Here is a 59156-nt window from a genome sequence, read left to right on the forward strand (position 1 = left end):
CATAAATAGGAAGCATCAGAGTTGGGATTTGAACCCAGATAGTCTTAATCCAGAGCCTGCACACTTAACCTCAGCAGATTAATGTGTACAGTATGAGTTATTTCAAGTAAATTTTTAAAAATACCATAAGGAATTTATAACTGTACATACTTGAAGGAAACCACTGGAATTCATGATAGCAGTTCCTGCAGAGTTCAGAAATGGGATGGGGACCAAAGGAATTCTAACTTGAGCTGGGAAGTTTAATTAATTTTTTTAAAAGACTGAAAGCAAATGGTACACAATGTTAACTTTTAATTATGGCAAATAACACCTTGGTATTATGATGAAATAATTTTGACCTCATGTTTCTCTTGACAGGGTCTTTGCCCCAACCCTATAAGTCTGTCGACCACACTTTGAAAACCACTGCCCTAGTATATTCAGTTGTGACCATATGAAATTGTTAATATTTGACTATCATTGACCTACAAAATGGCAATTTCATATGGTTCAACCCAATCCAGGTCATTTGGAAGGATTTTCGTTTTGGTTCACACCCTGGGTTTTCCCAGCCAGTTTCTGGTGTTGAATACTATTGGGATGTGTGTTCTCTAGGACCGTATTGCTGTGGGAAGCTTTGTACAGATGACATGTATTTCTTTGAGTCATGATGTCCAGTGTGGGAGGAGCTGACATTGGGGGTGTGTAGGTTCCTGGTTGATGTTGGGCTAACCAATTTTAAGATACGTATTATAAGCAATTGTGAACAAAGAGAGTTGTGTTCTCTCAGAGTTGGCTTGAGTTCGTGAAAATTGAACTTGCTTCTTTCCCCTTTTTGATTGGAGCTCTGGTCTTAAGAATATCAGAGAACGCCCACGTGGGCTTTTGCCAGGTGTTTAGAACTATGGATTATTTGGCCAAATTAAAACACACACAGACACACAGACACACACACACACACACACACACACACACACATGACTTTTTTCTAGTTGAAGACCTGTGGGCTGAATTATGGCACAGTTAGATGAATTCATGTCTGGATGGATTCATGACTGGTTTGGGAGGTCTCTAAGTACCAACACCCACTCCCAATTATATTGAATATTTATGTACTATTGTGGAAGAACAGTCTTTCTGCTTTCTTTAATCAGGTTAATGCACTTCTAGGAGATGATAGGCTAAGAAAGGGGATCTAAGATCAGCCAAGCCAGCCCTGGTGATCAATGGGGTGTTAGATGCTACACTTTATAACCACTGTTTAAACAATACTTTCCATTAAAAAATAAGGTAATTTTTTTTCTTTTCTTTTCAGGAGTGAGGCACTGATCATCCATTCATTCTATTTCAGGCAACTGCACCTGATTTAGCTCTAGGGTCATCACCCCTTCCTCATCCCTAGTCCATATTTTGAGATATTTTGAGATGTTCATTTCATTCATCACCGCCCCATTCGGGATTGATATAGCCCCAGCCCAGTGATCAGCACATTATATTCCTCTTGGGATGTTGATTGGTTCAAGAGAGGGAACATGACCCAAGTCAGATTAACCATAGCCAATGAAAGTCTATACAGGGACTTTTCCTTTGGAGTACCACTGGATTCTGAGTGGTTCAGATGTGGAGCTGCAGCTGTGAAGAGGCTGAATAAGAATGAATCCCAGCTGGAAGGATGACAGGTCATCTAGGTCCTAGTTTCATCATGTGACCCACATCAAGCATAACCTGAAGCTAGCCCTACCCTTGGACATTGCAGGTGCCTGGAGCTATAAATTTCCTTTTTTTCCTCAAGCCTTCTTGGGTTGGAATTTCTGTTGCTTGCCACCAAAAGACTCCTGATTCTGGTGAAAATGTTATCCAAACTACAAAAGGATACAGGGGGGACAGTTAATACTTTTTTCCTTTTTTTTTTTTTTTTTTACAGAATCTTGACAGCCTGGAATGTCCAGCCCCAAACTAAGAAGATAAGCTAAGACAAGCACAGATGTAAAGTCCTACAGTTAGTCTCAAACAGACAAGTGCGGTGTTTCAATACAGAATGGGAAGTGGCGGCTTGAGAACTTATCACCCTCTGAGACAGACAGCTTTTTAGAGATGCAGCGCCACCTTCAGGTCTGGAGGCCCTGAGCGCTGGACCTCTGGCTTGGTTGCCCTAATCTTGATCCGAGTCCATTGATCAAAGGTGGGTCTCTGGATCTCCACTCTCATTCCCACAGGCCATAGCATGCTTCGGTGCTCCCCTGCCTCTGACCACAACACACAGCTAACACCATCCTGTCCTTTTTGTTATTCCTCTTTCTCTCCCCAGTATTCCCCGAGGCCCTCCCTTCCCCTCACCCCGCCAATTACTGCAACTAACATTATTGAACTGTGGTACTACTTGCCAGGCCTATGTATGCTGAATCTCCTTCATCCTCCCAAACGATCTTATGAGATAGGTTCTATTTTCGTTCTCATCTTACAGATAAAGAAACAGATTTGCAGATGTTGAGGAATTTGTCCAAACTGTGAAGAAACCAGGGCTCTCTGCAACCAAAGTCCGTGTTCTCATACTTTTGCTAAAACGCGGAGATGTAAACTGGTAGTCCTAGACTGGGGTGTGTGGGGAATGGGGAAGATTCAGTTTTCAAAGATGTTTTGTTAGACCACATGGCATTAAAACCATTTTTGAGCCAATGTTTAAAAGTCAGGAAATAGCACATAAAAATTAACTTCCTGATTCTCGGGAAAATAAGCAGTCAGAGGACTGGTGACACAGGGCTTCCATTGCAGCTTGGCCTGGGCCTCCTGGAGCCGCATGGCCGCTGAATGGGCCCTGGTTCCCCGTGACCCCCACTCCCATGGTGCCCAGTGTTGGCTGTGCCTGCCCACTTGTCTCTGCCCTGTGGGCATATGAGTGCAGCTGTCCCTGCTTGACCTGACCCTCCAACCAGCCTCAAAAGCTTCTGGCCACTGCCAAGCCTGGCAGTTTTCATTTTGTTCCCAGAAATCTAACCACAGAGCCCAGATCCCATGGGGCACAGCCACGCTGGCGCTCAGGGCTCACCTGGTCACTCGGAGCACATACCTTTCCATTTTTCTCTCTGTACTGGCCCAGAGAAAAAAATTGAATCAGCTCCCAAGAGGCCTTGACCTAGGGAAGAAGATCTGGGAACAAACTTCACAACTTCGCCATTGAGGTTTTCAGTTGCACCCGGGAATCCTGAGAAAGGTCAGGTTGTGGCTTGGAGACTTGAAAACACTCTAACACTCTTACATGCTAGTGAGGGAAGACAGACAATAAATAAGATAAAGTTTTTTTCTACATGGTAATAACTGCTCTGGAGAAAAAAAAATGCAGGCCAAAGGAGAGTGGATGGAGGTAGAATTTTAAATAGGATGGTCAGCCTACAGGAGGTGAGGAAGCTAACCCTGCAGATATCTGGGAAAATGTACCAGCCAGAAGGAACAGCAAGTGCAAAGGCCCTGAGGCAGAGAGCAAGCCTGGTGTGTTTGAGGAGCAATAAGGAGGCCAGTGTGTCTGGAGTGGAAGTGAACAAGAAGAGGGGGCTTCAGGAAGTTGGGAGGGGGGACAAAAGATGGAGGAGGGCCAGTGTAGGGACTTCAGTGTTGAGTCATTGAGGTGGAGAGTCTTTGGAGGGCTAGGGGTGATGTAACTTAACTGAAAAATTTTTAATGTATTTTTTTTTCATTATGACAAAATATATATAACATAAAATTTGCCACTTTAAGCATTTTTAAGTGTACAGTTCAGCACTAAATACGTTTATGTTGTTGTTTGACCATTATCGCTACCCACCTCCAGAACTTTTTCATCTTCCAAAACTGAAACTCATTAAACAATAATGTACCCATTAAACAATACCCATTAAACAATAGTGAGCCAGGCCCCTCTCCCTCCAGCCCTGGTAACCAATATTCTGTCTCTATGAATTTGACCACTCAAAGTGCCTCATGTAAGTGGGATCATACACTATTTGTGCTTTTATGTCTGGCTTATTTCACATAGCATAATGTCTTCAAGGTTCATCCATGCTGTAGCACATGACAGAACTTTCTTCCTTTTTTAAAAAAATATTTTATTTATTTATTTATCCTAAGAGAGAGAGAGTGAGAGCACGGGGGAGAAGCAGAGGGAGAGAGAGAAGCAAACTGCCCCTGAGCACAGAACTTGATGTGGGGCTCGATCCCATGACCCTGAGATCATGACCTGAGCCAAAATCAAGAGTCAGCCATTTAGCCGACTGAGCCACCCAGGTGCTCCAGAACTTTCTTCCTTTTTAAGACTGAGTAAGATTCCATTGTATATATGACATATTTTGCTTATCCATTCATTTGCCGATGGACATTTGGTTGTTTCTACCTTTTAGCTATTGTGAATAATGCTCCCATGAATGTGGGTGTACAAATATCTGCTCAAGTCCCTGCTTTCAGTAATTTTGGGTGTATCAGACCGGAAGTTGAAAAGCCTCACTCTATAAGAATTGTTGAGAATGGATCATAGGAAGGCAAGAGCTAAAGCAAGGACCAGGTGAGTGACATGGAGGTAGTGAGCAGTAGTTAGATTCTGGGTGTATTTTTCAGGGGTAGCTGACATAATGTGCTGGGTGTGAGAGAATTTAGGACCAAGTCCTCCCAAACAATTGGGTGTTTATGAGTCAGAGTCACTTTTTTTTTGTTATATGCCCTTTTATTTTTTTTAATGATTATTATTATTTTTATTGAAGTGTAATTGATACACTGTTACATTAGTTTCAGGTATACAATATAGCAATTCAAAAACTGTATACATTATTCTGTGCTCACCACTACCGTCTGTCACCATATAATGCTATTCCAGTACCACTGATTATATTCCCTGTGCTATGCCTTTCCTCCCCAGTCATACTCACTTTTGAAGATACTGAAGCAAGTTGCAGACCAATGCCTGAAATATAACATTATTTACATAGAAACCAAATAAAACAACAGAATTCATTTTAACTAGTACATATATGTTTATGTAAATGCAAAGACAAAGTTCTACAAGAATACATGCCAAATTGTTAATCATGATTACTTCCAGAACAAAAGGGAGGAAACAGAGGTGGGTGGTCTAGGTTAATTTTATCTTTAGCTGTATTACTTTTTTTGTTTTTTTTAAAGATTTTATTTTATTTTATTTTTTAAAGATTTTATTTATTTATTTGACAGAGAGAGACGCAGCAAGAGAGGGAAGACAAGCAGGGGGAGTGGGAGAGGGAGAAGCAGACTCCCCGCAGATCAGGGAGACGGATGCAGGGCTCCATCCCAGGACCCTGGGATCATGACCTGAGCCGAAGGCAGACGCTTAACTGACTGAGCCACCCAGGCACCCCACTCTGTTAGGTTTTAAGGAACATTTTTATCAAATATTGCCATGGCCCCATTAAATGCTTTCTGTCTGCAGTTCAACTTGGGTATGAATATTACAACTTCTGCCTTCTTTTTTGTTTGTACTTGCTTCAGTATGGCTTTACCCATTTTTTTTTTTTAACCTTCAAACTTTTTTTTTTTTTAAGGTTTTATTTATTTATTTGACAGAGAGAGACACAACGAGAGAGGGAACACAAGCAGGGGGAGTGGGAGAGGGAGAAGCAGGCTTCCCGCGGAGCAGGGAGCCCGATGCGGGGCTCGATTCCAGGACCCTGGGATCATGACCTGAGCTGAAGGCAGACGCTGAAGGAGGGTCCTCTGACCCTCCCCCTCTCATGTGCTCTCTCTCATTCTCGCTCTCTCAAATAAATAAAATCTTAAAAAGATAATAATAAAAATAAATAAAATAAATACATCTTTAAATAGTATTTCATATATCACTCATGTAATTAAAAACTTGAAAAACCCTAAAAAATTAAATAAAAACTTGAAGAACCCTAATAAACATCGGATACACTTTTAGAAAAAGAATAGGAGGGGCCGATTTAATTTAGGACCAAGCCCTCTCAGACAACTGAGTGTTTAATGAGTCAGATTCACTTTCGAAGCTACTTAATTGCTTCCGAAGTGGCCTGAAATCACCAGTTCATGCTGGGAAAGAAAACAGGAGACCTTTCGGCTCAGTCTACCGAGAGACAAAACCCTTCTGGCTAGTGTGGGGCCATAGCCAGCAACAGGCGGGGCAGCCTCTAAAAAGTCAGCAATTATGTGGCCTTAAAAATTAGAGTTTAATCACATATGGAACAATAACCATTTCAACAACAATAAAATGGCAGCAGTTAACTGTCTACTCTTACATAGTACTGTTACCGGAGTCAGATTTTTGGGGCCCCACAATGACAGAAACGAGACCAGACCCCAAAATCAAAGGCACAGGCTTTACTGGGGTTCCAGCTCCAGCTGAAAGAAGACACAGCACCAACAGACGGTCAGGCTAGTTTGTGGAAGAGGACAGAGTCTCCACTTACTTAGAGAAAGTTCCTGCTCAGACTCCCACGCCCCGCCAATATGCTAATGAGGGAGAGGGGGAAAAAAATGCCTCCTTCTGATTGGCTGGAAGGGCCTCGTTCTGATTGGTCGATATTGTCAGGTAAGTCCGGCAGCTCATTGGTGATTTTTGGAGCCCGGGTCCTCTGTTTTAAGTCCAGCTTGTCTACGGGCTGCCTCATGGCCGCATCCTGGTTCTGCTCTGTAGGAAATGCGGTTTTACAGTAACAGCCAACAGAAAGTGCGCCAGGTGCGTAATGTTTTTCACTTGGGGCTCGTTCCCACCATCTCTGTCTCATTATGATGTTTAAGTCATATTATTTAATATTGGGGTAGCAAACGATGAGGCTGTGGGGATGCTTAGAGCACGCTCCCCTGCCCTATAGTTTCCACATAGCAGCCAGGAATAATCCTTTTATGCTTTAATAATCCAGGTCATACTGGGGCACCTGGCTGGCTCAATCAGTAGAGCATGCGACTCTTGACCTCAGGGTCGTGAGTTCAAGTCCCATGTTGGGCGTGGAGCCTACTTAAAAAAAAGAAAGATTTAAATAATCCAGGTTATACTAAGCAAACAAATGAAACTCAGTCACCTCTGAAGGATGCTGGGTGTGGCAGGACAACCGTAGGGTGCCCCCCAAAGGTTGCCTCTTAGTGTTAACACCCTTGTGTAATCCCCTTCCCAACCAAGTCAGTGAGCTCAGAACCAAATCTTTCCCCAGTCAAGCCTTTCTGTGAGACCATAACACCCACCAACATCTTGATTACAGCCTGGGGAGAGACTGCAGCAGAGGACCCAGCTAACCAGGCTGGGATTCCTCAGCCACAGAAACTGTGAGATAATAAATGTGCATTGTTTTAAGCCACTACGTTGGTAATTTGTTATGTGGCAATAGAGAAGGAATGGACTAGGGAATTAATTCATTATTTTTTTTTTTTTAAAGATTTTATTTATTTATTTGAGAGAGAGAGAATGAGAGACAGAGAGCACGAGAGGGAAGAGGGTCAGAGGGAGAAGCAGACCCCCCGCCGAGCAGGGAGCCCGATGTGGGACTCGATCCCGGGACTCCAGGATCACGACCTGAGCCGAAGGCAGTCGCTTAACCAACTGAGCCACCCAGGCGCCCCCATTATTTTGAAAATTTATAAAGGGAAAGAGCCAGGTATGTATTCTGCCTGTCCTATGCGAGGTAACCAAATAGCTGATGTAGGAAACTTTTCATATATATATATATATTCCAGCTAAAGAAAGAAGGAAGAAATGAAATTTCAACACTTTGACAATTCTAAAGAATTAACAGATCTAGGCGAAAATCATTTGTGGTTGCATATATAATGACACGAGGGGCAACCAAACATTATGCATCTTCTAACAAAATTATCAATGAAATAATCTTGCCAAAAAAAAAAAAAAAGTAAACTTGAATCTGATCAGGTCTCTGGATATAACTACCAATTTATAAAGAAAAATCCAGAGGAACATGTTAAATAATACCACAGGGATATAAGCAGCAAAATTCAGATGGTAGGAAACTCTACAGGACAAATGACCCAGTTTTTTCAATAGAAAAATAAAACAGAAAAATAGCTTTGAAGAACCCTGGATCCTCAAAAAATTAAAAGTAGAACTACCATATGATCCAGAAATTTCACTACTGAGTATAAATCCAAAGGAAATGAAATCACTATATCAAAGGGATATCTGCACCCCTATGTTCATTGCAGCATTATTTACAATAGCCAGGACATGAAAACAACCTAATTGTCCATTGACAGATGAATGGATAAAGCAGTTGTGATATATATATGCAATGGAATATTATTCAGTCATAAAAAGAAGGAAATACTGCCATTTGCAACAACATGCATGGACCTTGAGAGCATTAGGCTAAGTAAATAAGTCAGAGAAAGACAAAACCTGTAGGATTTCACTTATATGTGGAATCTAAAAACAAAAACCAAATGAAACTCAGAGAAAAAGAGATCAGATTTGTGGTTACAAGGCAGGGGGTGGAGGGTAGGGGAAATAGAAGAAGGCAGTCAAGATGTACAAACTTCCAATTGTAAGATAAAGAAATACCAGGGATGTAATGTATAACACGATGATTATAGTTATCACTGCCAAAGGTGTATTTGAAAGGTGCTAAGAGAGTAAATCTTTTTTTTTTTTTAAGATTTTATTTATTTATTTGACAGAGAGAGAGAGAGAGAACACAAGCAGGCAGAGTGGCAGGCAGAGGGAGAGGGAGAAGCAGGCCCTCCACCAAGCAGGGAGCTGGACGCAGGGCTCGATCTCAAGACCCCAGGATCATGACCCGAGCCAAAGGCAGCCGCTTAACCGACTGAGCCACCCAGGCGCCCCTGAGAGAGTAAATCTTAAAAGTCCTTATCACAAGAAAAAAAAAAACCTTCCTTCCTTTTTTTTGTTTCTATATGAGGTGATGGATGTTAATTAAATTTATTGTGGTAATTATTTCACAGTTTATGTAAGTCAAATCACTATGCGGTACACTTTATTATTTTTATTTATTTATTTTTTTAAAATTTTTTATTATGTTAATCCCCATACATTACATCATTAGTTTTAGATGTAGTGTTCCATGATTCATTGTTTGTGCATAACACCCAGTGCTCCAGGCAGAACGTGCCCTCTTTAATACCCATCACCAGGCTAACCCATTCTCCGCCCCCCTCCCCTCTAGAACCCTCAGTTTGTTTTTCAGAGTCCATCGTCTCTCATGCTTCGTCTACCCCTCCGATTTCCCCCCCTTCATTCTTCCCCTCCTGCTATCTTCTTCTTTTTTTTTTTTCTTAACATATATTGCATTATTTGTTTCAGAGGTACAGATCTGAGATTCAGCAGTCTTGCACAATTCACAGCGCTTACCAGAGCACATACCCTCCCCAGTGTCTATCACCCAGTCAGCCCATCCCTCCCACCCCACCCCCCACTCCAGCAACCCTCAGTTTGTTTCCTGAGATTAAGAATTCCTCATATCAGTGAGGTCATATGATACATGTCTTTCTCTGATTGACTTATTTCTATGCTGTACACTTTAAACTTACACAGTGCCATATGTCAGTTGTGTCTCAATAAAAGTGGAAGAAAAAAAGGAGAATCCTAGAGAGTAAAATAGATTCAAGAGCTCTTTTAACAATTGTGATTCTTTATTCTTATTTGGATACTGATTCATATAAACTCTATGAAAATTATTGATAAGACAGTTGGGACAATTGAACATAAATAGTTTACAATATTCAGGACTTATTGTTCATTTTTTTAAGTGTGATGATGGTTTTGTTGTGGGTTTTCTAAAAAGAGCCTTATGTTTTAAAGATATATATAAATATATGTATAGGTGAAATGATAAGATGTCTGGGATTTACTTCAAAATAATCTGTTCGGGTGGAGAGGAAGATATGGATGACTCAGCATGAATCAGTGATGAAACTGTGTGATGGGTATGTGAGTGTTCATATACTATTCTCTCTACTTTTATATGTTTGGATATTCCATAAAAAATAATAATAAAACACCTAAGTCCCATCATGTCCCTCCTTTAATGTTTTCCATCTCACTCAGAGTAAGAGCTAGAATGGCCTGTAAGTTTCCCCATTATTTCTGACCCTCCTTCCTCTTCACTACTTCTCTGAGCTCATCTACTAGCATTCCCCTTCTTGTCATTCCATGTGACCCTCATTGGCCTCCTTGTTGCTTCCTAAATACCCCGAAGCATGCTCCTACCTCAGGGCCTTTGCACTTGCTATTCCTACAACTTTTAAACCTTTGCTCCTCTACCAGGTATCCCAGTGGCTATTTTTCTCACTTCTTTTAGGTCTCTGCTCAGATGTCAACCCCTCAGAGAGGGCTTCCTAGATTATCCTGCATAAAATAACAATATCTACCCAATATCAATGTTCTTCTTGTCCTTATTTTCTTGCCCTTGTTTTTCTCCGTAGAGCTTGTCATACATTATACTTTGACATACGTTATAGTTCACCTGCTTGGTTTCTTGATTGTCTGTCTTCTCCAACTGGATGTAATTCCAGGAAGGCAGGCAAGGACTTAAAAAATTTTTCAATCACTATAGCCCCAATGCCTAGATCAGTGCCTGGTACATAGTAGGTGCTCAATAAATATTTGTGAGATAAATGAATACTTGTTCAGCCTGCACTTGTCTTTTTTTCTTTATTATGAGTAATTTCAAACATACAGAAAAGTAGAGAGAATCATATAATGAACATCCATATACATCCCTTAGATAAAACGATTGTGAACATTTTGCCATATTGGCTTTATCTCCTTTTTCTTTTTTGGCTGAAGTATTTTAATGTATTTATAGTCAACATGCCATTCATTTCATCCCTAAATATTTCAATATGCATCCTTTAAAAAAAAAATCAGACCCTTCTTTATTCAGCCACGATACCATTGTAACACCTAACAAAACAAACCCCAAATCTGTGCTCTCATCGAATCCCTCCATATCCACATTTACCCCAAATGTCTTTTACACTTGATTCAAACCAGGACCCAGTCAAGGTCCACAAATTGTGTTTGCTCATATCTCATAAGTCTCTTTAAGCCTAGAATCGCCTCTTCTCTCTCTCCTCCTCCCTTTTTTCCAGGTCATTGACTGGTTGGAGAAACGAAGTCCATTGTCTTACTGGTAGAATGCCCTCCCTTCTTGGCTTTGTCTGATTGCTTTCTTGCGATACTTAACTTGACCCTCTTGCTCCTGTATTTCCAGTACACTAGAAGCTAGATCTAAAGGTCTGATCAGATTTTGGCCAGATATTTTTGGCAAGAATTCTTCCTAGGTGGTGCTGTGAGTGTCCTGTTGCATCACACTAGAAGGCTCAAAGTCACTGGCTGTCTCATTAGCGAAGCTAAGATTGTTTACTGGGTTCGGGCGATGAAAAGCCAAGCCCTGCATTGTAGAGTTATTTCTTCACTTGTAACCAGTAAGAGCTCTGTGGGCCGAGGATTTGGCACCACGTGACTATTTAGCCTTCCTTGAACCTTTCACCTCATGGTTTCAGCATCCAATGATGATGTTGCCTGAGTCAATTATTTTATCCAGGGTTGTAAAATTCTAGTGCTATTCTTCATTCATCACTTATGAGGGGGCATTGTTCTGTCAAGATGAGCTTCCTACACTCATTGACGAGGGCAGAATAAAGTCTTTCCCTTTAGGGGCACCTGGGTGGCTCGGTCAGTGGAGCTTCCAACTCTTGATCTCAGGTCTTGATCTCAGGGCTGTGAGTTCAAGCCCCATGTTGGGTGTGAGGCCTACTTAAAAAAAAAAAATTCTTTTTTTTTATTTTTTAATTTTTATTTTTTAATTTTTTTTAAAGATTTTATTTATTTATTTGAGAGAGAGAGAATGAGAGACAGAGAGCATGAGAGGGAAGAGGGTCAGAGGGAGAAGCAGACCCGATGCGGGACTCGATCCCAGGACTCCAGGATCATGACCTGAGCCAAAGGCAGTCGCTTAACCAACTGAGCCACCCAGGCGCCCAATTCTTTCTTTTTAATTACTGTTTTTTAGAGTAAGGATTTGATCCAATAGCCACCTCCAATGTGACAAATTCTTTCTTGTTCTCTCTCTCTATCATTTTGAACTCAGTGATCTTTGAAAAGACTATTAAGGTGTTTCATTCAGTTGCATTCATTATTTTTTAAATAATCTTTGAGTTCTGGAATAATTTTAGATTTATAGAAAAGTCACAAAGATTACTATCTTATGCTCTTATCCAGGTACCCTAACAATAACATCTTATGTTACCATGGTTCCTTTGAAAAAAACTGAGAAATCAATATTAATATGTTACTATTATCTTTTTTTAAAAAAGATTTTATTTTATTTTTTAAAAAATATTTTATTTATTTATTTGAGGGAGAGAATGAGAGAGAGAGAGCATGAGAGGGGGAAGGGTCAGAGGGAGAAGCAGACTCCCTGCTGAGCAGGGAGCCCGATGTAGGACTCGATCCTGGGACTCCAGGATCATGACCTGAGCCGAAGGCAGTCGCTTAACCAACTGAGCCACCCAGGCGCCCCAAAAGATTTTTTTTTTTTAGTAATCTCTACTCCCAACATGGGGCTCGACCTTACAACCCCGAGATCAAGAGTCGCATGCTCTATTGACTGAGCCAGCAAGGTGCCCTGATACATTACTATTATCTTAACACCAGAGTTTTATTTAGGCTTCGGTTTTTCCACTAATGTCCTTTTTCTGTTCCAGAATCCATTCTAGGATCACTCATTCATTCTTTCCTTTTGACCCTTAAAAATGACCCAACTCAATCAAGTGGGAGCCCTGGCAGGCTGGCCCTGTGTCCTCTTGACTTGACCATGACCCTAAATAGTCTTTGATAAGCTCCCCTTTGCTTTCTGGCCCAACAAGATGCCCCAGGCTCACCTGGATTTGGTTTCCTTGCCAACATTTAAAAAGTGGTAGATTTAACTGGCCGGTGAGGATTTTCAGTTTTTCCTGCAAAGTCAGCCGATGTGGCAACATTGAATCTGCATTCCAGCTTGGCAGAGATTGGCTGCAGCCTCGTAGGGCTGCCGCATTTAGAAAGGGTGTGCATGGTCCCCCAGTTTGACACAATCCTCACCACTCCCTATAACCAGTTTGCACCATGCCTTTACGTAAGCTGCCTGGATTCTGTAGGCATGTGAGGTTGCTTCCTCTGGCTTCAGCACAGCCTGCTTCCCCTCTTCCTTCTGTCTTTCCTTCATATTTAGGAAGCGTCTCCTATGTGCCGACCACCATGTGAGGCGCTGCAGTTCCAATGGCAAACAAGACAGTATGCGGGTCATTGGCCCGTTTGATATTGGATCCATTCCCCTATCTTTTGCAAACGACATGGCCAGCTGACTTCCAGCTAAGTTGAGGCAAAAAGAGGGACTGGCAGGGGAAGGGATGGTGGGACAGAGGGAGGAGCTAGGACGTTCCCCTCTTCCCAACTTCGGGGACCGTTTTGCAGCAGAGGCTGAGTCTCCTCTGTGGCTTAGCTGCTCACCTGGCAGCCCCTGCTGTGGTTCTAGCTCCTCCTCGATGGCCCCAGAGAGGGACACCACCTGCTCCCCATGCCCCGGCTGTGAAGGCAGCCACCATCCCCTACTCGGCTTTTCAGCTGTTGGCTCATCTGTGTAATCCATTGCGTGTGTGAACTTCCCTCTGGTTGAAAGCCCTAGAATCGTTTCTGTTTTTCTGATACCATAGACCTGGCTCCTAACCTCATGGAGCACATACCGATTCTTTTATCTGCATTTACTTGCTTTGTGACTCTTGGCAAGTTATTTAATCTCTCTCAGCCTCCGCCTTCCTTATCAGGAATATAGGATAATGGTAGTGCCCATCTTGTATTCTTGTTGTAAGGATTAAGTGCAATGCTGCGTGTAAGGTGCTTAGCTCAGTCCCTGGAACATAATACACCTTCAAAAATGCTACTTATTCCTATTCTAGGCTACAGGGTTCAAACTGTACCTGACCCCACCAGAGACAACCAGAGACTTCTTTCTGTCTGGCCCTGTAGACACACAGCTGGTGTTTATCGAGCACCTTACTATTACCAAGGTCTTGTTTAATCTTGATAAATATCTTTAAGGTATAGGTATTACTAATCTCCTCATTTTCAAGAGGAGGAAGTAAAAGCACAGAGAGGTTGAATAACTTGCTCAAGGTCTCACAGCTAGTATAGAAGAGGGAGCATGGTTGGAACCTGAGTGAGCTGCCTTCAGAGCCGAGGCCCTTTAACCTGTATATAAACTCCACCCAGTATGTTTGACTCCGTTTGTTAGAATATGTACAAATGTGTCTCTCCCCTCCAGTAGCTCACAGCCTAGCTGGAGAGATAGGCTTGCTAATTGCTAAGCACGATGCAATGTGGTGGTGCTAATCATTCTTTTGTGTGCTTGTTCATTCAATCATTCATTCATTCAGCAAGCTCTGGACACCAATGATGTGCCAATCACTGGAATAACGGCCGGTGAGGAGGCTGGTGTTGGGGACCCCAGACCTGCGCACCTTCTCTAGCCACTGAGTACAGAGTGGTGGAATGGGAGGCTTCTGACATTTCCTGTTTTTATTCCTCCAAAGCACAGGGCTTTGGAGTCAGACACAATTGAGTTTGCCTCCTCCTTGATTTACTTGCTGTGTGACCTCATGCAAATCACTTAACCTCCCTGTGCTCATTTATACATGTAAAACTGGGGATGATGATAATACTTTACAAGTTTAATGTTAGAATGAGATGATGAACACAAAGCTCTTAGCAGAGTGCTCGGCACACAGGAAGGGCTTAATTATTGTTAGTATTATTTGTTGATGATGTGGTTCATTACGCATGACCCCCAGCGATGGAAAACTTTTGTTCTAAATACTGTGTCACTTAGTTTGGCAATGTTTTGCTCCTGTAACAGCCAGATGCGTTCCTTCTGGCTTTTCAACTGACAAGTCTCAGCAGGGCGAAAACAATGCTAGCAGGCATGACAGACAAATAGTTATTGAAGACACAAAGGGGGCTGTTGATTTCCAGGTTCTACGCAGAAGGCCTGGGGAGAGCTGGAAGCTCTGCAGCGTTCCTCTGCCCTCCCAGCAAGCCCAACCCTGCCTGGCTCCAGATCCGTCATGCCTGGATGAGTTTAAAGAGCTGCAACCCATTCTAATGGAGAAGTTACTAACTTCATTCCACAAACTTGGATGGGAAACAGGTAAGATTGTTTATCTTTCTGTAACAATGTAATTTCTTTTTCTGGCTGCTTCTTCCAGGAAGCAGAAATTTAATATCATCCAATTCCAAGTCTAAAGATGAGCTATATGCTGAAGACTCCCAAATAAACGGCACACATTTCTCTGTCTTCTTGACAATCTCACATGGATGTTTAATAAGCATCTCCAAATGAATAATCACCCAAAACTGAACACCAGAATTTTCTTCCCAACCCTGCTCCTATGTCTTCTCCATCACTGGAATTTCAAGCGTGATGGGGTGAGAGGAGTGTTTTTTTTTCTTATTCATAATTAGCCTTTTCCAGCCAGACCTGAGTTTATGCTAATGAGGTGACTTTTGGTGGGCTCCTAGAGAGCTTCAAACGGGGCTGGTTGCCAGGGGAAGCCAACCCTGAGATTAGAGGATTGGAACTTTCTGCCCTATTCCCTCCCTCCACCTGCTGGGAGGAGATAGGGGCTGGGGATTGAGTTAATCTCCAACGGCCAATGATTTAATCAATCATGCCTAAATAATGGGACGACCATAAAATCCCCCAAACGATGGGGTTTGGAGAGCTTCCAGGCTGGTGAACACACAGAGATGCTGGGGTGGGGGTGGCACATTCTGAGAGGACATGGGAGCTCCGAGTGTTCTCCCCCAATGCCTTGCCCTATGCTTTTCTTCCATTCATCTGTTTCAGAGTTGTATCCTTTATAAAAAAACAGTAAATGGAAATAAAATGTTTCCCTGAGTTTTGTGAGCCATTCCAGGACATTATCAAATCTGACAGGTGGTTGTAGGAATCCCCAACTTTGTAGCCAAGTTGGACAGAAATGTGCGCACCGTGGGCACCCATCCCTTACGACTGGCGTCTGAAGTGGGGCAGTCTTGTGGGGCTGAGTCCTTAACCTGTGGGGTCTGCGCTAATTCCAGGTAGCTAGTGCCCAAATTGAATTAAATGATAGGACAGCCAGTGGGAGTCCAGAGACTCAGAAAATGGGTTTACGTGGGGAAAAAAACTCCCATGCATTTGGTGTCAGAAGTGTTTTGAGTAGAAACAGATCTTAGGAGTACTGCCCCATTAGAATGCACGTTCAATAGGATGGGGATCTGGGGATGTTGGGGACACTGCTGTAGTCCCATCTGCCTAAACCCCAGCAGGTGCTTGCCTGTCACATAGTAAGTGCTTAATAAATATTTGTTAACTTAATGAATTTGGGGTTCACCACTCTTTTCCCCAGGATGGTGTCGATTGAGCTGCCCACAGTGTCGGCCGCCCGCTCCCCTCCTTCTCATCAGTCCTCTGCAGTCCGGCTGTCATGAATGTCACTGACGTCCCTGATGGACAGATGGTTTTCAGCTCTTCCTTTACTTTATCCTGTGGACGACTCACACCTTCGTGAAATTATTTCTGTTCTTGATTTTCATGATGCAATGTGCTCATTTTCTTCCATTGGGTCTGAAGACCCAATGATAATTGCCTGCAGGGGATCCGTCTCTGCATGTCCCCTAGGCACCAAAATTCAACAAGTCCAACGTTTAAAAACCCTCCAAACAGCCAGGGTTGCCCTTCTTGGGCAAATGGAATCATGGAATCACCGACCATTCACTTGTCCAAGATGGAAAACCCAGCCATTGTCCTCAATTCCTGTTTTCTGCTTAGTTGCACGCCTAATCCGTCACGAATTCTAGCAATCCCACTTCCTTCTATCTGGAACCGTCTACTTCTTCCTACAGCCACTCCTGTAGCTCACATTGCCATCTTTTCTCAGATCACTGCTCTTCTGGTATCTTTTCTGGTCCCCTTCCAATCTCTTCTCCACACAGAAGCCAGAGGGATTTTTCTAGAATGCCAACTTGATCCTCAGTTGAAAAACCTTCCATGACTTTGATTACTCTTGGGATAAATTCCTTTTTTTTTTTTTTTTAAGATTTTATTTATTTATCTGACACGGAGAGAGAGATAGAGAGAGAGCACAAGCAAGGGGAGCAGCAGGCAGGCAGAGGGAGAGGGAGAAGCAGGCTCTCCACTGAGCAGGGAGCCCGATGTGGGGCTCGATCCCAGGGCCCTGGGATCATGACCTGAGCCGAAGGCAGCCACTTAACTGACCGAGCCACCCAGGCGCCCTCTTGGGATAAATTCCTTAACCCTACTTATGATGACCTGCCTGGTCCAGCCCCACCATGGCTTACCTTCTGCCCTCCTAGACAAGCAGAACTTTCTTTCCCTCAACCTGCCATGATTATCAATGCTATGCATTCTTAAAGGAAGACAAGAATTATGCTTTTCTTCCTTCCTTTTAAAAGTTTATTTATTTACTTTTAATAATTTCTACATCCAATGTGGGGCTCGAACTCATGACCCTGAGATCAGGAGTTGCATGCTCCTCTGACTGAGCCAGCCAGGCTCTGCATTCTTGCTGACAGTGATACTTGTCTGCAACACAGCCCTTCTCAGTTTCTCCTTCATCTCCTCCATTTCTTCCCTTCATCTGGTAGCTCTTATGTAACATCCCGCCAGGTATCAGCTTAAAAACCAGCCCTCCAGGAACTTTTCCCCATCTTCCCAAGTCTGGTACAGCACAGAATGCTATGTGTTCGCTCAGCTGGGGTGTTTTTACTTCTTGGGCTCATAGCTGGACTATATCTCCCAGGCTCCTGTGCTGATGATGGGGCCATGTGACTCTTGGCCACGGCTTGAACACCTGTTCAAATCCTAATCAGTAAAAACCTCTGAGGTCACCCTCCCCTCTTCAGTCTCTCTTTCCTCCTCTGCCAGGTGGATGCAGGGGACCCCATGGAGAACTCTGACACCCCACGGGAGGGCAGTGGACCCCTTAGATAAAAGGAGCCTGGATCCCTGAATGACTGTGTGGAGTATAGCCCCTGCCTGCCCTCTCCCCAACCAGCACTTAATTGTAATGTGAGTGAGAAATAAACTTGATCACATTAAGTCACTGAGACTTAGAGGTTGTTTATTATCACAGTGAGCCTACTACCCTGATAAATGCAGTTGGATGAATTGCTCTTGCCTCCCCACCCCCATTCTCCCATAGAATTCTTTACCTCCCACCACAACACTTAGCAGAGTGAATGGCAACAGCTTCTCACCTGGCTGTCTCCTCACCTGACCAGGAGCTGTGGGAAGACAGAGATGGCCCATGCCTGTCTAGTCCTTGGTGTAAGCTGCCATTCAGCTCCACACTTGGCTTGTTGCAGCCATTAAATAAATATTTGTGGAATTGCTTTATGGTTGTTGAGTTCTCTGTTCCTGAATGCCTGTTTTGGTCACTTGCCCAGGACTGGGATTCCTCCTGCATCTTGCCAGGCTCCTCTCCTGACACCCCGGACCTGCCTCTGAACCAGTCCTGTAGCTGGGGCTCCCAGGTGACACAGTCCCTGAAGCCGCTCCGCCTCCTGGAATTCCCCATATTGCCACCGTTCCCAGGCCTGGGCCTCCGCCCCCCTGTCAGGATCTCTGACGAGGCCTGCTTTTCTCATGCCTGCTGTCTGCCTTGTGGATGTCACATCCCTTTCTGCTGGACTGGATTTCCCCTCGAGTCTTGTGAAACAATAAAATGGGTAAAGTACATTGGAATTTGCATAAGACGTCTTCAGAAGAACATATCAGAAAACTGAAAACAGGACAGGGGTAGGGGATTAGAGACCTGGGAGTTGGGGAGAGGGGGGTTATCTTTTACTGGTTTATTCTTTGTGGTGGGCTGAATAAGGGCTCCCCCTCCCCAAGATGTCCACATCCTAATTCCTAGAATCTGTTACCTTACACGGCAAAAAGGACTTTAGAGATGCAATTCAGTTAAGGACCTTGACTTGAGAGATTATCTTGGATTATGTGGAGGGGCTCAATGTAAGCACAAGAGTCCTTATAAGGGGAAGTTGAGGGAGTCAGAATGAGGGAAGTAGAGGTAGTGTTGGAAACAGGGTGGTGGGGAGAGAGTGGTGTGCGCGTGTGTGCACGCATATGTGAAGAGAGAGGGGGATTCTGTAAGAATGAAGAAAACTGTAGAAGGCCACACAGCTGATTTTTATAGGTTACCAGGGAGGGACCTGAGGGAAGAGGAGAATGAGAGAGGGTGGGAGCACTAAGAAAGTAAGAATAGAAAAGACTGCACTAAAAATGCACAACATGATTCCACTTATGGCTCCATGTAAAATCACCCCCAGGACGTGGGTAAACATAGAAGGGGAGAAAGTTCATGCAAGAGAACCTACCAAGCACAAGTCCACAACGATCACAAAATGTTTACCAGGGGTGGAAGATAAGGAAAAACACAAAAGACCACAACAGTGTGAAAACTTGGGCTCTAGCAGAACTGATCTGGACAATTATCCTGGTTCCACCGCTTTCCTACTGTGAGACTCTGGACAAGTGCCTTAATCGCTCTGAACCTCAACTTCAACTTCTACCTCCTCTGGCAAATGTGGGTGCTAACAGAATCTTCCTCAGAGGGTCACTGTGAGGCGTGAACATGGAACGAGGTCATGTCCGGAAGGCACCTTGCGCCCATGCCTCATGTGCCATAAGGGTTTAATAAGTGGACATCACAAACCTTCCAGGGCCAGCCTGCCATGGAGCTTTGCCGTCCCATAGTTCTCCCAGGCTTCGCAGCCTGGCCAACAGCAGTGGCCCAGATGTGCTCCCCCCCGGATGACCACAGACCTGCCAGCCTCAACACCACCTCCCGTGGTAGGAAGGACAGACTCTGGGGCAAGACTGCTGCCCCAGTTACTGGCCCTGGGAACTTAGATCAGGTTTCCTTCTTTCTTGTGGCTGAGTAAGATGCCATGGCATATATACCCCATATTCTTGTCCTCTGATTCTTCACATCAACTCGATCGTAGAATAAATCCTTAAATCTACTTGTGTCTGTTTCTGGGCCATCTGCTCTGTTATGCTGACTTTTATTTCTATGCTAATGCTGCAAATTTTAATTATTGTCATTAATATTAGGTTTTTACTAAAGGGCAAAGCCCGTTTCACAACTTTTGTTTTTCGGACTGTTCTAGTCCATGCTTATCTTTTTGGTCTTCCAGATGAACTTTGGATTCTTGGTCAAATCTGCATCCTTATGCTCCGAAATAAGAATTCTTTTGGAGTTTTGTTTGGCATGTCTTTGTTTGTACAGTGTGGATGTTTTGACAATTCTTGTGTTCCTATTCAGCAAGATGGACTGTTTCTCCATCAAGCATTATTTGATCCTTCTCAGGGGCGCGCTGGCTCAGTCAGTAGAGCATGCCACGCTTGATCTCAGCGTTGTGAGTTCAAGCCCCACGTTGGGCATAGAGCCTACTTAAAAAAAAAAGTCTTGATCCTTCTCAATAAAATTTCTTAGTTAAAAAAAGATTTCCTGTACATTTTTGCTAGGAAGCCATTAAAAATTTGCATGTAGACGTTTGTGGGAAATACTGATAGATTTATTTACAGGAAAATTGCAAACCTCCTCCCGGGAAAAAGTACCACTATTACAATTGACTATTGAAAAACTGGGGGGAGGGACGCCTGGGTGGCTCAGTCGGTTAAGCGGCTGCCTTTGGCTCGGGTCATGCCTTCTCACCTGGCTGTCCTGGGATCGAGTCCCACATCGGGCTCCTTGCTTGGCAGGGAGCCTGCTTCTCCCTCTGCCTGCCTCTCCCTCTGCTTGTGTTCTGTCTCTCTCTCTGACAAATAAATAAATAAAATCTTAAAAATTAAAAAAAAAAAAAAAACGGGGGGAATACTTGCAGCATGAGTGACCGAAAAGGGTTAATATCTTCCCATTACTCTTTGTAAGAGCTCTTATAAATAGGAGAAGAGGTATACCCTGAAAAAAAAAAATGGGGAAAGTATGTGAACTGGTAATTCACAAAGAAATAAATACAAGTAGACAATAAACACATGAAAAAAAAATCCACCTCAAAAGTGTAAATTAAAGCATCAAAGAGACATTTTTCATCTAGCACAGATTTTAAGAATGATGCCACCTATTGTCAAGTATTTGGGGAAAATTACACACATAAATCGGTGGGATTGTTCAACCTTTCTGGGTGGCAATTTACGAGATAGAAGGAAAGCCTTAAACATATTCATGTTCTAGTAAAGGAAATGATAGGTGTGTCCAAACATTAATCTAGAAGGATATTTATCTATAATAGCAAATCATTGGAAACAACCTATTTGTCAAATAGCAGGGTATTGTTTAGATGGACTCTGGTACATGCTGAAATGCAATGCCACCAGTAAAAATTATGGGGTAGAAGTTTCTGACCTGGAAAAATATTGATCATGTGTCATTAAATTACTGGCTCTCAGTCCTGGCTGTATATTAGAATCACCTGAGAAACTTAAAAAAAAATGTCAGTGCCTAGGACCCATAGCCAGAGATTCTAATTCCACTGGTCTGAGCTAGGACCCAGGTACTAGTATTTTTTTTTTAAGTTAAATTAAAATTTTATCTTGGAGATCATTGTAGATTCACATGTAGTTGTAATAAGTAATACAGAGAAACCCTGGTTTCCCCTGATGGTAATATCTTGCAAAATTATATCACAATATCTCAACTAGGATATTGACATTGATACCACCAAGATAAAGAACATATCCATCACCACAAGATTCCCTTGTGTTACCCTTAGAGATCTATTTCCTTTTCTTGCCTTATTGCACTGTCTAGAACTTAGTTGAACAACAGTAGTGATTCTGACTTCTTTGCCTGGTCTCAGGGGGAAAGCATTCAGCCTTTCACCATTAAGTTTAATGAGAGGTGTAGGTTTTTATAGATGTCTTTTATCAAGCTAAGAAATTTCCCCTGTAATCCTAGTTTTCTGAGATTTTTTTTTTATCATGAATGGGTGTTGAATTTTGCAAATGCATTTTATGCATCAATTCCACAAATCATGTGATTTTTTCCTTCTTTAACCTGTTTATATGGTAAATTACATGGATTTTTGAATATTGAACCAGTGCTGCATCTCTGGAACAAGCCCCATTTGTTCATAGTGTATACCTATTTTTATATATTGTTGAAGTCTTTTTGCATCTATATTCATGAGGGATATGAGTCTGAAGTTTTCTTTCATTGTGCTGTTTCTCTCTGGTTTCGGTATCAGGGTAATACTAGCTTCATAAAATAAATCAGGAAGCATTCCCTCCTCTTTTACTTTTCGGAAGAGATTATGTAGGATTGGTGTTAATTGTTGGAGCTCTGCCCAGTTTTTTTTTTTTTCAGTCTATTTTCTCTCTCTTGTTCAGATTAATTTCTCTCTTTTGTTTATCTGAAATATCACCTGTATAACAGCAAAAATTTTTGAAAAAATTGTCCTCCTGGACTCTCTCCCCTCTGCCTCCTGAGGTCTTTCCCATGTATTTATTTCTGATTCCATTTCTCCACCCAAATCATCAACACCCTCCACAGGAGAGCGACGGGAAGGAAGTTACATGGATTAGACCTTTTACTGTCCTGGAAATTCATTCATTCAACACATATTTTTTGCATTCCTACCATGGGCCAGGAATCAATGAAGAGTAACCCCCAATACAGCTTTGTATTATTTATATTTTTTATTTTTTGTATATTATGATGGGTTTGATATCTTTTTTTTTTTATGTTATGTTAATCACCATACATTACATCATTAGTTTTTGATGTAGTGTTCCATGATTCATTGATATTTTAAAAGCCTTTCTGGCTGGGGATAAACTGCCCTTCTTGGAGCGAGACAATTCTTAGAGATAGCAAAGGGCTCAGCCCATAGCATGCCTTTGAGATGCAAACTAATGAATCCAAAGCCATATCTGATCTATCTGGCCCACATAACCCAGGAAGCAGTATTCCTCGGCCTTAATCACCACAGGGCCAGACACTGTGCAACTAGGAATCAAGCCTATAGTTAAGAGCCCGCTGAAATTATTCAAACTAGCCAATCCTGGCCAGACTTGCCTTTCTCCTGACCATGCTGAGGCTTTCCCATTTAGCCTTGGCGAGGCATGGTATGCCCGCTCTTTCCAGGACTCGTGATAGAATAAAATCTGTTTTCCCGAGCCTCTCCTGTGTTCCCTCTTGTGGCCACAGCAGACTGTCCATCATGTAAAAGCTTCCTCCAAGGGAGTGCACGCTCTAGTGCATGAGACCAACGGGGATAAGATAGTGCTTTGTCTGCAAGTGTGAAATGATGCCACGAGGAAATCCTGCGAGGGAGTTCGTGGTGCTCAGAGCAGCTCCACAGGGAGATTTGGCCTGGGTGGCCATCAGAGGTCTCCTTGGGGAGATGACATGTGAGGGAGGTCTGAAAGGATGATCGGGAGAAATGAACCAGAGACGTGGAGGAGGTTTTTTCAGGCTGAGGGAACAGCATGTGCAAAGGCATCACAATGGGAGCCAGGGCGTGGGGTGACCAGCCGTCCTGCTGGTCTGAGCCTGAGTGGGTGGGTGGGGGTGGTTGTGGGCACCAGATTTTCAGTTTGGAGAGTGGGACAGTTCTGGGGAAAGCATTCTAGTTCCCCAGGGATGGGGGGTGCAGGTGGGGGAGGAAAGGTAGTTCCTGGGACACAGGACCCTCATAAGTAATACTGGGAAACCCGTGGCCAAACCGGATGAGTTGGTCACCCTGCATGGCACCTTCAGGAAACTGAAGAAGGTTCTTAGAGTGATTGCCCTTAGAAGCAGACCCCGGGAAGAGGATTCAGGTGCAAGTAGTTTATTTGGGAGTTGGAGGACCAGGGGAAGGGGGAAATGAGACAGAGACGGGAAGGCAGCCAATCAAGGGTACACTCTTGTAGTGGTTAGTATTCTCCAGAGAAATAAAACCCACAGGAGACAGATAGATGACAGATGATAGATAGATAGAGGAGATGGATACAGACATAAAGATATTCATGTGAAGAAATGAACTCACATGAATATGGGGCTAGCAAGTCCTAACTCTAGGGTGGGCTGGCAGGCTGGAGACTCCTGCAGTCTTTTTTTTTTTTTTTTTAAAGATTTTATTTATTTATTTGACAGAAAGAGACACAGCGAGAGAGGGAACACAAGCAGGGGGAGTGGGGGAGGGAGAAGCAGGGGGAGTGGGGGAGGGAGAAGCAGCCTTCCCGCTGAGCAGGGAGCCTGATGCAGGGCTTGATCCCAGGATGCTAGGATCATGACCTGAGCCGAAGGCAGACGCTTAACGACTGAGCCACCCAGGTGCCCCGACTCCTGCAGTCTTGAGGCAGAATTTCTTCTTTGGGAAACCTCAGTTTTTGCATTTTAGGCCTTCAACTGGTTGAAGCCCATCCAAATTATCGAGAATAACCTCCCTTCCTTAAAGTCAACTGATCGGGGCACCTGGGTGGCTCAGTCAGTTAAGCGTCTGCCTTCGACTCAGGTCATGATCCCTAGTCCTGGGATCGAGCCCCGGGTTGGGCTCCCTGCTCAGTGGGGAGTCTGCTTCTCCCTCTGCTCCTACCCCCACTTGTGTTCTCTCTCTCAAATAAATAAATAAATAAAATCTTAAAAAATAAAGTCAACTGTTAATCACATCTACCAAATACCTTCACAGCCACACTTTGATTGATGGTTAATTGAATAACTGGGTACCACCAGCCGGCCATTGTAGACACATGAAATTAATCATCACAACTCAAGCTGGGGATCACTGTGGCCAATGGGTTTAATCCTGCTGGGACACACTGGGGGCACACACACCTCAGAATGATCCACCCAGGTGAGGATCCTGGGCATTTACACCCCTGCTCTCATCAGCCATTGTCTGAGGGCTGCTGGGGGTGGGAGACAGGCAGGCAAGCAGTTTCAGAGACCAGAGGAGGCACTCAGGCAAAAAGAGCAAGCTGGTAGTTGGAAGTCAGCAGATGCGCACCGGAGTGGGGGGGATGAGGGGAAGGGTGGAGCGTGCACCACAAGATGGCCTCCGTGAATGAAGCAATAAGAAGAAAGAGAGAAAGAGAATCAACCATAAAGGGTCTTGCAGGCCATGTAAGGACTGAAGTCTTAGATTAAGTACAGTGGAAAGGCATTATATTGGGGGAGGGGGAGGCCCATGAGCAGCTTTGTGTTTTCAAAAGATCTTTAGGCTGCCATGAAAACAATGGGTCGGAAAGGGGCAGAGAGGATGCGGAGCCACTGGCTGGGAGGATCTTGCTGGAGTCCAGGTAGGATGGTGGCATCTGGGAGTAGGTGGTAATAGGGAGGATGGAGAGAAGACAGATGTTAGGGCCATTTAGGGAACTAAAGCAACAGGTCTTGGTTATGGATCTGGGGTATTGGCAGTGGGGTAAGTGAGTATATCAAAGCCAGCCCCACTCTAGTTTTTTTTTTTCATAAAAGTTTTAGAAACTTTTATTTATTTCTTTATTTTGATAGCTGGAGCTCCGGTGTGGACCAAACAGCCCAGAAGTTGCCTGCAACCAGTTTAAGTGACCTTAAGCTGACCTTACCTGCTGCCTGACCTGTTTCTACATCCTAAGATGCTTATTGCACAACCAGAAACCTTCTGTTGAAAATACAGCTGGAAGCCAGCATACATGGAGGGTAAGCGTGGAAAACATTCCTCTGGTCCCTCGGCGGGAGGGCATCCCGTAATGAGACCAATGGTGGCACGAGGATGAGAAATCAGACACTCGGCCTGTTACCTTGAAACAAGCACTCCTAACCCTCTCACTTTAGTTGTCCCAAACATTGGATGTTCCTTAAAAACCACCTGTTTTCCGTGTCCTATTTTGTTTTGTCCACTGTGCGGAACAAAGAATGGATTTACCCACTCTGGGAGGGGGGGATGGGAAGAGCAATGTCACATTAGGACTTTCCCAGTTGTCCTTGGTTTTAAGAAGCTAGGTGTAATGAGAAAGCACCAGATGGTGGTGGTGTAGTTGCCAGAAACCGAAACCTCCCATCCCTATGCCCAGCACCCAGAATCTTCCTCTGGAGGGGACCTTGGCCTAGCTGGCAAACAAGAAGTTGGGAACAAAGTATCGTGAGCAGACCATAGAAATGACTAGAAAACCAAACTGAGCTTTACTTTCCATTGGCATCTGAGCTGAGGCTGTAGTGTTTCTCCCACCAACTCCAACCAAGGGGCTCGAGCTAGAAATCTAATGGTGTGTGTGTCGAAGGCCCCCTATGATCCACACCTCCTTGTATTCATGTCCTTGGGTAGTCCTCTCCCACGGTGTCCAATGATTGGTCTCTGTGGTAGACAGAATTATGGCTTCCAAAGATTTCACGTCTTAATCCCTGGGACCTGTGAATATGTTATGTTACATGGCAAGGGGGAATTAAGGTTGAGAATGGAATTAAAGTTGCTAATCAATGGACCTTCAGATGGGGGAGATTATCCTGGATTCCCCGGGTGGGCCCAATGTAATTATGAGTGGCTTTGAATGGGGAAGAGGGAAACAGAAGAGTTAGAACCAGAGAGATCACCTCATTAGAAAGACTCTGCTGGGCTTTGCTGGCTTTGAACGTGGAAGAAGGCATGAACCAAGAAATTCAAGCAGCCTCCAGAAGCTGGAGACAAGGAAATGAATTCTCCTCTCCACCTCCGGAATGAACACAGCCCTGCCCACACCTTGGCTTTAGCCCATTGAGACCCATTTCAGACTTTTGACATCCAGAACTGTAAAATAATAAGTTTGTGTTGTTTTAGGACACCAAGCTTGTGGTAGTTTGTTACAGGGGCAACAGAACACTTGGGATAAGGGATAATAATACAGGATGCATTCAATAAATATTTGTTAAATGGAATGAACGAAAGGTCTCTCTGCTCCAATAAATCCCCAGCTTTGTTTCACCTTAGAGTGAATCAAAACCCCTTGAAGACCCTCACAACCCTCAAGCCATCATTCTAGCCCCGTTGGCTCCCCCACTCCTAGAAGAATCCATTTGGATGTCTTGCTTCAACCCAACTTGGCCATGCTCTTCTGTGCCTGTGGGTATTTTCATATGCTGTTCTCTCTTCCTGGACTCTCCTTCCCCTCCCCCACCCCCACTTGGGAACACCTCCTCATCCTTCAAGAGTGAGTTCAAATGTCACCTCCAGATGACCTTTCCTAGTTACTCAGGTAGTAACTTTCTCTACTCCCCTGCGTCCTGACACTCATTACCTTGTGCCGTATCAAGCTGTCTGCCCCTCTGTCTCCAACACCTCATAGAGGAGACCTCCACAGGCGGGGCAGGTACCCTAGTCATCCTTGCATGCATTTGGGATAAGGAGTCTGGGGAGGGAACCATACTCCCAAAGACTACAAACTAGCCCAAGCTTCCTTCTTTGAACTCTCTTCCAGACATTCAGTTCATCTCTGAGTCACCTCTTAAAAAAAAAAGAAAAAGACAAATGCAAGTAATGTTTTTTTGATTATAATAGTAATCCTCATCATTGTCTAGTGCGGAATCACGGAAATCTACCCACAAGAAAATAAATTCCCACCGAGACCACCACTGTCATCCATAAACCCATCTGTCACCCATCGAAATGAATAGCTAATGTTTCTCTAATTCTTACCCTGCTGCCAGAAACCAGGCTGAGCAGGTTCCATCATCAGCCCCATGTACAGATGGACAAACTGAGGCTGGGGATGTTCCATGGGAGAGCCCCAGTCTACACACTTGCGTTCTTCTGGGTCCACGCCTGACATCATTAACAGCAACAGGGGTGTTTCCCTCTGTTCTTCATATGCTACATTTGGGGATTTTTCATCTCTTTTTATCATGAGCTCCTATCTCTCAGATTAGGAGCTTGAAAAGCAAAGATAAAGACTTGAATGGAAGATGTATGCCACAGGAAGCAAACTCAGAGACCTCTAGGGGCCAGGCATAGTCCATAATTGGTGACAGGGCCTCCGGGAAGTAGTTTTTCCCAGTTTACAGCTGAGCTTTTAATAACATGTTGGTGTTGGCGGTGTTTTAACCACATGTAAGTTTGAATTGTTATGTCACCAAATCCATCGCTTTTTCCTCATTTTTGTTTTCTGGGTTTCCTTCTAGGCTTTGCAAGCCCTTCTTCCGTCCCAGGTCATAAGACTGCCCCCTCCTGCTGTGCTCCAGTTGTTTCATGGTTTTATTTTTCCTATGTAAAAATTGTAAAGCTAACTGATCTTTTTTTTCCCACTGATTTTATTTATTTATTTTTTTAGATGTATTTATTTGAGAGAGAGAGTGAGCACGAGCCGGAAGGGCAGAGGGAGAGGGAGACAGACCCAAGGAGACTCCCTGCCAAGCACAGAGCCCAGTGCGGGGCTCCACATGGAGCTGGATCCCATCACCCCGAGGCCATGACCTGAGCTGAAACCAAGAGTCAGACACTCAACTGACTGCGCCACCCGGGAGCCCCAAAAGCTAACCGATCTCTTAAAATATTTGAGGTGAGATTTTACTTTTCCTAAACAAAAAGTCAATGTCTCCATGCTTTTGTTAATGCATTTCACCACCAATCTGAAAAGCCATGTTTTTAAAGAAAAAAATTTTTTATTGTGGAAAATGTCAAATTACTCAAAGGTAGTATAATGGTATCATGATCCCCCAATACCTATCTCCAGACTTCAACACTTATCAATATAAGGTCACCTTTTAAAAAATTGTGGCAAAATACATGTAACATAAAATCTAGCATCTTAACCATTCTGAAATGTACTACAGTTCAATCGTGTTAAGCGTGTTCATACTGTTGTGCAAACCACCTCCCGGGAAGCTGTATTTTTATATTTTACAGCCTTATGTATCTGGACTGGTTCTGGTTTCATTCATCTCTTTATTTAGAACTGCACTACCCACTGTACTGGCTTTGCTTATTTATTTTAAAAATTATAATATTTATAAAAAGGGACTCTTGAGTGGCTGAGTCGGTTGAATGTCCGACTCTTGGTTCCGGCTAGGGTCATGGTCTCAGGGTCCTGGGATTGAGCCCCATGTTGGGCTCCACGCTCAGTGCAGAGTCTGCTTGGGAATCTCTCTCTCCCTCTCCCTCTCCCCTCCCCATGCTCGTTCTCTCTTTCTAAAAATGAATAAATAAGTCTTTTAAAAAAATTATTAAAAAATTATAAAAGTATGCCTCTTTGGGCATGCAGATCTATAGATTTATATTATATATAAATTATATATATTATATATATATATATATAAAATATATATATATTCATTCATGTGATCATCACCACAAACAAAACACTTCCATCACCCTGGCAAACTCCCTCAGACTGCCCCTTTCTAGTCTTTCCCCTCCACTCACAAAGTGGCCACCGATCTGTTCTTCATCAACATAGTATTGTCTTTTCCGGAACGTCATATACAGGGAATCGTATAGTTAGGAAGTTCTTGAGATTGGCTTTAATCACTCAGTATACTGTCTTTGAAATTCATCCAAGTTGTTGCATTTTTCATCAGTGCGTTCCCCACTGTTGCGGAGGGTGTCCCCTCGGGGCTGTCCCTCACAGAGCTGCTGTACCACAGTTTTAAGGGCTGTCACTTGAGAGTGGATTTTGATGTCTGCTTGGTAAGTTGCCTGCCCACCAACATTGCTCTCGTTACATTGTTTTCCCAAAGTGTCTTGGCTGTTCCATATACTAATTCCTAGGTCTTCTGTGGTTTGGGTTGCTATTGTGAGCGATTCCTTCAGCCATCCCATTATCCAAACTGGAAAACTCAGAGATATCCCAGGAACAAACTTGAAAACTGTGTGAGACCCTTCTGAAGAAAACTGCAAAACTACACAGACAGATCTGAGGAAAGACTTTAATGCATGCTAAGACACATTTCTGGATGTGAAGACTCAACTATTGAAAAGGTATCTATCCTCTCCAAATTAATTGAGCTATTTTGTAGCCCTAACAGATTTCTATCTTTTTCATCACTATTTTCAAATTAATGACGTAAAATAAGTAATTTTTAAAAATTGTGTTAACCTCCTACCTATCTGGTTCCCGTTCCTTTTCTCTTTCCAAAAGCTGCCTTTGTATTTCCTTCCTTTTAGCTTACCTTCACTGTAATCTGAATATGTCTGGAGGATCCTGTGGCTGATCTTAGAACAGCTGCATGTTCCAGAAGCGTTCTGTGGTAGGACAAAGTCATTCGGAAAGACTATTCTACCCTTTCCTCCCATCTTGTGAAATACCCCGAAGAGGCAGGAAGGGGATTTTAATCATGCCACCACCAGATGCTCTCCAGTCCCACACCTTGTTACCGGCCCTCCCCTCCCCATACCTTGCTTTCTTTCAATGTTGCACTATTAGCGTGGTTATAATAATGACATCAGCTATCGTATTACTAGAAAGTAATGGGGAGAGGAAGGAGCTAGATGGGAAATACACAAAGACAGGATTTTTTCAAGTAGGTCAGAAAGAAGGAGTTTGTGCACACATACATGCATGTTATTTTGTTGACCTGTCCTTTCAAATAAATGGCTCTTCTGATTTTACTAATTCTGTTCTGTGTCCTTTCCTTTCCCCAACTTCTGTTTGTAATTTTGTGCATTTTCTCCTTCTGCTTTCTTTTGATTTTTGTTTTACTTTCCCTAATGTCTTGAGTTGAATGCACAGCTCATTTATTTTAAAATTGCTTGTTTATCAATAAAAGCATGTAAGGCTAGGTGGCTTCCTCTGAACACCACCTTGATGACATTCTCCAAAGCTGTGGATGGCTTCATGGGCATTCGGATGGCAAAGTCCCCAGTACTTAGAAAACCACCTGGGGGCGCCTGGGTGGCTTAGTTGATTGAGCACCCAACTCTTCTTTTTTAAGATTTTATTTATTTATTTTAGGGGGGGAAGAGGCAGAGCGAGAGGGAGAAAGTCTCAAGCACACAGAGCCAAACGTGGGGCTCGACCCTGAGATCACGATGTGAGCTGAAACCAAGAGTCGGCTGCTTAACTGACTGCACCACCCAGGTGCCTCAATCCAACTCTTGATCTAAGGTCAAGTCTTGATCTCAGTGTCATGAGTTCAAGCCCTCCATTGGACTCCACGCTGGGTGTGGAGCCTGGAGCCTACTTTAAAAAACAAAAAAGAGAAAGAAAACCATCTGTGTTACCTTGAGCCTGGAGGCCAGCAAGGGCCCTGCAGGTTGAGTCACGTCCCTCAAGTCCCCAGGGTGTTGTTCTGCCCCCCACCTTCAGGGAGATATGGGGTAGGGGACCTGGATCCGCTTTGCAGGGACTTCCTCTTCTAATCCAAACACCTCTGATGAATGTCACAGGGACCAGCTATCGGTGGGATGTTTCCTGTCCTTCCCAAAGCCTCTCTGAGCACCCACTCTCCCCCCAAAAAGCAAGTGACAGGCCCTTTGGGCATTAATCCATTTACAGGGAGCTCAGGACTGGGGCAGATGGGTTGTGTGTGGCATTCCTATCAACTTGGTCCAAACTGTCCAATTTTTTTTTTTTTTTTTAAGATTTTATTTATTTATTTGACAGAGAGAGAGATAGCGAGAGCAGGAACACAAGCAGGGGGAATGGGAGAGGGAGAAGCAGGCTTCTTGCCGAGCAGGGAGCCCGATGTGGGACTCGATCCCAGGACCCTGGGACCATGACCTGAGCTGAAGGCAGACGCTTAACGACTGAGCCACCCAGGCGCCCACAAACTGTCCAATATTTTTCAGAGTTTTATGTCATGAGACCTTTTTAAGTTCAACATAAATGGTAGAGGTTTTTTCCCCCCCTATAATACTAAGTTCTTTTGGTTGTGTATCTGGAAGCTTTTTTTTATTTGTGTTTTGGTTTTAAAACATACATTCAGTCTCAGTAGGGACTCTTTTTTTTTTTTTTAAAGATTATTTATTTATTTATTTATTTGACAGAGAGAGACAGTGAGAGAGGGAACACAAGCAGGCAGAGTGAGAGAGGGAGAAGCAGGCTCCCCGCTGTGCAGAGAGCCCGACGCGGGGCTCGATCCCAGGACCCTGGGATCATGACCTGAGCCGAAGGCAGACACTTAACGACTGAGCCACCCAGGCACCCCTCAGTAGGGACTCTTAATGTGACAAAAACCTGACTCAAACTGGCTTAAGCCAGAAAAAGGGAAGTTACTGAAATTAACCAATATTCATAAACAGAGAATATTCATATTTACATGTCCTGCTGGGTTAGAGGTGCTGATGTCCTCAGATCCTGGCTCTTTCTGGTGTGTCCTTTGTTCCAGTCCCCTCTTCCCCCGACACGCAGCTCCAGACTTGACTCATTCACCTGCCCAGTCTGGTGTGGCTCGTCCTGGACCAATAATGAAATGGAATCCTCTGCATGGGGTCATGGATGCGGGGCTGTTAGAACAGCTGGTGTCCTGTATGTGGTTTATACGCCCACCCTCTTCCTAAAACACCTCTCTAATCATGGCCGGACATCTTCAAATCTTACTGTCCACCTTGCAGGGTGGAAAAACTCTTCCCCCTTAGCCTGGCTCTCTTGAACAACCTCAGCTCCCAGAGTGCTCCCTTTCTCCCACGCCCTGTGTTCCAGCCACAGCAAACTACACCTCCTTTCCAAACAAACGTGTCCCTTTGCTTCTCTGCTTTGGACACACTGTTCCTTTTGCTGGGAATACCCTCTTCCCCCCTTCTCTTGAGGTTGTTCAAGAGAGCCAGGCTAAGGGGGAAGAGTTTTTCCACCCTGCAAGGTGGACAGTAAGATTTGAAGATGTCCGGCCATGATTAGAGAGGTGTTTTAGGAAGAGGGTGGGCGTATAAACCACATACGGGACACCAGCTGTTCTAACAGCCCCGCATCCATGACCCCATGCAGAGGATTCCATTTCATTATTGGTCCAGGACGAGCCACACCAGACTGGGCAGGTGAATGAGTCAAGTCTGGAGCTGCGTGTCGGGGGAAGAGGGGACTGGAACAAAGGACACACCAGAAAGAGCCAGGATCTGAGGACATCAGCACCTCTAACCCAGCAGGACATGTAAATATGAATATTCTCTGTTTATGAATATTGGTTAATTTCAGTAACTTCCCTTTTTCTGGCTTAAGCCAGTTTGAGTCAGGTTTTTGTCACATTAAGAGTCCCTACTGAGGGGCGCCTGGGTGGCTCAGTCGTTAAGCGTCTGCCTTCGGCTCAGGTCATGATCCCAGGGTCCTGGGATTGAGCCCCGCGTCGGGCTCTCTGCACAGCGGGGAGCTTGCTTCTCCCTCTCTCACTCTGCCTGCTTGTGTTCCCTCTCTCACGGTCTCTCTCTGTCAAATAAATAAATAAATAAATAATCTTTTAAAAAAAAAAAAAGAGTCCCTACTGAGACTGAATGTATGTTTTAAAACCAAAACACAAATAAAAAAAAGCTTTAGGATCCTAAGTCATGCCCAGGAATCCCGCGTAGTTTGTTCACCTCCCCCGTGGACTCCTGATGGCCTCTGCACTCACACTTCTCCAGAACCCAGACAGGACTGAATCGTGTGGGATAGCCACCCCTTCAAGAACTCAGCACTGGACCCCTGAGGGCTAAGGCTTTGCCTCACCAATTTCCATACAGTGTCTAGAGTGTAAATAGGTGTTCTGTAAATGTCTGTTGGCACAATGTGTGGATGTGGTCAACTGTCCACGCCCTTTGGATGATTTTATGTTTTTGTGCACTATAGGTTCCTATTTGTTTTCAGTGCCTTCATCTCTTTGTTGGAGGGCTGCACTGAGGCTTCCAGAACCGGCTTTTCCTGCGTGCTCTAGAGAACCAGAAATGCTTAAAAGTTTTCATGCCCCGGGGACAGCCCTTAATCAAAGACCAAGGCAGGGGGTGGGGGGGAATGATACTCCAGCTCCTTTGTCCTAAAGTGACAATTGTAGGTATGACCCACACTGTCCCCAGAGCTCCCCTGGAGGGTTGAGATGCCTTTCAGCTCTGTAACTTTACTTGATTACACGCCCTTGCCTGGCCCCCTTCCCCTCCCCATCCTACTCCTCCACTCCCCCACCCCACCCCACCCCAGGGACACTTCCTAATAAATCACCTTCATGCAAACCCTGGTCTCAGGTCCCAAGATCTGCTTCTGGGAAATCGAGCCTAAGACAGAGTTGATGACTCAGTGAACAGAAGGAGACGAATAATGAATCCAGAAATCAATCACTATTTGTTGATCCCTAACAGCATGGGAGGAACGGAGGCAGGAGAGGACCCCCCCCCCCCAGGGATGTATCTTCTTAAGGAGACAAGATTTGCATGTATAGGAAAGAACCAAGACGTAAGATGAGTGTAATGAAGAGTAAGCAGGTATACGGCTCAAGGAAGGAGGGATGGCTCTAGGCATGGGGGGCGAGGGATGTCTGAGGCCAGTCAGACTTCCCAGGCAGAAGTGGGACTCAGTCTGAGCCTGGAGGGAAGGCTGAGATGGCACAGGAAGGACCCAGTGACTATAGCAGAGTGGCAAGACTAAAATGATGAGACTTGAAAGCCAGGATGTGAAGATTTGGATCCATTCAAATGAGGCTGGACTTTATCTCATAAGGTGATTGGGAAGGGGGGGAATCAACTTTAATTTATTCATTCAACAAACATTTATTGAGTGTAACATGCGGCACACCCAGACAGGAACGAGGTGTACTCTAGGAGGGGTGTTCTTTGACTGAACTGTCTGTTCTGGCCACCAGAATTGTGACTGTATTAGTTGGATCCACCTAGAATTTCTGGATTGATTTTTTTTCTTATGCCATTTTATCATGTGCGTATATGTTTTCCTGATCGTAAAGCAGAACATTATCATCATAAAACAAATCAAGCATTTGAAGGACTGTGCATGGTAGGAAAAGAAGTATCTTCTGTTCAAGAGAGAGGAGTGGAAATCTGCTAGAAGGGGGTTCGGCTGCGCCTCACCCCATGGAGGCTTGTTGGACGTAGAAAGCCCCCACGTTGGGTTTGGGCTTGGGGTCCCCAGGAACAATTACGTGGAGGGGCACCTTCTCGGTGTCAGGCACCTTCTGGGCTATGATTCTGGTTTTCTGCAAGCATTCAGTCAAGTTTTGTTCAAACATCTTTGTCACGCTTTGAAAGGAGATTAGAGTTAAGCTGAAGCCTGTGTCTGTAGTTAAAATGGTGTGGGGACCACAGAACAGATGGCTGAAGATGAACTGCAAGTGCTGGGTTGGCAGCAATACAGAGCAAGAGACAAGCTGGTGGGAGTGGCAGGGGACATGGGAGTGAAGCTTCTAAGCATTCCTTGGAGAGCCCAGGATGGCAGTGAGGGAAGACTGCACTTTCTGCTATCTGGGAAAGCTGGGGATTGTAGTCATCGTATTATGAACAGTTAAAAAATGTGATTTTTAAAAAATTTTTTATTTATTTTTGCGAGGGAGAGAAAGAGAGTGCACAAGCTGGGGGGAGCAGCAGAGGCAGAGGGAGAAACAGGGAGCCTGATGTAGGACTCGATCCCAGGACCCTGGGATCATGACCTGAGCTGAAGACAGACACCCTAAAAATGTGGTTTTATTTGGTAGGCATGGTCTGGTGATGTCCGAAGCGCTCTTCCTTGTACATGTTGTGTATTTTATTAGAGAATGTGAAGAGTGGTCCACAAAGTTATAGAACCACCAATAGCCAATCATGCTGTTCCTTCCTCTACATCCTCACAAACACTGGGTTTACCCGATTCTATTCTTTGCCAGTTCAATAGGTGACGTTGAACAAAAATTATTGTTTGTTTTCACTTAAACTTATTCATTAATAAAGTTGAACATCTTTGGTATATTTTTTAGTCATTTTTATTTTTTTCTGGAATGTCCTCATTTGTTTATATATTTCTTATTGATTTGTAAGAATTCTTTGTATATAAACAATATTATCTATTTTGTTTGACATATCTTGCAAGTGATATTCCCAGTAATTAAATAATTACCATGAGGATGTTTCTTTCAAGATTTGTAACAATTACTGCACTTCTTTTGGTAGCTAGAATTATTAAGTCCTTACCTTTAATTCTCTTTATTTTTTTTTTTAAGATTTTATTTATTTATTTGACAGAGAGAGACACAGCGAGAGAGGGAACACAAGCAGGGGGAGTGGGGGAGGGAGAAGCAGGCTTCCCGCTGAGCAGGGACCCCGATGTGTGGGACTTGATCCCAGGACCCTGGGATCATCACCTGAACCAAAGGCAGATGCTTAACGACTGAGCCACCCAGGCGCCCCTAATTCTCTTTCGGCTTAGTTCTGTGTTCATTGGAGTATAGTACTATACCAGTCCTTTCACACTAGATGTTCTTCCATGCATCTGTTCTTCATTTTGGTTTATCATCCAGTTGGCTGCATTGTGTGTCCTCAAGTAAATTTTTCCAGAATGAGTCACAGTATTCTAATACCTGAGTTCCTCCATATTTGAAAATCTCTATTGGTTTTCTTTACACAAGAATAATACTCCAATGGGATATAGAATTTAGCACTCTATTGATTGTTGATGTTGCTCTTGGCATTCCAGGCAGGGGAGAAAAAGTGGGATTGAGTAAGGAGAATGAAGAATAGAAGTAGTGAATTGTGTGAATCAGAAATGAATGGAAGGGTGCCTGGGTAGCTCAGTCAGTTAAGCATCTGCCTTTGGCTCAGGTCATGATCTTGGGGTCCCGGGATCAAGCCCCCTGCTCAGCGGGAAGTTTGCTTCTCCCTCTCCCTCTGCCCCCCGCTTGTGCTCACTCTCTCTCTCAAATAAATAAATAAAATCTTAAAAAAAAAAAAAAAAAAAAGGAAGACATGAATGGAAGACAGAATTGAAGATAGAGTCTGTGGTCAGCTTTTGAAGGCCCTTGAAAGTCAGGATAGAGGGTGCTGAAGGCATCTGATTGGAGGGAGGACACCCACACAGCCAGATTTTAAAAAGATTAGCTGGGCAGAGGTAATGGGGAGGATTAGGCAGGAGTTAGAGGACTGCATTTTTATCAGTTAGGAATAAATGTGGCTACAAGTCCCAGAAAGTGATAAGTGGAATTTTATTTATATCATATAACAAGAGGTCCAGAAAAGCAGGGACTAGTGTTGGTTTAGCTGCTCATTGATGTTGGGCTGATGTCATTGCAGTTCTCTTGGCCTTTTCCTCATGGTGGCAAGATGGCTGCTGCAACTCCATACATCCTATTTGCATTCAAGGCACAAGAGGGAGGGAAGGGGAGGTATAGTCACATCTGACTCATTTAATTAGGAGAGCATAAACTTCCCAGAACTCTCCCCCTCCCAGAAGATATTTATATCTCAGTGGCTAGAGCTGTGTTATTTGTTCATCTTATCTGTAAGGGAGGCAGGGAACTGGGCTCATTCCAACAGAAAAATGGCACATTTACATATTTAAATGACACATTTGACTGTGTGTATTTACATATTCAAATGACATACATATTCAAATGACATATTTACATATTTTAAAATGGATATTTACAGACAACTGAAAGGGTCTGCCAGAACACAAAAAGTACCACCACCACCACCACCCCAAAATTTAAAAAGCCAAATAAATAAATTGAACTACATTAAAACTAAAAACTTTTGTCTGTTCATCAAATAACACCATAAAGAGAGTGAAAAGGCAAACAGTACTGGGAAAAAAGATGTTGACAAAGGAATTATAGTCAGAATGCACCAAGATCTACAAATCAATAATATGAAGATGGACACCCCAATAGAGAAGAACAAGGCAATAGAAAAATAATCACTCCACAAAAGAGAGTATTTGAATGGTCTATGAACATGTAAAAATGTGCTCACTATTTTTAGTCATCAGGGAAATATCCATTGAAACCACAGTGAGTTATCATTACACAGCCTCCAGCATGGCTTAAATGAAAGATACAAATTACCAGTTGTGGATGAGGATGTGGAGCAGCGAGGACTCTCCTACCCTGCTGGCAGGAGTACAAATTGGTGAAATCACTTGGAAAATCACATTAATCTACTGGACTTATGCACACTCAATGACCCAGCAATTCCATTTTCTTTTTTTTTTTTTATGTGTGAAACATTTAATTAATGTTCTTCATATTTAAATAGATAATTTTGATTTCTTATCTCCTCCAGTTTTGCTGTTTTTCTCTATCAAGATATTAGTAGTTACCATGATTTTCTCCATCAACTCTATTTAGAAATCAATTTGAAGTCCCATATGCATAACTTTTAGTTACAAGATAAATAAGATTTGAGGATCTAATGTACAACATGGTAACTATAGTAATACCATACTGTATACTTGAAATTGTCTGGATTGATTCAAGGGAAAAAATTCTACAAAATAGATATTACACTTGAATAACTACAACTACTTTAAGCATTAAATTGCATGACTAAAGAAAAAATGAAAAAATAAGTTGTTCTATAGAAAGGAAATATAGTTGTAACATTTTACTTGAATATGCAATTATACAATTTTGTTACATTGAATTATGGGCCTGGTTTTTTTTTTTTAATTTTTTTATTGTTATGTTAATCCCCATACATTACATCATTAGTTTTAGATATAGTGTTCCATGATTCATTGTTTGTGCATAACACCCAGTGCTCCATGCAGAACGTGCCCTCCTCAATACCCATCACCAGGCTAACCCATCCTCCCACCCCCCTCCCCTCTAGAACCCTCAGTTTGTTTTTCAGAGTCCATCGTCTCTCATGGTTCTTCTCCCCCTCCGATTTCCAGCAATTCCACTTTCATCAGAAATACCCAGCAAAGGAAAAAATATACGTATAAATATAGGTGTGTGTATTTACTTATTTATTTAACGAGTGCCATGTGCTAGAATGTTCATAGCAGCACCATTTGTAATTTCTCCGAAGTGGAGGTTACCGAATGCCTATTAACAGAACACATAAAAAAAAATTGTGATATATTCATCCATGGGAATACTGTCAACAATGATAACCCCCTACAAATGCATGCAACAACATGTATGACCTTAAATGTAATGTTGAGCAAAGAGGTAGTACAGCACATACTGTTTACATACGTGTAAAATACAGAAACAGCCTATGCCTTTAAAGAAAGAAACCAGATAGAAACTAGTCTATGCCTTTAAAAGTCAAGGTAGTAGTTACTCTTGGTGGGGAAAGGGCGGGGAGGAGGGGGGTGTTAGTGACTGAAAGGGGACAGAAAGGCAGACTTCTGGTGGGTACTGGTGGCGTTCTCTTTCTTGCGCTGGGTGCTGCTCCGTACAGTTGTGTTCTGTCGGTGACAATTTGTCGTGTTGCATAGTTATGCATGCTTTTCTTTTTCTGTATATAGGTTATACTTCAATGAAGAAAAGTAAGGTTTTTTTTTTTAATTTTTATTTTTAATTCCTTTTGCGGGGAGGAGGTGCAGAGAGAGAATCTTAAGCAGGTTCCATACCCAGCGCAGAGCCCATCACGGGGCTCGATCTCACCACCCCGAGATCATGACCTGAACCAAAATCAAGAGTCAGACGCTTAACCAACTGAGCTTCCCAGGCACCCTGAAAACTAAGATTTTTAAAAAATGACCGCCATACCAGGTGTGAGATTAAGAAAACAGGTCCTCTTCATGGTCTCCCCTAACAATGGGAGGCTCTACCCGCTGTACCCGGACTCTTCAGGTCTACTGCACCGATGCGGGTATCCAGCCTACCAAAGCTGCCCCTGCCCGAAGTCAACCAAGCTGGCGAAAGAACAGATGTCGGTCACTCAATAATTGCTATGTATCGCAGGGGCCCCCCCAGCCGAATGCCAGCAGGAGCCAAGCAGGGTATCTAAATAAACGGGATGGCCAGTTATCACAGTAAGAAGTGGTGGGGATTGTGGGGAACTGGCTTCTAGAGGGGGCAGGTGCCTGGAGTTCTAGCTGATTAATGTGTTCCAGAATTTGGCCCAGTGAAGTCAGGTTTTACAGATTTTTTTTAAAAAAAGAACTCAGAAATCCAGTTTGCTCTATGAAACTTTCGGTTTTCACGGTTCGGCAATTTTTTCAAATGAAATGGGCCAATCAAAACACACTCTTGGGCCAGATTTGGCGAACAGGCCTCTGCAACCTCTGGGTTAATGGTTGAATGAATCACTCCGGAAGCCCTGTGTGCTGGAGCTGTAATAATAAAAAACAATAGCTATTCTTTATTGGACACTTATTGGGACCTTCATTTACCATATTTCCTTGCTTCCAAGATGCCACCCACACCGTTTATGTAACAACTGCTTTCTAGGAAAAGAAGGGGAGACAAAAAGGAAAAGGAAAATATTACCTTACTAAATGTATTCATCCATTAGAAGACACACCCAGAAACCTTAAAATGTAAAACAAACAGAACAGAACGAAGGTATGCTGAAGAAATAAAATACATGAGACACTTTCTCACTTAATTCTTACAAAATTTTTCTGTAATAGACATGATTGTTAGATCCATTTTTTAAATTTATTTATTTATTTATTTATTTATTTATTGTAAAGATTTGATTTATTTGTCAGGGAGAGAGAGCACAAGCAGGTGGAGTGGCAGGCAGAGGGAGAAGCAGGCTCCCCGCTGAGCAAGGAGCATGACGTGGGACTTGATCTCAGGACCCTGGGATCATCACCTGAGCCGAAGGCGGACAGTTAACCGACTGAGCCACCCAGGCATCCCTGTTAATTCCATTTTACAGGGTAAGGCTCGGTGAGGCTAGTTGACCATGCTGAGTTCACACATCTGTAAGAAGCAGGGCAGCTTTTAAACCCAGATGTGACCTACATCCAATGCCACACTCTTTTTTTGTTGTTGTTGTTGTTCTTTTTAAAATAGGTTCCATGCCCAACGTGGGGCTTGAACTCACAACCCTGAGATCAAGACCTGAGCTGAGGTCAAGAGTCGGACGCTTAACCGACTAAGCCACCCAGGCACCCCATCCAATACCACATGCTTTATCATTGTAATATATTGCTTCCCTTTGTGGAATGAGTATCATTGGGAGCAAAGGTTGTAGGTTTTGGTATTGTAGCAGGCTAAATGGCTAACAAACAGACTCATTGATGTAGAGGCGCCAATGAAGTAAAAATGCATTTCTTGCTCGGTTGATTGTGTTTGATTGCCATGCAGGGGTGGGGCAACTCTTCCACTCGGTCCTTCAGAGCAGTGACTTCCACATGTGATTTTGCCAGCCTGGTGAGCTGGAAGGAGGAAGGAGCAAGAAAGAGGCACCTACAGGCTCAGAAATCTTCGGTAGAAAGTGGCATCCGCTCACATTCTGCTCAGAAAAGCCCAGACCACCCTAAACCACAAGAGGGGCTAGGACAGCCATTCTATTGCTGTAGAAGATAGAAATAAATTTTGATGAGAAGCTACCAGTCTCTTTCACAGAGTGGCTTGGAGACATCAAACAATATTGAATCACCGAGATAAGATGTCACTTTGGTGCCAGTGGGTCTGTAACATTTCTCTGGTTTTGCCAGCCTCTTTGGTAACAAAGAGAGCAGATGACAGTGTTTAATAGAGCTTACTAACATTGTTTATTCTTGTGATATTCTACAGTTGCCTTTTCTTTTTGGCAACGGATGCTGGGTAAGGATATAAAGCTTCCTTTTACAACTAATGTGTTTAAATTGGAAATCGTCCGTGGATGGTAAATAATTGTGCAGTGGCGTGTGGATGTGAAATTGTGAAGGTGCTTGCAGATGGCCTTATGCTGGTAAAGAGTGTATCCTCCTGCAGATGCTGGACAGTGTTCCTGAAGCTGTGGAAAGAACTAGCACAGTGGTGGGGCCATCTTGGGCAGCTAGTGTAGTGTGACCCAGGCTGAGGGCAGACAGGGTTCTGGAGCCCCATGAGAACAGCCCAACTCTGAGGGAAATCTGAGGCCCGGTCCCTGTTCCTCTGTTCCCATTGGCCAGGTCCTCAGGGTATAAGCAGGGGCATGTGGGCCCTGGCAGGTGCCTGATGCTTGCCCTTCTTCCCTCCCTGGTCCCCTTTGCACTACTGGGCCACCCTCCAGAGGGCAGAATCATTGGGTGTTTTTCTGTGGAAGACTCTCTACTCTGGCTCGGTGCCTGGCCAGCTGCTGCCCCTTGCCATTGGCAATGGACTCTGGTGAGTCCAGAGCGCGGTCGGAAGCCCGCATCTTTCCTGGAAACGACTGGTTGACTGAGGCATTTCTAGGTATTCCATCAGGCCAGTGACAAAGAAGAGCCTTTGCCCAGGAAACAGAGGCTCCTGGGAAATCCTTCGGGAGCCGCAGGTCCCTGAGAGTGATTTGATGAGCTCTATGCCCAGCATTGGTGAGGACTCTGGTCCCCGGTGTTCTCCCCAAATGCTGGGAGAGGGTGGGCAGATAGCGTGAGGCTCTGAGCGGGCATGCTCACGGCTTATGAGGGAAATGCAAATTCAACCAAGGAGATTCTTTTCCCTCTTCAGAGTGGCAAAGCCAAGTTCAAAAGCCTGATGGTATCAGTGCTATGGGCGATGTGGGGGGAAATGGAGGTCTCACACACTGCGAGTGGGAGACTGGGGATATAGACTTTGGAGAACAGATGAGCACTCTCCAGAAAAAGTTTAGTGCCTGTTGCCTAACAAGCTTTTCCACACGTGCACAAGGAAGCATGTCCAGGTGTGTTCACTGAGGCATGGTTCATAATGGCAAAAAATCTGGAAACAACCTAGATACCCAGCAGCAGGAGAAGGGCTGATTAAGATGTGGTGGTGGCTGTCCAGATAACTCACCTGAACTATATGCATCCATATGGCTAGTGCTGAAAAAAAAAAAAACAATATTGAGGGGGAAAAAAGCATGTTGCAGGATGATAAGAGTATTAGCTAGCTATTGTCATGTGACAAATTAGCCCCAAACTCAGTGGCTTTAAACCACCACAAACATTTATCATATTCCTAGTTTGTGTGAATCATGACTTTAAGTGGGAGGTTCCAGGGCGGGGTTTCTCTTGAAGTTAAAGATGTCAGCTGCAGTCATCTGAAGACTTGGTTGGGGCTGGAGGATCCATTTCTGGGGTGGTTTATTCATATGATTGTCACCTTCATGCCGATTGCTTGTGAGGGGCCTGAGTTCCTCCCCACGTGGACCTTTCCACGGGGCTGCTTCAGTCTCCTTACAACGTAGCGGCTGACTAGCCCCCAGAGCAAGCCATCCACAAAAGTATAAGGCAGAAGCAGCAATGTCTTTTATCATTTAATTTTGGGGGTCATATGCCATCACTTCTGCCACATTCTATTCATTAGGAATAAGTTACTGGGCACCTGGATGGCTCAGTCGGTTAAGTGTCTGCCTTTGGCTCAGGTCATGATCTCGGGGTCCTGGGATTGAGCCCCACATCAGGCTCCCTGCTCAGTGGGGATTCTGCTTCTCCCTCTGCCTCTGCCCCTCCCCCCCCCCCGCTCATGTGTGCTCTCTCTCTCTCTCTCTCTGATATATATATATATATCACATGGTGTCAGTCCCAGTCCAAGCCCAGAAGATCAATGTCCAATGTTCCAGATCAACAGAGAGTCTGGCAGAGAGAGTGGATTCTCCTTCCTCTGCTGTCTTGTTCTGTTCTGGCCCTTGGTAGATTGGATGATGTCCCCTCGTATTTGGAAAGGGCCATCTACCAGTTCAAATGCTGCTAAGTCACTAAGTTTTAGGGTAATTTATTACGTGGCAATAGATAACAAAGGTTTTGAATTATGATCTGTAGTGTTAAAATTCCCTGACCTTTTCTTAGATCCACATTGCTTATCTATCTTTTCCTAACGTGCTTGTTTGTTGCCATTCCTGTTCCTGGGAGTTTCATTTGGTATTGTTTCTCGGGCAGGAGAAATTCATTATGAAATATGTTTTGGAAAGATATATATAGGTGGTATTTTTTCTGAACTCTTGCATGCCAGATTTTTTTTCTTTTTAGGTTTATTTATTTATTTGAGAGAAAGAGAAAGAGAGAGTGAGTGAGGGGATGGGCAGAAGGAGAGGGAGAGAGAAACCTCAGCAGACTCCCGCACTGAGCGTGGAGCCTGACATAGGGCTCGATCCCAGGACCCCAGGATCATGACCTGAGCTAAAACCAAGAATTGGAGGCTTGAAGCCACCCAGGTGCCCCCAGATTTTTTTTTTTTTCTGTTTCATGAGTATATAAATGGATCACAATCTTATCTACTAAAAATCTTGCATGTTTCTCTAACATTACTGTAGTGTCTAAATCTTAGACGTCTGCTAACAAACTTACTCATACGTAACTTATTTTTTCTGCCTCGGATCTTGTAGGAATTTCTCTGTATGTTTGAAATTTTTAAAATTTCACAAAAAATTTTTAAATATATAGATTTTGGAAACTTTTCATTAATTTTTTCACTAATTTTAATTAATAGTCATGGAATCATTTTACTCCCTGGATTCAAATATTTCCCCTATTCAGTGACAATTTCTTTTACTCCCTTGAATCTTTTTCCTCTGTTCTGTTCTTCTGGGGATTTAATTATATGCACATTTGTTTCTTGAATCTCTTCTCCTATCTGCTTATCTTTTGTTTTTCCTTCATTTTTTTTCTCTCTGAGTTTTAGACTCTGTTCTTCAGATTCATTGACTTGATTTTGTGCAACGTCCAATCTTCTGTTAACTACCTCTAGGTCCTTTTAAAACTCAATAGGTATATTTTTCATCTCCAGAACAGTTTTATGCCCTAAGGTTATTTTCTTATTAAGAATTATTTGAGGGGTGCCTGGGTGACTCAGTTGGTTAAGCATCTGACTCTTGATCCTCAGCTTAGGTCTTGATATCAGGGTCGTGAGTTCAAGCCCCGGAGCCTACTTTAACAAAAAATTTGTTGAGAGATTTAACAGCTTCTAATCTTAAGACTACAAATTAGCAAGTTTTCTCCCTTCCATTTTGTCCTCTGGGACATCCGAATGACTTATCCTGGGACATTTGCTCTAATCCCTCATATCAGCCTCCTTTTGACCTGCTTGATCTCTGTAGATGGGCAGTCATGATCCCCTCTTTGCTCATTCTTATAGGAGGCCTATGTTTGTTCGACACTGGGTGTCAAGATGGGTTACACGGTCTGTTTGAATATTTTGGGCCTAGACAAAGAGAGGAGGGAAAAGTTTATATTTACTGTAGCTTTACTTTGCCCTGGTAAAGCGTCAGCAACCTGTGGAGATAGGGAGGAAGCTTCAGCCCAGGACAGATGCCCTGCGGATTTCACTTTTGTGCCAAGTGGCCTCTTTTATCTTCAGATTTAACTGCAACAATGACAACTTCTTAAATAAGCCCAGCTGGCCTTACTGTGGGCCATGTATGGGGGTCACCCTGTTTATTCTAGCACATCTCTTGGGCATTGCTGGACATGTTAGCAGAATCAAATTCTGTTCCCCCTCCCCCATCATCCTCAGAGACTGCACCCACTGCTGTCCGCAGCTGGCGTGCTTGGAGCTAGCAGGGATCATGGGGATCTTTTGGCCCCTTCCACCTGCTCCTTGAATGGGCTTTTCAATTGCCTGGAATGAATCGTGGCTTGACAGTCCTTACCCTCCATCCGGTTGAAGCTCATGTATCTTACAGAAATTCCTGAATGCTTCCGACCTGCCATGAATGGCACCCTTCCCTGTATTCCATCTGTGGGGTGGAGTTTTTCCTCATAATAAACCTCATGCTCCCTTTGCCTCATCCTCCTTCACTTGGCTCACCAAGCCATGCCTCAGGCCTCAGCTTAAACCCCGCTTCCTCCAGGAAATGTTCCCAGAAGTCCTCACAAGTAGCTACCCTATGCTGTGCTCTTAGAAATTCTTATATTCTGCCTGTCATAGAACTCACCACCTGGGGTCCTAACTCTGTTTACTGATCTGTCTTCCCCTACAGCCGGTCGTCTACAGAGCATGGCGGTGCCTATTCATTCATTCAAAAAAATTTTATGGGGAGCCAAGTATATATGAGCCACAGTGCTAGGCAGTTTTTGTCTCCTGCCCAGTGCCTATCACAGATTGTTTAGTAAATATTCACTGAAAGAATGAATGACCAGCTTCAGGGAACCAGACCAAAGATGGCGGCTGGTGATCAGCAAGAATGTTGGAACACTGGTGGGTGGGGCTTCACTGGAGCTCCAGGGAGCAAAGTAACTCCTAGGGTAAAGAGAACCGAGCTCTCCTAGCCTGGGCTGGTGCCCTGATGTCTGGAGGCCTGCAGGGGGAACTGCCTGACAGTGGCAAGGAGTGCTCGGGGGCTGAAATCTGGGCAGACCCTCTGATGTACAAGAAACATCAGGCCAAAGGAAAGTAGCATGTCTGTGGCTGAGTCTTCCATGGCTGGGGTTCTGCACCCATGAACCACTACTGTAGAGTGTAGGAAGTGTCTAAACCTATGGACTTTGCAGTCAAAGAAACTTACTTAAGATCTCAGAGCCTCAGTTTCCTTTTCTCTAAAATGGGCATAAGACTGGTTTCGTAGGCTCCTGTGGGGATTAAACGAGGTGATTATGAGTGTAGCATATCAGCCCTAGCATCTGGCATATAGTAAAAGTCTTATCAATGTTAACGATTCCTATCTAGGCTTGCTTTTATTATCTGAAGTGCATTTGGGGAAGATAGGAGGAGCAAAACTTTTGCCCCAATCTGGAGGTATAGCTTCAGCTATCTGTTAGAGCCCTGGGTGTGCACCAGCCTGGAGCAAGTGAAGGGCCCCTTCCTGGGCCTGGGCCTTCCCAGACTTCTCTGTGGCTGAGTTGTGGCACAGAATGACTGGGTTTTCCCTGGTGTGCTGCCTGTCTAGGTAAGGCCTGGCCTAAGGCTGCCGTGAGAAGGTAAAAATTGGACCACCTGCCAATTCTACCTAATCACAGTAAAACATCAAAATAAAAGGTGTTACCCAGATATCAAAGAAAAAGCTAAATGACAGGGCTATCCTGGGACCAAGTAGAGAGGAATGTGGGCCAAAGGAGGTTTGAAAGAGCCTCTGATAAAGACCTGTACCCCCAGGTTTAGAAGTGTAAGTTATGGCTCTGGTCTAGTGCATGGAGGCAACTGTCTTTTGAAGCCTGCCTATCATTTAGGGCTTGGTGACTGATGGATCGGGGGTTGGGGTGGGGCAGAGTGACTTCCGGGTGGTATTACCTGACTAACTGGATAGATGGAAGTGCTGCCAGCTGACATTTTGGGAAGATGAACATATTTGGGGGTGGGGGAGGGGACCAAGTTCAGTTTTGAACATAGAGTTTTTTTTCAGAGAGGGAGAGAGTGTGCGTAGATGAGTGTAGGGAAGGGGGGTGAAGAGGGGCAGAGGAAGAGGGAGAGAGAGAATCTCAAGCAGACTCCCCGCTGAGCGCTGAGCCAGACTCTGACCCCATGACCCTGAGATCCTGACCTGAGCCGAAATCAAGAGGCAGGCGCTCAACTGACTGAGGCACCCAGGTGCCCCTGAACATAGAGATTTTTGAGGTGTTTGAAGGGTGTTGATGTAGAAATGGCTAGAAGGCAACCACAAGTGCGGATCTGGAGCTCCCAGAGAATTATATGAAGATATAGAATCAGAACAGCAAATAAGGAGGGGATGACGGCTCCTGTAATGGAGCAAGAACAAGATAGTCCAGAAGCATGAAGTAAAATGAGAAGAGAAGCAAAGAGAAAACCATGGAGAACTGCCACTTGGAGAGGGAAAATGGCGGAAGGGAAGCCAGCAAAGAAGATGGGGAAGAAGGAAAGACTGGAGAAATAAGAGCAAAACCAGGAACTGGATAGGATACCACCAGGCTTTCTTTCTTTTTTTTTTTTTTAAGATTTTATTTATTTATTTATTTATTTGAGAGATAGTGAGTGCGCACAACAGGGGCAGCAGCAGAGGGAGAGGGATCATGACCTGAGCTGAAGGCAGATGCTTAACTGACTGAGCCACCCAGGCGCCCCCAACCAGGCATTTTAAGAAGAATTTTGGGGGTGCCTGGGTGGCTCAGTCAGTTGAGCGCCCGACTGTTGATTTCGGCTCTTGATCTCGGGGTGGTGGGTTTGAGCCCCATGCTGGGTGTAGAGATTACTAAAAAAAAAGAAACAAACTTAAAAAAAAAAAAAAAGCCCCAAATTGGAAACAATCCAAAAGCCCATCAAGCTGGGAATGGATAAACAAGGGTGGTATATGCATACAACGACGTTAAAAGGAATGAACTCCTGATATGCACTATAACATCGATGAATCTTAAAAGCATTATGCTAAGTGAAAAAAAATCCAGAAACAAAAACCCAAATAGTATTTGATTCCACCTATATATAAATTTAAGAAAAGGCAAAACTATGTAATAAAAAACAAATTTTTGGTTGCCAGGGATTGGGGATGGGGGAGACTAGAAAGAAGCACAAGGGAACTTTCTGGAGTGATGGAAGTATTCTATATTATGATCATGGTGGTGATGGCATGACCATATGTTTGTCAAAACTTGAATTAGAGGGGTGCCTGGGTGGCTCAGTCGTTAAGCGTCTGCCTTCGGCTCAGGTCATGATCCCAGAGTCCTGGGATTGAGCCCCACATCGGGCTCTCTGCTTGGCGGGAGGCCTGCTTCCCCCTCTCCCAATCCCCCGCTTGTGTTCCCTCTCTCACTGTGTCTCTGTCAAATAAATAAATAAAATCTTTACAAAACAAAAACAAAAAAAAACTTGAATTAGATATGTAGAATTCTATAGATAAAGTTGGATTTAAAAAAAAAACAGGCTCAATCTAACAACCACAGTTTTTTTCTTCAGAGGAAGGCTGAGTCTATACTATTCAGTGACAAAGGGAAATTAAATGAGAAGGGCCCATTTGGTTGGATGCTTCTGTGGTGGCCTTTGCTGGCTCATCTTGGTGAGGGAGGGATGAGGTTGGATCCCAGACTGTAAGGAGTTTGAGAGTCACCAGGGAGTGAAGAAGTGGAAGTGGCCATCTGAGGTCATCTTCCAAGAAATTTATCTGTACCTAGATACCCAATAGACACAACCCAGCCTGTCTGGTTACAAAAGAAATGCAGATTAAAACAACACTGCTGTGGACCATCTGATAGCCTGAGTGGGCCTTGGTGTAGGGAAATGGTGTGTAATCTTTGTAGAAGGCAGTTTGAAATCAAAAGACCTCCCCACCCTTACCCCCCCCAAATGTCAGCTTTTTGATCCAGCCACTCCACGAGGAATTTATCCTAAGGAAATAATTGGACAACTGGGCAAAGTGAGTTGTTAAATCAAAGTGTCATTTATAATATAAACCAGTGGAAACAGCCTATGTAACAAGCCAGATAGGACTGACTAAGTAAAATAATGCTGTATTCATCCCAGAATTTGCTTCCAGCCTTCAACATTTTGGGATCTATGTAATGATCTGGGAGAGGAAAGGATTGGGTGAGTGGGAAATGGGAGATCTTTATTTTTGCTAAATACTCTTTTCTACTTTCTGAATTTTGAACCATGAGAATTAACTACCTATCAAAACGTTAAAAGAAAAATTTCAATAAAACAAAAATTATGATCTGGAGCTACAATTACTAACATGGAGGGCCATATATAATATAGTATTTAGTGGGGAAAGTACATTGAAGGGGAGGGTGAGCATATTTTTATTAAAAAAAAAAAGATTTGGGGTGCCTGAGTGGCTCAGTCAGTTAAGTGTCCGACTCTGATTTCAGCTCAGGTGATGATCTCACGGTTATGAGATCAAGCCCCGTGTCGGACTCCACACTCAGCATGGAGTCTGCTTGAGATCTCTCTCCCTCTCCCTTTGCCCCTCTCCTTGCTCTCTAAATAAATAAATAAAATCTTAAAAAAGATTTATGTGGATAAAACGTGGCAGGGGAAGAACATAATATTGCTGTAGCTGTGTCTAGACGATGACTTTGGTGATCATGTTTTCTTTTTCTCTTTTTATATTTGTACTGCCTAATTTTTAAAGGAATGATAGGCCTTGTCTGACTAAAAATATACTGGTTTTGGACACTAGTGTAAAAACTGGAGAAATAGGATACGGTTTGTAGTTTAGCTCATAGCATGGTACCAATGTCAATTTCTTCATTTTGACAAATGTGCCATGGTTCTGTAAGACACTAACATTAGGGGAAGCTGGATGGAGGGTGTTATGGGAACTCTACTATTTTTATGACTCACCTATAAATCTAAAATGATTTTGAAATAAAAATTCTCTTTAAAATGTGTTAAAAAAATAAGTTTACTGACAAAAATATCACTTTTTAAATGATAGCACTGTAGGATATAGATAGATGTGACACCCCCCCCCCCCCCCCCCCGCCAAGAGCTTGGTGGTAAAGGGAGGAGGAAGAGAGGGTATGAACAGAGAGGGGTTTTAGGACAAGAGCATTTTCACAAGCAGAGAAAGGGTCAGGAGAACCACCGAAAGCAAGAAGCGGAGCTGTGGGTAGAGCAAGGTGGCTGAGGCAGGCAGGTGGGGTGAGCTGAGGTGGACAAGGTGCCTCTTTCTCCAAGACTGAAGAGAAAAGAGTAAAGAGAAGAGGGGGTGTAACTCAAGCTTATTGGCAGAAGGGCTTATGCCAACGCACCTGGGTTTTCGCTGGGAGGTAGGGGCCAGCTCACCTGCTGAAGGTGAGGGGTGTGAGGAAGGTGTGGAGCTTGTGGAGGATAGAGAAGTCATGGAAGCCAAAATGAGTCATTCAACCCAAATGACCATGAGACAGCAGTCTTTCCCAATCATCCGAGGAGATAAGAGTTACTTGGAATGTGTTAAAATCATGAAGTCCCTAAGCCTTCAATTCATACCTACTTAATCAGAAATTCCTGAGGAGAGACCTGATAATCTTTACATTTAATAAGTGCCCTGGGAGGTTCTTTCCCAGAGGGAAGTAAGAGGAACACCAAAGTAAAAAGGAATTGCTAAAACCTTTCTGCTCAAAGTGTGCTTTCAGGACCAGCAGCAGTGGCCTCACCTGGGAGCCACTTAGCGCACACCTCACTCCAGACCTAAGAAATCAGCAGCTGCGTTTTAAATGTGATCCTTAGTGAACCACGGGTGCATCAAAGTTTTAGAAGCGTTATGCTAAGTAATTCTCATTGCCATCCATATGTACAGTGGACTGCAATTACATGACTGTCCCCGGTGGTGAGCTCACTAGCCTGAAGGAGGAACGCCTATTTGGACTGAACAGGGTTGGGAGGTTGGAAAGAGTAAGATGACAGTGGTTGAAAGGTTTGAGCACGGGGTCTAGGATGGAAAGAAGGTGAGGAGAAGGGCTGATGAGTTTCGGGAAGGCTGAAGGGGTCTGGAGATTTGGATTGGGTCAAGAAGCTGTGATGGAGGGAGTACAGAGTAGGAAGGGTGGACGGATGGGAGAGAAGTTCATATCCAAGGTGTTGTCTTGGGGCTTGGGTGGCTATAGAGGAATGGAGATGGAAGCAATCGGAGTGGAGGTGCTCGTGGAGTTGGGAGGTCTCCTGATTGAGTGAGTCATTCCTAGTTCAAGTTCCAGTTGCTCAAGGCAAGGATCTATGCTTGTCTGTTCAGCCACCATTCTTTGGGGATCCCTGTGATTTCAGTGGAGCTCACCCTAATCAGGCATGGGTATGTGAGCCAGATGCCGCCAGTCAGAGCGCTTCATCCTCTGGCCACAGTGATTGGCTCAGAACTGAGCATGTGACCCCAGCAGGCCCGCTCAGAATCTCTTGGTGGGTTTGATCTATGTAAGCTGGGCAAGGAGAATCTCATTTCTTTAGATGTGAATGAGTCAAAGCAATGTAGGCTTGCGGGGCTGGGGGGAATGGATGTCAGAGGCCATCTGCTCTATGGAGAGAAGTGGTCTTGAGAATAAAGGCAAGGAGATCAGGGCAATGAGGGAGAGGGGTGGAGGAAGCCCAATGACTGACGGAAGACCTGGGTGCATCCCAGCCTCTGCACGTCTCATTTGAGTGAGTGCAAATGTTCAGCTCCTTTGCTGAAGCCAGTGTGAGCTGGGGTATCTGTCACATCTGAGAAAGCGTAACTGCAAGAAGAAAACAAGGCAGCGGCCCCGACATCATCAGAGGAAGGCAACAGGGCCCTGGGTGAGGGCGGGTGATGTGGACAAGGATGAATGATGGTGAGTCAGGTGCCTGGAGACTCAAAGGAGGAGGGCAATAAAGAAAGGCATGGAAGTAGCAGAGAGGGTCCAGAACCTCCAGAAATGCCTACCAGCAAGGCAGCAGCCTCCACCAAAAGCCTGATGAGCAAAGCCTGGTTGCTAACGGGGCCTGGCCCTAATGTGGGTTGAACCCTGATCCTGACCACAGATTGACTCCTGACCCTGACTATGGGCGGGGCCCCCCTGGCCATGAGATGACCCTTGACTCAGGGCCCTTGCCAAGCCCTGATCCTGTTCTTTCCCCCACTTTTCAGACTCAGTGTAAAGTCTCCAGAGCAAGCTGGCTGGCTCAGGGCATCCACAGCATCCCCCTATTTCCTGAGCTGCATCCATCACTTGTGAGGGCTAAGACATTATCTCAAGATCTCAAGCCTTGGCCCAGAAATCCAAATGCAGTTTTCCATCTGGAGAACCAGCTAGTGACCTCCCAAATCATCCCCTCTCTCTGGACGTCTCTGCCCCAGGGGGAAGAATTGAATAGGACACTCTCTAGGTTCCCAAGGTGTTCTGTAAACCTGTCCATTTCTATAAACTGCCCACCAAGGATATGAAGGGGGGATTGGCACTTGTCTGTCCCTCTCCCTAGATCTGCATTAAAATGGGGTTGTCCAATGGTCCAATTCGGTGATTTTTCAGGTGTCCAGCTGTAAGCCAGGAAGTTTAAGTCAACAATAGCTGATCCCAGGGCTGAACAACTGCCTTGAGAACCTTCAGGAGTTACAAAGGCTGAGCTGGTTTTTTTTGTTTTTTTTTTTTTAAATTAAAGATAAGCAGCTGCTGGGGTGCCCTGGTGGCTCAGTTGGTTAAGCATCCAAGTCTTGATTTTGGCTTGGGTCATGATCTCAGGGTCCTGAGATTGAGCCCTGTATCAGGCTCTGAGCTGGGTATGGAGCCCGCTAGGGGTTCTCTCTCCCTCTCCCTTTGCCCCTCCTGACCGACACCCCCCCCACCTCCATGCGCACACTCCCTCTCTCTCTAAAAAAAGAAAGAAAAGAAAAGAAAGAAAGACATAGCATCTTCTTTTATCAGTAAGTCCTGAGGACATTTTCCTGTGGTCCTCATAGTTCTTTGTAGCCAGAACCTGCCCCTAGGGCAGCAAAGAGGAAAAGTTGTAGTTGGCCGTGCTTGGTCGACCTTAGCCCATTCAGCTACCTGTAGGCAGCCTGGAGAATGTCTGATCACGGTAAATACCTAATGTTGTGGAAACAACAGTAACCCAAGCCTAGCAAACCCTACTGGAAATCTTTTGTGAGCCAGACCCTCAGCTAAGCACTTAGTATCTGCCTTATCTCATTTATCCTCAAAATACTGTTAGACAGTAGGAACTGTTCTTAGCCCCTCTTTCCAAACAAGGAGACTGAGGCATGGATTGGTTGTGTACTTGCCCAAAGTCACCCAGCTGGTATTGTTGGGATCTGGATTTGAACCAGGTCCCAGGACCAGATAGTCTGGACTTTGGAGCTTATTGGATCAGCAGGTGGTAGGATGGATGGATGGATAGATAAATGGACGAATGAATTGACAATGGACGGATGGGTGACTGGAGGTATTCTAGGAGGCAGAAATTTGTTTTGAGGTTGGTGGGGACCTGGGGACTGCCTGCCTGTGGGAGGTTGGCAGGGAACCATGGGTAACTAGTCCCACTGTCTCACCAAAGATCCCTTTGCTTTTCTTCTCTTTCTCACGTTCTTGCTTGAATCACTGTCATGTTGCTGGTTTGGAGACCCTCTGAGCTTGACTGAGTTCCCTCTTGTATGAAAAGAGAACCCAGAAGGTCTATCGAGGCACCCTGTCAATGTGGTATAATGGCTGGTCTTTATTTTCTTCTGTGTGCTTTTCTGAGATTTTTCAATTTTCTGCAATGTGTAGCAGGTTTCTGTTGTTTGTGCTGAACCAGCATACAGTCTTCCTTCTTGTGATAGCAATACCCTGGTGGCTCATGGGCGATCACTCCTTACCCTGCTATCTGTCAATGTAGTTTTTTTTTGGGGGGGGGGAAGGGAGCTCCCCCAGTGCAGAAATAAGCACAAGGCCCAGATCTGACCAGTCACAGTGTTTCATCCCTTTGGCTACAGCGATTGGTTCAAGAAAAGACACTTACCCAAGTATGTCCAATGCGAGTCCATGAGATAACTTTTTTTTTTTAAGAGTTGTAAGAGAGAAGCTCTCTTTCTTTTGGGAGGTGCTGAGAGATGGGATACACGTGTGGGGCTTCCAGCATCCATTAGCTGTGTAAGGGGTTGTGTCTGAGAATGGAGTTCACACAGAGTCCAGCACAGGGGAGAGGTGGAAGGTGAGAGTTCTGATCTTATCATTTCAGTTTCTGGATCCAGCCATCCCTGAAGCTAGAGATGCATTTCTGATTATTGGAGCTGAAATTTATTGCTTTTTTCGCAGTCCAACATGAGTTAGGTTTTTGGCACTTGCAGACAAGGTTTCTTACACAACATATATCACTCTTGTACAAATACAAATGCAAATTTGTATTTCAAATAATGTTACTTAAAAAGAACAAACGGCAACCACCGGATTCCTGAGTACATGCGGTCAGTCCACAAACAGAGCTGTCACACAGCCATCTGTCAAACACACACCTGCAGGTCCGGCCAGAGAGACAGGAACAGGCGGCCGGGAAGATTCCTCCAGGAGTGTTCCTGAAGGAGGGTGAGGGAACATTTGAACAATCAGCTCTGTTTCACCTTCTCCTCCTGCTCTGTCCAGTTTCCAGCTGGGCACAATGAGACTCCTTCAGTCTGTAGCCTGCAATTAAAGCACATGTCTCAGGAATCCTGCTGATCCAGACCCCTTCTCCACCCTGGGCTGGTTCTGCCCTGGGAGAGAAGAAGCTGAAAGGACTCCCGAGCTGGCTGGGCGGTGGCAGCAGCTACGTGGGGAACTGGGGCGTGGCCAGGGAACTTCCCAGGGTGCCCATCCTGAGGGATGCCTGGCCGGCCATCTCCTGGGGCTGCCTCGGTGGAGGAGAGAAGAGACAGAGCCAGAGCGATATTGGACTCTTCGAGGCATTTCCTGCAACACCATGTAGCTTTTCAGATGCTGTTAATGTCCACACTACACCTATCTTACTACCCACTCATCTTTTTCTCCCTTTTCTGAGATTTTTATGAAATTGAGCAAAGTCATGCACCATAGAGAAGTGCATAAAACACCATGTTTGGTTTAAAAAAAAAAAACAAAGAGGAGAGCAAAGAGCTGTGTTTGCACTGCCATTGAAGATGAGAAATAGATCATCGCCAGCCAGTTTTTCACCTGCCCTGGGTACCTCTGACCACCTCCACTCCCGCCCTCTGGAAGTTTCGGTTCTCCTGTGGTCATTGCCTCTTGCTTTTTTCTTCATAGTTTCACGTCACCATTTTTCTTTAAGTAGATTTATTTTTTGACTCTTTTATTGAGGCAAAATTCATATAACATGAAGTTAACCCATTTCAAGGATATAGTTCCGTGGCATTTCATATGTTCACCTCTATCTAGTTTTGAAACATTTTTGTCATCCTCAGAGGAGACCCTATACCCATGAAACAGCCACGCCCTTTCTCCTTTTCCCCTCACCCTGGCAACCATGAATCCACTTTGTCTCTGTGCAGGCACTTATTTGGCATATTTCATAGAAATGGAAGCATACAGTATGTTGTCTTTTGTCTTTGGCTTCTTTCACTTAGCATCATGGTTTTGAGCTTTGTCCATATTATAGTAAATATTGGTTCTTCGTTTCTTTTCAAGGCTGAGTGATATTTTACTGACTAATAATTATATTAAATAAGATAATTATAATATAAATAATAGAGAAACAAATGTAGAAAATATATAAATTTTATAAATATATATTCTATAAGTACATACATATCAAATAAAATAATAATTAATAAAATAATTAATTAATTAAGAGGAAACTCTTTTATTACCCTTTTCCCTCTGCCTGCAACATTGTTCTCCCTCAGGCTGTTCAGATGACGCATTTGCAAGGAGGTGTCCCCTGACTAATAACACTGCAAATGGCCCCCTGTAAATTCCCAGTCCCCCCTTATCCTGCCCCACATTTGCTTTCTTCTATAGCATTTCTCACTTTCTGATATGCTATGTAATCTATTTACTTCTTTTATTGATCGTTTTTGTGTCTGACTCTCCACCCAGGAGTGTGTAGGTTCCATGAACTCAGGGAGTTTTGTCTGCTCAACTCAGATGTGCACCCCCAGCCCCAACATCCATCAGTGCTTGTCCCCAAAACATCCACGTCCTGATCTCTAGAATCTGTGAAAGTTCCCTTCTAGGGCACGAATGGAGGCTTTGCAGATGGGATTAAGTTAAGGATCTGGAGATGGGGAGATTATCCTGGGTTACATGGGTGCACCCCAGATGTAATCACAAGTGTCCTTATAAAAAGGAGGCAGAGGAGATTTGGGTGCATCCAAAGACGTCAATGTGACAACTGAAGCAAGATGCTAGTCCGCCAGCTTTGAAGGTGGAGGAAGGGGCCAGGAGCCAAGGAAAGCTGTTTGGGAAGCCAGAAAAGGCAAGGAAACGGGTTCTTCCCTAGAGCATCCGGTGGGAGCGCAAGCTCTGCTGACACCTTGGTTATAGCCCTGTAAGACTCTTTTCAAAGTTCTGGCTTCCAGAACCATAAGGGCACAAAATTCTGTGGTTTTAAGCCACTGACTTTGTGGCAGTTTGTTATAGTATCCATCGGAAACTAAGGCTGTGCTCTGTAAACAGTTATTGAATGAGTAAGCGCTTGTTGAACCAGTAACTGAAAGAGACACCAGTATTGCTTATAATAAGTAGAAGGTAAGAGAACAGAAACACGGGCAGTGCCAGCACAGTCAGGGCTGCAGGCTCCCACGCAGCTCTCCAGGAGACAAGAGAGCCTGAGAGACCCAAGAGCACCCAATGGGGACTTGATGTCTGTGCAATGGAAAATGGAATGGTTTTCCTATTCCGTCAGTCGAGGATACTTAAAGCTTCAGTTTGCAGGGCTGAGGGAGGGGATCAGGGCAGACTTTACAGAGATGATGATATTTGTACCTGGTCTGGGAGGATGAGTGGAGAAAGAGAGAGGACAGCACATGGTGTGGCCATTAAGTATGTGTGCCACCTAAAGTTGGCACCGCAGGCTAAGTCCCGTGGGTTGAGAAGTGTAGCCAAGGTGAAGGGGAGACTCCAGAGGCAGGAAGTGCCATGGTCCAGCCGGCGCTTTGGACACATCCTCCTGGGAGGAAGGAGGGCTGGGAGACAGGGGCATCTGGGGAAGGGGAGCTCGTGCTGTCTCATCTTTTGCCCGAGCTCCTTCTCATGCTCCAGCTGCTTCCATTTTTGATCTGTTTCTCCCCTACGGTGACCTAATCCAGACCCTTGACGAGGACAACATGCTTCTGTCCAGCACGGGTGTCTCTCTTGAGTTTGCAACCCCAGCAGAGGTCGGGGTCTCATTCCGCTCTCCCCTTGGGGTGCAGGTCATTGAGTGTGAGGTGTCTCTGTCCTTAGGGAGATGTCCTGTGGGCTGTGGCATACTTGGGTCTGGAACTCAGGGGCCGGGAAGGGAGGTCAGAAGAGCAGTGAGGTGACAGTTTGAGAACAGTGGCCCATCGAGAACAGATATTCCTGTGATCGGCAAATGGAGTCATTGTCCCTTGGAGTCAGGAACTCGTGGCCACGGTGGCTGCTTGGCAAGGGTCTGGGAATGAGGTGGTTCTCCCCCACCCTCACGTCCGTCCTGGCACGAGAGGGCCCTTCGGCTGAGCAGGCTGGACGGGAAGGAAGCCAGAGAGGACTGGCGGGGGCTTCCTCTGGGGCGAGTGGACTTGCCCTCTGAGGAAGATTCCCTCTGAAAGATAGTGTGCCTGGCGGGTACACACACAAGCTCTGGGGGAAGCCCTGGGCCTATTAGTTACTAGCGGTGGGGCCAGGAGGAGAACTCTGTGCCTCAGTTTCCCTATTTGCTGTGTGTGAAGTGCTTCACAGAATCCCTGGCAAACAAGTGGTCGACAAATATTAGCCATTATTATGATTGTTACTGTTTTAATTAGCTCCATAAACTTTTCCTAAACGCCATCCCTGTACTCAGTCCTGTCCCTGTCTAAGGACAAAGAGATAAGACATTCCGCCCTCAGGGTGTTCACTGTTTAGTGAGAGAGACAGACAAATGGATAAAAATTCTATCAGGGGATGAAAATTCTAGAATAGAGGGAGCTCCAACTTCCTGGGGCAAGGGAGGGTATAGGAAGGCTTGATGGAGATGGTGACATTGGTGCCCGGCCTGGGACGATGCGTGGAGGAAGAGAGAGGGTAGCACTTGGCATTGTAGGCAGGCAAGCGCTGGGGTTGGGAGCGAGGCCGGAGGGAGCTGGCTGGAGCCCTAGGCTGTGAGCATGTGCTCCCCGGGGCAGGTGGCTGTTGACTCCAGATGCCCCTGACCTCACTTTTTTTTAAAGATTTTATTTATTTATTTGACAGAGAGAGAGATAAGGAACACAAGCAGGGGGAGTGGGAGAGGGAGAAGCAGGCTCTCCGCCGAGCAGGGAGCCCGATGTGGGGCTCGATCCCAGGACCCCGGGATCATGACCTGAGCCGAAGGCAGACGCTTAATGACTGAGCCACCCAGGCGCCCCTGGCCTTACCTTTGACAAAGCCAGCAGCAATGCCAGCCTCACCGGAAGTGTTCCTGCCCATGACATCATGCTGAGGCCGGTCAGTTCCATGAATCGGAGGACACAGCCCCCACCCCTCCTGCCAAGGGGTGCCGAGGAGGGGGAGGAAGCTCCTCTCGGCCATGCCCGGGCAGGCGACACAACTTCCTGTCCGCGCTGGCTGCTGCCACCCCAGCCCAGTAAGGACAGGAGCCAGGCTCGCACCCTCTGTAACCTGATGCTCTCTTGCATTGGCCCTGGCTTCTGAGCCCACTCCTCAGGGGCGCCACAGCCAGCCTGCGGTCACGGTCACGGTCACGGTGACCTCCTCCCTGCTGGCTGCCGGGCCTGCTCACAGCGCCCCACCCAGTGAGGTCCAGTGGAGCCACTGCAGGGGCAGAGATGGCTGTTGCAGCCACTGGCCTGGAGTCAGGTTAGACCAGGTGTCCCTGGGCCCGGG

At 44.6% G+C, this 59156-nt stretch overlaps 1 long non-coding RNA gene across 1 annotated transcript; it reads left to right on the forward strand.

The window, feature by feature from the left end:
* The first annotated feature begins 15019 nt into the window (after positions 1-15019).
* LOC118543854 (uncharacterized) lies at positions 15020-28473 on the forward strand. Its single transcript, XR_013448458.1, has 3 exons — positions 15020-15146; positions 25501-25668; positions 28269-28473. It is a non-coding gene; the product is annotated as an uncharacterized LOC118543854 (long non-coding RNA).
* The last annotated feature ends 30683 nt before the right edge of the window (positions 28474-59156 follow it).

The sequence above is a fragment of the Halichoerus grypus genome, chromosome 6 (assembly GCF_964656455.1).
Source record: "Halichoerus grypus chromosome 6, mHalGry1.hap1.1, whole genome shotgun sequence".
NCBI lineage: Eukaryota > Metazoa > Chordata > Mammalia > Carnivora > Phocidae > Halichoerus > Halichoerus grypus.